We start from the raw sequence: 72,089 nt of genomic DNA on the forward strand, positions 1-72,089 counted from the left end.
CATAGAATTATTCTAAGTATTTAGAGCCTTTAGTTAGTATGTTTTCATAAACGGACATTTCTAATCTCTTTGGACTTTCAAGCAGATGTTTTTGAATTAAAATCATTCTATTTCAAAAGACATCACTGGGCTTATTATAATATTTAAATAATACATTCCTTTTGATCACAGGATTATGACATACCTCAGACAACTTCATTGTTTGTGCTATTTCTTCAGAGCACCAGTGAAAGATGATATTGTGTTGAATCAACTGGTTAAGCTGGGCACTGCTCTATGTTATGCGGTGTTTATTAAAATCAATCTTATAAACAATTTTAAGCTATTATTATTACACAGGAGGCCTTTAAATGTGCTGACAGAGAAACTGAAAACTGACCTACTTCAGCAGTTTACCTGAGAAAGCAAGAGCAGTTTTTCAAATACACATTAAAAAAGATCTATATTTTCTAGTACATGTTCTAGAAATTACATTTGACTGAAGAAAATATTCATCCAGAATAGCAAGCATGACCAGAAAGAAGGTACCAGGTACATTCATTGGACAGTTCACTTTGGTTTTACTTTGATTCATATTTACCCTATACGCAACACATTACACACAATTATAGATGTGACATTCCTCCTCATCAATGCATCAATACATTTAATAGAATTATTGGCACAACTGAGCTAAAAGGGAAGTGCCATTCCTGAGCTACCATTTAGAAGTCTCCATTTTCCAGGGGAAGCAAATATATTTTCTGAGGAAGAGAAGCAAACCTTTCTAAAAGAAAAATGGGTTATGTTTATTAGCTACTGTCTCTTGATCTGAGTCAAAATTCTTATGTGATAACAAAAACATGAAAGGATAATTTTCATCTGAAATAAGCTTAATTCTGTCCCAAGTAGTCTGAGCCTTAATTCAATGAACAATTATGTGTTTGATCAACTTCAGAGTAATTTATGTATGTGTCATTACCTTGCTGAAAAAGGTTGCTGTCCTGAATCTCTGGATTATTATTATTGCCAAAGCTGTAGGTTTCAGACCTTGAGGTTAGAATGGGCAGAACGTGCACAAATTTTAGTCACAGGGGTATTTCACTACAATTGCCCAGGCACCAGCTTGCAGATAGAGCAATGTCTTCTAATATGTGAAGGCACCAGTGGTATCCAGCCTCTGTCGCATGCATTTCTGTGAGCCAATGTATTTTATACAAAACGTATAATTAACCCTTCAAGGCATACAGGACACTTTCAATTTCTTCCTGCCTTTTTAAAATGTCAAAAAAAGATTTTTTCCTCTGCACTTTCAAAACATTATAATTGTGAGAAACAGGGTGTTTTATTGGAAAATAAGTTATTTGTTTAACAGAAGTTAAAAAAAAAGTCCTTTTCTCAAAATGTTCATTTGTTCAGTCTCAGATAATAACACATTTAAAGCAGTCTGATTAATATCCTGTACTTTGAAAATCTCCAAGCTTCTAGCTATTTCTCAACCCTCATTTCCCCGCCTCTCCATTCATTTATCAAATTTTCTAGGCAACAGAAGATGTGAATTTCTTAAGTAAAAAGGGTGTATAAAAAATAAAAGCATATTTTGTGCAACACATTTGAGAAAAGAAAACTCACAGATAACTATACAGTGAGAGCTTTTTTTCTGGTTACCTTCAGAGGCTGATTATTGTTATCAAAGAGTTTAGCAGTCATTGTGAATAGATAGGGAATTATTCCATTTCTTCCTTGAAATCTCAATGGATCCTGAGGTAATGTCAAACTTGGGATGAATTCATAGGAAATTCATTCATAATGAAAAGCAATTTTGTAATGTATGAACAGAGAGCAGATCCATCCTTGAAGCATATGTACAAACACATGGCCATGCCCCAGTGCAAATTTCAAGCAAACAGCATGTTTCATAAGAAACAGTCAGTTTGCTCATTTCTAGAGAGCTGGCAGTCAGTTTGACTTGCTGAAAGATACCAAAAACATAATTTAAGTACTGTGTTTAAAGTTAATCTAGATAATAAAAAGCAGGGATAAACTATCCTAGACTAGAATTGTAAATTAGATGCAAATTGACAATAGGAGTGGAACTTTAATGAAGTACAGTATTTCCCACTGCTGAGGAAGTTAATTTGATGGTTAATGCCATTCATTTACACATGGGTTCATTTGATGACTTCCTCCAGTGCAATGGCACTAGCTACTCTGTTGGTAGTTAGCAATCAGGAAGGACGGTTTTTAAAAAAACCTATCTAATAGAATTAGGAACAAGCAAACAGAAAAAGGAAAATCAATGGGACTGACACTTCTGAATCTCCCCCGGTGAGCAGTGGAAAGTTTCAAGCAGGAAGATTGAAACTTGAGATAAGGCAGAGGGAAATGAATGAACGATGCCTTAAGGGTACACAGTGGCCTACTAGTGGGCATATGGGGTTTGTCAGTGAAGTACACTAGGGTAAGTACATTGGAATAAGCCTGTCACAATTTGAAGGAGATGAGAGGAGGAAGAGGAGTCTGACTTTTACAGTCAAAAATTCCCAGGCTTTTTCCAAGCCAGTTCAACTATGACCTGCCCATCACCATTTTCTTCTAGTTAAGCTACACAAGCCTTTACAGCACATTCAGCAAAACTGTGACCAAACTTACCTCTCTCGGCAGAGGTCAAATCAATAGCACAGCAAATAAATTACTGAGTCAACAATGTAAATGGATTTCTCACTATATTAACTCCCTGACTATTGACTGTGCCGTACTTTATGCTATTTCAATCACCTTCGGGCAATGAAGCTCCAACTTGCTTAGATGCTCAGTTTCCCTACCAAAAAAAAGAAAGCACAGAATTTATTAATATCTCTGAATTACATGGGATTTTGGACCATTTTCCATGCTATATTAATTATTGTGCATATGGTAAAGAGGAACCTAATGGAAAGAAATGGGGTTTCAGCATTTTAACAGCATTTTAATGCAGCTGAGAAGAATTTAGGGGTTTTACAGATGGTAAAATACATGTTTTCTGTTTTTTTTTATTTGAAAAAAAACAAAGGGAAGACTGAGAGAGAGCAAAAACTAAAAATGAGACAGAGAAAGCCTTTTATTAGAATATTATGAAAACAGTTTGCCATGAATATTTTGTTTCAAAATATATTAACTTTAGTCTACCAAGATCAGATCAAGTTACAGCATTAAAAGAGTGCATTTGTTTTTTCTGTACTCGGCAGGATTATTCATATTTGTTGTTTCATCAGACATTGTTAGCATAATAAATTGCACATGTTATGCTAACTGGCCTTTGCCAACATTCCTAAATTAGTCTTCAAAGAAACATCTAAATGATTTCCCACTATAAAGGGAAAAAATGCTGAATGTACACTGCATTAAAAATAACAGAGCAGCATCATAAATGTCTGCATGCATATTCATTTTTGCTAGCCCAGTCTTCCCAGAGGCCTTTCATTGCCAGGGATCTGTAGAGCCAAAATAGACAAATCATGCTATATTTGCCCAGGAAGTCCTTGTTTTAACTAAAGCTCACCACTTTGCTCAGCTGCAAAAGTGGCGATCTAAAATCAACGGTGTCAGAACAAACTTTAGACAATAAAGGCTTGCCAGATGGGTAGGTGATGAGAAATATTAGTCTGCTGTTGTAATGTTTAACCCCCTTACACAGTGATGAAAGAAACGCTGTATGTGTCGCTGAAGGTGATGATAATAAAACCTAACAAAAGTAATAATGAATCCCCACTGTACGTCTACAGCAGGCTTTGCTCTGGCTCATGCTAGCTAGATCAGCTACCATTTCAGATTATTCCTGAACAGAGAGGTGCATTTTGAGGTAAGAATATCAATTAATGCTTTTTGCATGTTCACCAGGTTAATATTAAATATGGTTTATAACTGAGAAGAAACTCAATTCATGTTTGCTGGTATATCTACCTTAGATGACTGAAACAGTTATACTTCCCAACCCTTCTACACTTCCTGAAGAGTTACTGTCCTGTAGCAAGGCAGCTGAACAGAGCAGGAATTAGGTCCAAAACTACCATAATTCAGAGCCCAGTCTACAGCCAACACTGGTGACAGTGTCTGAATATGAAAGTCTCTTATTCACAACTTGAATATTCTGTGCTCAGCACTGCTCACTTCGCAAGCACCTGTCTGTGAAGCTCAGTTGCAAGAATGACCCACAATTCTTACCCAACCAGAAGCAAGCACGAATTAAAGGCCTTTATGTTTTTTACAGCCTCCACTTGACAAGACATTAATGTAAGCCTTATTTCAAAAGGCATGTCTAAAGTGTTGAATAAAATGGTCAGTCTTGGTCTCAAAACCGAATAGTGCAGACTAATGTGCATCTACACTGGTTATGCCTAGCTTTCTCTAGACTGACTGTAGACACTGTGATTTTACAGCATTCAATATAGCTATAAACTCTAAGACATGGAATGAGAGCATACAGAAACATATAAGAATGCACAGCTTGCTAGATTAATGTTGGAAGCCTGCATCAGTCAGCCTCCAAGTCTTGTCCACCCATCCTGTCTGGAGACATCTAACCCCACCTCATGGCATGGAGAAATAAGTTAGATTCAAGACGGTCAAGGTACAAGCTAAAAATAAGCCATGGTGGACAGTAAGTGAGACAAAGTTATGATTTTGCTCATCACTTAGTCCTGTTGCTATAGTGTTTGCATCATTTTAAGTACACTCCTTTAGTACAATACCTCTAAATTAGCATAAATGAATACAAACAAAACTGGCAAATTAAAGGTCCAAGGTATACTTTTGATGAAAACACTCCTACAAAGCAAACCACCAGTGCACAAGTATATAGACAAGGAGTTTACTAATGAAAATGGACTTAAGAGTGTACTGAAAATATTCTGCTGCATCTTATTTCAACCACCTGTAAATAAGGATAGAGATGTAGCAAGTTTTTCCATTCCATCCACCAGAGCGACTGGATCCTTCCGAGCTATTATGGGGGCTCTGAAGTTGGGAACTCACATCACTAAAGTGGTGAAATCCTTCAGCTGATTTCAAGTGTTTTTATGGTTTTTAGATTGGAAGACAATAATTAACACACCCATCCTCTCTGAGCTTTAAGGACATGGGCACAGACTGTCCTACTCACTCAGTGTTCTTTGTATCCTTTTCTGGGAGGAAAGAGGTGAGAGCAGAGTCTCAGTCAGCAAAATGTCTACACCATGAAGACACAGATTAGTCTTTGGATCAGCAAATGTGGGATCTGTTGATTATATATGGATGCTGATTGTGTTGCTGTATCATGGGAAGCACATTAAAAGGAGAGTATAAACAAGTGTTTGCATTTCAAAAGCTCACGATAGGAAGTTTTATTTCATGTTCAATTCCTATAGTAAAAGTCCGAAAAAATTATTTAACAGCCTGTGTATCATATCCATGCAAATGTATTATATCTATGGGTAATATTTTTACAGAAAACCCCTCTGCTATTTAGATGCTAAGTGCCACAGGTAGGAGTCATCCCCACAGGAGTAGGAGTCATTGCACAAAAGTAAAGTTGAGTAGGAGCCATTTCATCTAAGTAAATCCTTTTGTGAAAAGTTATTCTTGGGCTCTTGATCATCCAAGAACCCTTTATCATCAGTGGTGAGGTGGGGAGAGGCAAATCCTACCAGAGAATCTGTCCAAATATAGGCATCTAGAGAAATGGGGTGAATGAAAATCAGGGGATGATTGTCTCTAACTTGACGATGTCTTCACCTACACAAGATGGCCAGTTGAGCCCACATATCTCACTCCTACATTCCTAAATCAAATAGAAGAAACATGTCTTTTTTAATACTTTCACTGAAGCTAAAAATGTCAGTGAGGCTTTGAGCATAAGTGGGAACTCTTGAGACTACACTACTGAATAAGAAAATGCTAGGACATGTTCCTAGGCATTAATCCATGAACATCTGTACCACAGGATGGTTATTTTCATCACTGGCATGATTGTGGCCTCTGCCAGCATTTTCCCAGATAATTCCCAAACACAGCTGAAGCGTCAGGAATTGGCATGAAGCATTCCTAATAAGTTTTTGGATGTAGACTCCCCATCATGGAAGATAAAGAGCGTTCAAGAGTACAGATGCAGACTGTGATATTCCAGCTGGCCACAGTGTCAGAGAGCAGCCTCAGGCACATTTAAATTAGTGATTGCCTTAGAGCAGCAGAGGGAAGTACTCTTCCCTCTCAGTGCACTGAGAAGTACTAGGATTGCCTATAAAGGAAAACATGCATGGAGTATTACATCCAGGTTTTGTTTCCTCATTTCTCAAAAGAAGTAAGAAATTGGATAGAATGTGGAGGAGAGCCACAAAAATTATCAAAAATCTTGGAAAGGGCCTTGCAGTAAGAGATTAAAGAAGTTCAATCTGTTGAGTTTAATAAAAACATGTAGCAATGATTTCAGTGATTACAATGTGCAAGTATCACCACAGGGAGAAAATACTAAGCAGCAACAGCAGCGCTCTCATCTCACAAAAGAAAGGCATAATGAGAGGTGATAGCTGGAAGGGAAAGCCAGACAAATTCAGGCAAGAAACAAAACACACATTTTTAAGACTGAGGGTGATAACCATTGGACTGTACTGCCAAAGGAAGTGATGGATTCTCCAACTACTGACGGATTCAGATCTAGACTGGACATCTTTCTAGAAGATAAGCCTTAGCCAAACACAAGTTGCTGGACTTGACATGAGGCTAACTGAGTTAAATTAAATGGCTTGTGTCATTTGGGAAGTCAGACTAAATAATCTAAGGGCCTTTGCTGGCTTTAAAAAATCCATGGATCTATAAAGTGCAACTGCGTAACTGATAATTCTAGTCCAAGAATAACAAGTTTTGATAAAATAAGATTTCCATAGCGCGGTGCTCCATTAGCGGACACAATTCCAAGAGATCAGACTGTAGTTATAAAATTGAAAATGAACAAAGCATGATGACATGGTGATATTAATAACAATACCGATTCTCCAAGTGTTTACAGGGTCGGTCAGTAGTAATTGCAGCAAAATCAGTGGAATTTTAGTGATATAAAATTAGTAAGAGAAAATATGCTTCAGTTTTCCAAATGGTCACTGAATGTCATGGAAGTAAATTGAAAAATCACGTTTATTCTGTTAACACTTGAGGGAGGAAGTGGGCATTTTTTGGCTACACTTATTCCACTCAATTAAGAAGTGACAGGATGCCAGCCCAGGCACTTGAAATTTGAGCATCTGCGCTGTTTAATAGCTAGGACAGCTCTTTGCACAGTTTCAGCTCTGGCCAACTGATGCTTTTTGAAACAATTCTTTGCCTCATGCAGGAGTGAGTGTGGGCCAAGACTGTTCTTAGCAAGCAATTTGGATGTACCCATGCCTTTTCTGGGGCTGAGTAGAATATGGTAAAATGAACATTTACCTTGCTTATCCCATTCAACTTGTGGTTCTGGAAACAGATCCTGGCATTAAATGCTTAGTAATACAGATTTAGCCAGTGAGTTCAAAGTGTCAGCTGCTCTGCAGGAAAAGAGCTGAGCTCTCTGTTTTGTCCCTCTCTCTGCTACAAAATTATCTTCACTGTATATATTTTAATTTCATGTATAAATTATACTGATCAATCTCTGAAGAAAATCAGCATTTTTGAAACTCTTCAACTTACCTTAAAATAAAAAAAGCCAGCTTCCAGAAAGCACAATTGCATATGGAACCATAGCATTGACATTTTGAAGTGACCAGATCCAATTAAAAATCAGAAGTGACTACTGCCGCAGAAAATACATGGACTCAGTCAGAGATCAATATGATCAGGCAAAAAGCCATTTATTACAAAGCCTTAACCCGTTAAATACTATTTCTTACATGCACTTACAGTGATTTGGCATATTATAATTGGATACATGTCCTGAAGACCCTTTGCAACTAGCATATAATTGGTTAAGCACAGGTGTGGGAACTTGACCTCGAAAGCTTGCCAACAGTCCACAGTTCTCATTAACGCAGTGAATTCTAGCTTCTTCTTATCTTGCTTGCTTAAGCTTCCTTGGGCCTCTCATGGCCTTGCTGTATCTTTCAGGATTATTCAGAGTTTATGTACCAATTATCCATTCTCCTGTGAGAACACTGTCTCCACAGACTACATATTAGGCAAAGTCAATACTTAAATTTTAGATCTTTAGATTTCAGAGTGGAATTTGAAGTCAAAGTGAAAGACCTATAGGCACACAGAGTTAGACACTGTGGAAAAATCACTCAAAACCCCTATACATTGAGAAGAGAATCACAACATTTGTCTTGAACATAGAAGAGCATCAGAACACCAACTCCTCCCTAGAATTTAAATACAAGGCTATAAGTGAATGCCTCCATAAGTTGGGATCTTCTCCTCAAGACATAAACCTTTATTTTCCGAACCCAAAATAAGGCTCTTTCTTTCATATTACAGCAAGAGGAGGCAACCTAATGTTAATATAATAACTGAGTAGCTAGATCTTTTGCCTGATAAAAGGGAATATCCTGATCTGGAGAAAATTTTGGCTCGGGTTAGGCACTAGGATAGGTCCCTAACCACAAAGCTACTGGTTACAGCATGTAACTGTCCTGCAGAAGAAGCCTTACTTCCCAGCAGGAATACAAGTTTCATGAGGTCAGGAAGGCACCTTACAGGAGCAAACACAGTGATAATTAGGGCAAGGCTCCCGGTCTGGGGATGGATGCCCAGTGCTCTGGTCCCATCTGAGCTTGGAGGCTACATGTAAGTTTTGACTTCAAAACAGGCTAAAGCCTGAGTAAAAATGGAGTGAATAAAACCATGAAGCGAATAAAAAAGAAAGTATCAAGCTCAGTCCAGGTAAGAAAAATGCTTAATAGAGATATAGGCACGATGAATTTGGCATATCTCTTCCCTTAATCCTGTTCTAAACAGTCTATTGTACTGTGCTGTTGATAGCATTGTGTGAGCCATCTAAGGTTCAGCCAACTCAGCCGCATGATCAGTAAAGAGACAATGCTACCACACACAGGGTTATTTAGATTAGTGAATACCATATGCAAGTAAATCATCTGCCAGATGGCATCGGAAGAAAGCTGCAACTCTCTCACTTTCATTTCCACAGCAGCAAACAATGTTCCGTGTTTAAAATAAACTCTTCCAGATGAGTAAAGGATAAACTCTGTGGTGTTTTTTCTTGGTCTTCTCTTTGACTTCAACATTTTTCTTAAAAAGTCCAACACAAAACCAGAAAGAAAAACCCACCTACTCTGATTGGTTACATTAATGAAAAATCCCAGTTTAGACCACCACAGTACAAAGCTGTCCCTCTAGTCAGCATGAAAATTCCCTGCTATTTACTGAACAAAAGGCAAAAAATGAAATACAGTATTTTCACTCATTAACTTCTGTCAACAGAACCCTTAAAAATGAACACCTACCACATTAAGCCATTTCCTGTCATTTTATGGGTTTTCCACAGTGAGGAACCGTGCCGCTTTGTTGAAACATGGCTGTTTTCACATTTTCTGCAGTTTTAACGCTTTTTAAAAAAATACCAAGTGTCTAGACTTAAACAACAAAAACCTCAGAAATAGAAACAAAATAATTCTTACCAAAGTTTTTTCAGTTTTCCTGTCTTGCATCTGCAGATGACTGCTCATTATCTCTTATTCTGTCTACCCCAGACCCCAGTCTTAGCTGGGCTGATATAATCAGTTCATAATATCATCTGGCTATAAAATGATAAATTATGATTTTTTAAATTTTCCACTTACAGCAAAATTTTATGGACAAATACCTCCACAAAGTAGGCTTATTTTTTTTTTTCCCAACATTTGTGAATATGCATCTGAGACAAATTTAGACCTCTGACGATCTGCAGGAGGGCAGACTGAATATAAGGAAAAGGATGCTCTGGTCTTTTCCTCCTCCCAAGCATTTTCAAAACAACTAAAACTACAAGTGACTTCAACTGGACCTGCAGGATCTTGGTCCTTCAGAATAGCAAATGTGTGGTACTGAACCACCTTTCAATCTTCTACGTTTAATACAGGCCCTTGGGGCACGCTGAACTCTAAAATACCTACCCATATACACTGCAGAGGGTATAGCTGTCTGTGAATGAGTACAGAAAATGATACCAAAATTACCCGTTGCACTGCATGTAGATTCTGTGCCTCCAGGCATGCCACTTGTCTTTCTGCAGATGCGGTTCACAACCTCTTTCTTGAAGCATTTAGAAAGACCCCTAACATTGCTTGTCTCAAGGGCAAATGGGATCTGGAGAGCAGATGGTTATGCAGTGACTTAGAAGGACAAATGAGACTGACCTACTGCTGCGGAAAGCTGCAACAGGACTTAGATAAACTGAAATAACATCACTTATCACCAAACTGCAGTCCAGGTGGCAAACTGATAAACTCCCAACAACTGTGGAGATGGGTTGACATTCCTCTGGGAAAAAAAAAACAACAAACACATGCATTTCTGGAGAATGTTGCAGGACATTTGATAGATGCATAAAACCAATCCCACCACCTCACTCCCATAATTTCTGACGCTTTTTTTAAAAAAATGCCACACATACACAGAAATGCATAAAGCCTCATTCTTCAAGCTTGAAAGAATCATCATCTAGCTGACTGTGAGAGTCCTACTGGCCAAACCTAAAGCCAGGAGACCAAGATCATCAAAAATATTTGTGTGCCTGACTCCCAACATTTTTAGTGGGACCACAATTTCAGACTGCCTGCTTTGGCCATGAAGCAAATGGAGAGAAACACTCGGTACCTTGCTAAAGCGATTATTATAGATTTCAAGCATGTGACACCCTCCTGAATCTTTCATGGGAAGTAAGCTATTGATTACTTCCCTATGTAAGTTCAGTTTCTTTCACATTACCTGAAAAGAAGGGATCATTCTTAAATGTAGAAGGGCTATCAACCTTGTTAGGTGATCAGTGTGGCAGCCTCCCCCCACCCCAAAAGCAACTAGGAAAGCAATCTTTTCTCCGTGTTACATAGAACATTCAGAATTAATTAAATATTCAAATTAATTTATCTGATCTGAATCCAGTTACAACAGGTGTGAGGCTGCTAGTGGTAGCTAAATTGGTAAGTAAAAAGTCTAGAGGGAGGTCACCATTTTCTGTTATGAGAAATAGCAGCACCATTCTGGGAGAGATCAAAAATAATAATTCAGCTGTGGAGGCCTCCTGGATCGTTTTGCAAGTCAATTACTCCTTAAGTGATTAGTTTGGAAAAAGTTATGTGAAAAAGGGAACAGGCCTCCCATTTTAAAATTATTTGTATGACTCTTGCAAGTTGTTTATTTTCTTTATAGCCTTAGGTGGAAAGAAATTAAGTGTGCTTGAAGTGGGAATTATCCACATTTTTCAGCAAAAGCATAATCACACCACACATTCACCAGGCTGAGGCTTTGAAGCCTGTGAAGCATTCACTTAGTAGGAAGCTTAGGCAAACCAAGCAGCTGCTGAAAAAAAGAGGGTTTAAATACTTCTGGTTTTATTGCATCATGGAAAAAATGACCATTTATCTCATTAAGATGGAGAATTTTTACTGGAGAACCCTTGCTGGGTTTGTAAGCTTGCCTGCTGTGCTGACTAGTAACTGAAAGAGCAGTGTTGTCCCTTTGCCTGGGGATAGATGCTGGCCTTTGTGGCAAGGTAAGGAAGGTAAATTGGTGACAGATTCAAGTGTTTTTTTTAAATGTGAAGTCTCCCCTGACTTCAACAGATGGGGCACATAAAATAAATACATGCAACTGCAATTTATTTCACTTGCAGAAATCTCAGCTATAATAGCTACATGTGTGCAGGAAGGCCTGGCTTATAGCTATAGGGCCTCGGACTGAGAATCAAAAGAAAGAAAGAAACTAAAAAAAAAAAAAAAAATTATTTCTTTCTTAAACTCTCAGTCTATCCATGAGGGAAGTTCATTACAGGGGCACTTTCAAAAGCATCACATCCAAAGATGAATAAATCATACTGCTGCACTTGAGGTCCATTTCGATCATTACATGGAGATATTTCCTCTGCTGGGCTGCGCCCGTGTGCTTTCTGGCTGCAGAAGCAGACAAGTGGGTATGTCTGCCTAGATGAAACTTTAAGCAACTGAGCCCAACACTGAGCTCAAGCTCCAACAGATCTGCCCCCAAGCCTGATGTCTCATGTTTCATGTATCAAAGCAGTGCAGGCGACACTCCATGCTAACTACTCGCTCTCCTCCATGCCTCAGCTCCTCAGTGAACCACTGACAGTTCTACTGTCCGTCTTATAAAATGAAGAATTAAATTGTACCTGCACACGTCAGTATACACACACTCTCACACACTGATTTAAAAATAAACTTTTTAGAGTACAGTTAGTCTGCAATGTTGTTGGCATATAAAATGGGATCACTTGGAAGCATTTCCACTTGCTGCTGAGACTGGCTGAAGACTCCAGTGGGGAAAATCTGCAAATAGTCAAAGTTAACCACTGCTGTGGCCCTCCACCTCTCAGCTATGGCAGAGCAGAGGCATTTTCCCTGTGAAAAGCAAAAGGTCAAGGGCTACATTCTCAGGAGTCACTGTGCCCTGTACACATCCCAGTTTTTAAATCCCCAAGCCACAGACATGGAGAGCTGGCCCAACACTGCTGGCAGACTCAAAATCAAATGCTCAAATTCTACCAATATATGTAAGACAGCTGAAGGTACAATTTGGCTTTGGAAGGAGTTCACTTGTAATATTTAAGTTCATCACAAACCCCAACAAGATCTATGTCCTTGCATATCTGTAACGTACTTGCCAGCAATGTAATCAGTTTGCGTACCTGTCAATTAAAGCTGCATTTCAATAGGCTTTGCATTCTATCCCGTCACTGTCTGCCTTTTGCTCAAAAGTTTAATTCTTCATGGGAAGTGCCTCTTATCCTAGTTTAAGAGTTTTAAGTTTCCATGGGAAGTAAGTTTGAGGGCAGTGGCATTCATATGATGGTCTTCTTATGGTGGTGATGGCAGAGAGAGTTATCTGGAAGGCATCCTAGTTTTGGCTGCATGCTCTTCGTACAAATTGTTTATATAATAGTCATATATAGAGCTTGCTACATCTTTCTGGAGGCACTGCTATACTAGGGTGAAGTATGAAGGTGCTGATCCCCTCTTACAGCATCCTCTACCAGCTTCAAGAGGGGATATTCAACATAGTCCTGAAACCATAAACATATGCCTGAGTTTACTAAGATCCTGTAGAGCAGAGCAGAGCAAAGGTACTTCTTTTGCCAAAATGCTTGCTTCTATCCTAGACAGAGTCAGCATTACTGGTTGCTGAAAGAAGGGCTCTTCTTTGGTTTTGCTCTTACATTTTGCAAGATCTGTTGACCTACAAGGTCTCCAGTTCCTGGATGCTTCTATAATAACAAAGGCATCATGTGAACAAACACTAGCAGCAGTCTCAAGAGATTAATCAAAGTCTTCTTGTCTGCAGAGGCTAAATTACATTCAACCTTGGAAGTGACAAAATTTACTGCTTTCAGATGTTGAAAAAAAGCTTACCTTTTTGTAAATTCCTAATAATCCACCCTTCTAATTGTTTTCAGGCATTAATTCATTAACATTCCATTACAGGTATCATGTGATCACTCTCCTACTCTGGAAGGAGGGCTTTAATTTAGTTATGATTGCAGGAATGTAATCTCAGAAGAAAATGAAAACAAGCACTTAGCAGATGTATGAAGTATTACATGTTATGCAAGCCTGCGACACAGAATCATAGAATCAGAGAATAGTTGGAAAGGACCTTGAGATCATCTAGTTCCAACCCCCCTGGCATGGGCAGGGACACCTCGTACTAAACCATCTCACCCAAGGTTTCGTTTATTACACACCTCTTATTTCAGTACAAACCCACCTTTGCTGTTTAGAAGGCAAGTGCACATCTTATGTTGGTCATTCAGTCTGAAAAACTGTATTTCTCTGCTCTTCAGCCAGTTTTGGTGCAGTTCTTTATTACAGTATTTTCGGACTAGCTATCTTCTCCATCTTCCACTTTTGCATCCAAGGCTTTCCTTGCAAGAGGTGTAACATGTTTCAGCAGTGAAACAATAGCGTTCCTTTAGATTTGCCACAGTAGTATTGAAAACACAAATTTGGCTTGACTTCCATGTGTTTTTACAGAGACCTTAATGAACTTTTAATTCTTTAGCTAGCTGTTTAAAGGTGCTCCATGCAGCTGTTTAGAAGAATTTAGAATGAAAATGTGAAATGCAACACTGAAGATCAAAGCAGAACTTCTCTAAGCATGTTACACACCTCCCTCTGGCATTACTCAGAGGACTTTCCTCAGCACTCAAGAGTATATTTTGACAGGACACCCATCTCTACATTGTGCCTTACAGTAAGCAGTGCAAAGCTCCACTTTACAAGATCTTAAAAACCTGCTCCACTTCACAGCTTGCCTCCCACCCCCACCCAAGTCACTCAGAGCAGTCTTCTGTGAAGCGTAAGGCTACATGAGATCCAGTCCACTGTGCAAAAGTTATGCCGAGAGTCCAAGTAAACAATAATTCTAAATCATAGAATCATAGACTCATAGAATAGTTTGGGTTGGAAAGGACCTTAAGATCATCTAGTTCCAATCCCCCTGCCACAGGCAGGGGCATCTCACACTAAACCATCTCACCCAAGGCTCTGTCCAACCTGGCCTTGAACACCGCCAGGGATGGAGCATTCACAACTTCCTTGGGCAACCCATTCCAGTGCCTCATCACCCTCACAGTAAAGAACTTCCTCCTTATATCCAGTCTAAACTTCCCCTATTTAAGCTTTAACCCATTACCCCTTGGCCTATCACTACAGTCCCTAATGAAGAGTCCATCCCCAGCACCCTCATAGGCTGCCTTCAGATACTGGAAGGCTGCTATGAGGTCTCCATGCAGCCTTCTCTTCTCCAGGATGAACAGCCCCAACTTCCTCAGTCTATCTTCACACAGGAGGTGCTCCAGTCCCCTGATCATCCTCGTGGCCATCCTCTGGATTTGTTCCAGCAGTTCCATGTCCTTTTTATGTTGAGGACACCAGAACTGCACACAATACTCCAGGTGAGGTCTCACAAGAGCAGAGTAAAGGGGCAGGATCACCTCCTTTGACCTGCTGGTCATGCTCCTTGTGATGCAGGCCAGGATATGGTTGGCGTTCTGGGCTGCGAGCACACACTGCCAGCACATGTTCGTTTTCTCATCAACCAACACCCCCAAGTCCTTCTCCGCAGGGCTGCTCCGGATCTCCTCTCTGCCCAGCCTGTAGCTCTTCTTCCATACTTATTCTATATACCTTAAAGCAGCCTTCCAATACCTAAAGGCGCCTACAAGAAGTATGGGGGGACTTTTTACAAGGACAGGTAGGGATCAGTCAAGGAGGAATGGCTTTAAGCTGAAAGAGGAGCATGTTGCTCTTGCACACTGAGATTCCTTCACTGTCAGCTTCAAGCTGGCAGAGGTTAGATAGGAAGAAACTGTTTACTGTGAGAGTGGTGAGGCACTGGCACAGGTTGCCCAGAGAAGCTGTGGCTGCTGCATCCCTGGCAGTGTTCAAGGCCAGGTTAGACAGGACTTTGAGCAATCTGGTCTAGCAGAAGGTGTCCTTGCCATGGCAGGGGGGTTGGAACCAGATGATCTTTAAGGTCCCTTCCAACCCAAAACATTCTATGATTCTATGATCTTAACTGCTAGAAAATATTATAAATGTAGAGCAAAATAAGAAGTCATAAATATCAATATGAATCCACAAGTTGTATGAATTTAAAAAAAAGTCACCATAGCGTTACATAATACCCATGTATTTATTTGGAGCCCATTTTATTTCTCCCAACCCTTCACAAAAGGTGTACTAGTACAGGTGAATTTTCTGCTTTATAACAAAGTGACCATGTCTGGACTGTTGGTTGCTGATCTATCTTTCATAGTGAAAGAATGAATGCTAAATCTTTTTTTAAAAGATTTTTTATTTAAAAGAATATTCATTAATATTCAGTAAGCTGCATCATACAGACTTATCTAATCTCCTTACTGAGTTAAAGTGCCAACAGCCAAGCCAAACACACACTGAAAAGCGTATTCTCTTCAGTTTGGGTGAAGTCTTACAAACTTTGAATGCAGACAGTTCATTACATGCAAAGCCTTATAAAGACTATAATGAGAGTGTCAAGTACATTTTTAATGCGTGTCTGCATATCAAGAAATAGCAAGTTCAGCACACATGAAAATAAAAACATAGTTCACACAACCAAGTGTATATACTCACTGAATAACAGTGACCACTAAAAAAAGCCTTTGTGCTTCACAGCTAAACTGTATGCAGCTCAACAGTTTTGTTCACTGCGCCATAAGGCTGCCAACAGCACTGAAGCCTGAACAATCCAACAGCACTGAGGCCTGAACAATTCAAGTGTAAGGTAACAGTAGAACTGTTTACTCCATTCTTCATGGTGATGGCTCAAAAAAAAGACAACAACGTATTATTATTAGGACCTATTTTCAAAACTTTTTTTATAGAAGTGTTTCACCATCAGTACCCTGCATTGTCCAGCCCAACTGCAAGTAGTGCAACATGACAAATATACATATGTATTGCAAAACAGTTTTGCTTAATTTTTGTTTGTAAAACATGAGTTTCCAAGCAGATTAATCAGAAATTATATTCACACCCTAAAACTATTTATTTCAGACATTTTTGAATGCCTGTGTCTAATAATTATTGTCCTTTATTTCAAAACAGAGTTCCAGCATAAATCACTCCCTTGTTTAATACTTACTGAGCAAAGTAACCTGCATTCCCACACCATTTAAACTGAGAATTAGAGTGTTGCAAATATGCATTGCATAGTTATCTGCATTCTGTTTTGCAGATTCCCCTGACACTTATTTCAATAAGCCAACCATCACTTCACTGATATCCCACAACTTTCTCGCAATCAAGTCATCCATGGCTTTGGGCAGGAGCTCTTCCTCTTTGCAGTCCCCGAAGTATTTTCCTGACACACCTTCGACATCAGGAGAAGAGGCTAAATAAATAGTAGTCTGGGCTCCTTCCAGAGGTGTTTTGAAGAAAGCCCATGACACCAAATTGAATAGGGGTTTAGCCAGCAAAGGAATATTCACGTATCTGCCTAGATTTGTTCTGACAATTCCAGGATGAAGTGAATTGACGGTGACTCCTGTCCCTTCTAACCGACGGGCTAGCTCCCTTGCAAATAATATGTTAGCCAGTTTACTCCGACTGTAACAAAAGCTTTTATTGTAACTTATTTCACTGTTCAGGTCTTCAAAGTTGATCTCTCCATATTTGTAAAGCTTTGAGGATACTACAACAACCCTGCTTGGAGCGGAATTTTTGAGGAGGCCCAGAAGAAGGTTGGTGAGCAAGAAGTGACCCAAGTGGTTTACACCAAATTGCATCTCAAAACCATCCTCTGTCTTCATGTACGGACACTGGAATATTCCTGCATTATTTATCAGAACATCCAGCCTTGGCTCTTCCTTTAGACAGGAAAGAAAAAAATTATTCCATTTTAGAACTGTCATGCAAAACATACCACTATGCTTAGTATTTATCATTGGCCACTGTTACAAATGATTTCATTCCTAGTTTTCTGAATTGTAACTTCCTGATATTCTCTTAGAGCACTTCTGAAAAAAACACAAACCCTAAATTGAACTAACATTAAAGAGAGCACTTGACCCTACCAGTATACAGGTATATGAGACTAGGTCTGTATCTAATTTCAATGCAGGCAAAGAAAACAATCATCTGCATCAATAGGAGCAGCTTCTTCTATAGCAATTCAATGATAATTTATCTTTGTGATGGGTTTTGTTTTCCTCTAAAAAGTATGTGTTTATCGTGCTGCAAAAGCACACACATTAATTTACGGCAAACCTCGGCCATAGGCAAGGGGTCTAATGTGCAAAAGACACAGATGTGGAACAGAAAGCAGTAGCCCAAAGAACTGACCTCAGGATTGAAGAGAAACTATTACATTGCAGACCCATCATCTCACTAGGAGCATGTCATGAAGAACTTTGCAAAACAGCATTTTAATGATTCTAAACAGTGTCTTATTTTAAAATCACCTCATTGTGCTGCTTGGTGAGAACTATGGAGCAGAACTCATCATATAAAAGTAACATTAATGATTCATACAACTTGAGACTTAACAGGTCTACTCAATAACTAAGAGACAGTCTTGAAATATTTATGACATGCTCAGCACATGTGATTTGATGGATCAGTATTCTGGTTCAGGTTGGTAGAAAACAGACTCAAGGAGGTATGCTACACTCTACAGAATCAGGAAACGTAACCAACAGAGAGGGTGGTACAGATAATTTAAATATAATATATCAATGCACTTCATGCTCCAGCATCCACTCAAAAATTAAGAGCTCTCCAATTTACCCAAAACAGTAACTTCTTCTAGAAAAACCCCAACCAAACAAACAACAACCCAGATTAAAGTAAGCTGCCTGAAGAAGCTCCAAATTCAATGCTTTCACCCACCTCTGACAAAAGACTGTGAAAGTATCACAGGAAATTTATGCATGCACAAACCATAAGTGAATTTGCATTCCCTTTATAGAAAAAGCAGCATGAATTTTCTTTGCTGTTCATTCTTTAAACCCAATGCAGCCACTGGAAAGCATTTTATCTGATGGTAAAAATAGAGAACCTCAACATGAATTTTCTACCGTTTGCCTTTTATTTGACTGCCATTAGCAGCAATACTACATAGAGTGCAAAATCAAAATCTGCACTTAGCATTCAGTTAACAATGCTGCCATCTGAGCACACAAAACATCAAGTACTTCAACCTCAAGACTGACTTCTGTGGGATCTGAGGTTGCTTAGTGTTTCATATAATTGGGTACCTGAGGCATGATCCAAAGACCATCACTCATTTCTCTCTACCCAAAGGGACATAATAGTTACCATCACTAAATCGGGGCAGGACTGAAGAAGTACTGATTGTAGATCTGCTCACTGAAGTGACATTTCTTTCTTGAGAAAAACATTGCTTTAGAAACTTTCTGCAGCATCTAATTGAAGGATTTATTTTGCAATACTAACACTTCAAGAAGCAAGAGTTCCACCATGTGCTATTTGCTGAGACTCCTATATTTTATAATCATAGAATGGTTTGGGCTTGAATGAGGCCTTTCAGATCATCCTGTTCCATGTCCCCTGCCACTGGCAGGGATATGATCCACTAGACCAGATTGTTCAAAGTCCTGCCCAGCCTGTCCTTGAACACTGCCAGGTTTAGGGCATCTACAGCTTCTCTGGGCAACCTGGGGCCAGGGCCTCACCACCCTCACAGTGAAAAATTTCTTTCTAGTACCCAATCTAAATCTCCCCTTTGTCAGTTTAAAGCCATCACCCCTCATCCTATCACTACCTGCTGTTATAAAAAGGCTCATAAATAATCTAGAGTAATATGATCAATGTGAAGCAAGTAGTGGCTATGCCCAAGTGCAACAGAATGCACAAAACACTGCTCTGATAGCCAACGTTATCCCTTGTAGCTCCTTAGTTCACTTCCATTTTCTCCATTTTTCCATAAAACCCTCCAACATCTCAAAAGTCTTTTATTTTTTTGCAGTGAGATAAAGGAGTGCAAGATGTGATCAACTGCAGCTGTGCAGAGGAAAGATTCCACAAATAAAGTGAGGTGGTGGGAGTGCACTGTTCCCCCATCCTGACTATATTTAAGTATTCTTCATCTCAACACAAAACCCCACAAAACTCCCCAAAGAAACCAACCCAACAATCCCCCAAACAATCAGTTCCAAAAACAAGCTCCAAAAAGGTTAAAAACCACAAACTTGGGTGGCACAGCTCTTGAAATTATTTCTTGAACTCACACCCCTTGCAATTCAGATTCTTGGATTATTCTGAAAAACTCAAGTTAAAATGCACGTGTCAGCAGCACTCTGCAGGTACACGCACTCTGTTTTCCTTCACCCACTTCTTGCTTAAAAGTCACTTGTACTAGCTTTACCAACAAGGAGATGCTAACAAATTCATGTCTGGTACTGAAAAAAAGGCAATTCTTAGAAGTTAGACAGGTTTGGTTTTTTTTTTCATTTATGATGGGTGGGTTATATCCTTTGTGTATGCATATTTTCCCAGAACACTGAAGGAAAGCTAGACTTTATTGCTGGATTTGAATGAATATGACCTCAAAAAGCACCACTATTAAGTTAAAACTGTGACTTTTCCCAGATATCTAAATTTTAGAAATGCTATTTGAAAGTCAATGCCCTGGGATGCCTGAGTGGTTGCTGACAAGTACTTAACCACTGCTCTGAGCAGCAGCAGAAATACTAAGCCTGGCTTCCCATGACTTTGCGTCTCATAGCTTGAGTAGCTAGATGGGGTGAGATGAGAGTCCCAAACAACACTTTTCATGGAAGTGAATTACTTCAATGGAAGTGGAGGAATACTGCCTCCAACAGGGCCTCTATCTGCTTACCAGTGTCTAATAACACTGCTGAACTCACCTAGTGGCATTTCTGTCAGGTGAATCAACTGGATGTACCCGTTCTCCTCAAACTCAGGTTTTCAGGAACTCTGCAGAAACATTATATATTCAAAAATGTGTATCTGCTAAAGTCTGCTAGAACCGGTGAAGAGATTAGAAAATGTGCATGGGGGGACAGAGTCTGAGGAGGTGGCAGAAGGAAGGTTGGAGCTGTGAACACTGCATTCATGAACTTTTATTTCTCTGGAGACAAAGCTGAGCTATAACACCAATTTAAATCAAAAAAGGCACGTTAAAGTAGAGTAACTGAAGATCCTAGGGCTGAAGCACCTCTCTTGTGAAGACAGGCTGAGAGAGTTGGGCTTGTTCAGCCTGGGTAAGAGAAGACTCCAGAGGAGACCTTAGAGCAGCTTTCCAGCACCTAAAGTGGGCATACAAGAAAGCTGGAGAGGGACTTCTTACAAGGGCATGTAGGGATAGGACAAGCGGGAATGCTTTAAACTGAAAGAGGGGAGATTTAGATGAGATATTAAGAAGAAATTATTTCCTGTGAGAGTGCTGAGGCACAGGCACAGGTTGCCCAGAGAAGCTGTGGCTGCCCCTTCCCTGGCAGTGCTCAAGGTCAGGTAGGGCGGGGCTTTGAGCAACCTGGTCTAATGGCAGGTGTCTCTGTCCATCGCAGGGGGGTTGGAACTGGGTGATCTTTAAGGTCCCTTTCAAACCAAATCATTCTGCGGTTCTATGAATTAAGAGAGAAGACAAATCATTTATCGCACGCAGAAGCAAGTGCTTCCTTTTCAGACCAGGAAAGAGGTAGAATAGCTTGGACTATAACAGACCAAACTAGTACGAACTTTATGCTTCCAGGTACTAATCCACGGCCAATTTACTTATACCCTCCTTCCAAACGCTGCGATGAACCCTCCAACACCCCATACCCCGACCCGCACTGCCCGATGAGCAAAGACCCTATTAGTACACAGCTTGGAGGACGCCGCCGCGCTGTCAGCATCCAGCTCAAGCACTCCGGGGCCTCCTCGGCAGGCGAATGGCTCCACCGCACCCCCGTGGGACCGCTCTCCCCGCGGGCCGGGCCCGCGCCCCGCCGCCGCCCGGCCGTACCTGGAGGACGCGGTGGCAGAAGGCGCGGACGGAGCGGAGCGAGGCCAGATCCAGCTCGCGCACCACCAGCTCGCCGCCGCCGCCGCCCTCATCCTCCGCCCGCTCTCCCACCTCGGCCCGGATCTCGCGGGCTGCCCGCTCGGCCCGCGCCCGGTCGCGGCAGCCCATGATGACGCGAGCCCGCATCCGCAGCAGCTCGGCCGCCGCTGCCCGGCCCAGACCGCTGTTGGCCCCCGTGATGATGACCGTCTTGCCCCGCATGGAGGCCCCACACACGACGGCTGCCCGAGCCGCGCCGCGCAGCCAGCGCCAGGCGGCCAGCAAGATTCCCCCGCCCAGCGTCAGCCCCAGCGCCGCTGCAGCCATCCCGCCGGGCCGAGCGGCGCTCCGCCCGAAGAGCCCGCACGGGGCTCGCTGGGGACGCCTTCGCATTGGCCAACGTGGCGCTGTGCATTGTGGGGGTTGTAGTCTTCTGCCGCTAGGCGGAGGGCGAGGTGAGCTCGTTCTGTTGACCGAAAGTGTATCAAATTATACATGCTCCTTTTCCGGGCTAAGTAGGGGAGGTCCGCACACCTAACCAACCTAAGGTCACTGTGGTTTTGGCAGAACAGGTAACATGTCGTGATTCCGAGACTTTTGTTGTCCCTACATACTGGCTTTGACAATCATGACAAATGGCCATAGGGGGGGCTGGAGGGGGCTCTCGATAGATAGAGTCAGCTAATTTACAATTCATCCATTCATACAATTCACAGTACAAATTGAGCTCTTAAAATCGACTGTGCTTGATTAACAAATATATGTAAGAACAACATCACATAATAACAGAATCATAGAATGGTTTGGGTTGGAAGGGACCTTAAAACTCATCTACTTCCAACCCTCTACCATGAGCAGGGACACCTTCCACTAGATCACGTTGCTCAAAGCCCCATCCAACCTGGCCTTGAACATTGCCAGGGATGGGGCAACCACAGCTTCTCTGGGCAACCTGTGCCAGGACCTCACTACCCTCACAGTGAAATACTTCTTTCTAATATCTAATCTAAATCTACCTGCCTTCAGTTTAAAGCCACTTCCCCTTGTCCTATCCCTACGCACCTTCTAGAATCTCCCTCTCCAGATTTCTTTCCCTTTAGGTACTGGGAGCTGCAATAAGGTTTCCCTGGAGCCTTCTCTTCCCCAGGCTGACCAAGCCCAGCTCTCTCAGCCTGTCTTCATAGGAGAGGTACTCCAGCCCACAGAGCACCTCTGTGGCCTCCTCTGGACTCACTCCAACAGGTCCTTGTCCTTCTTATGTAGGGGCCCCAGAAAATCACACTATTTGATAACCTGTGAGTGACCTTTTCTTTTCAGGAACTGGAGAGTCTGAGTCAATTAATAAATCATAATTGCCTTGATGCTATTTCAATATGCTCGTGTAGGAAATCCCATAAATTTAATAGCAGTGTAGTTTGTCAGTTCCCAATAACCTTTTAAGAGTTAATATTTATTTACTTTTTTTTGCCACTGCATTTGCGAAATGTATTGATTTACTCTCATAACTCTCATAACTAACTGTGATGTTGATTACTAAGGCCTTGTCTTCCTTAACAACTACCAGGTCTGCTCTATATGAGTTTTGCTCGTCCTTCAGCAACAGCTCCTGGATCCCCACCTGTTCTTTCTTCTTGGTTTCATTTGCTAATATATCACATATCATCATTATGCCTCTTAATTCCAGCAATTTGTTGGCCGTTGCAGGCCAAGCATAGTCCCAGAGGGCACTTACAATATTTCATTATCAGTCGTTGAGTCTCATGGCAGACTAAATGCTTCTGCAATAGCCATTCTGTCTACCTTGGGTCTTCAGCATGAGACACAGAGGCTGTGGCCATAGATGTGGTGGAGCCAAGAAGGCTCCCAGCATAGAAATGCAACATCTCTGCTGATATACTGCAACAGCAGCCTGGGGCAGAATTTTGACCCAAGGCTGTGGGCTAATCAGGGCTCTCCCACAGCTCATGAGCTCCTGCTAGGCAGTTTGGAAGCAGCCATTGTGTTCTCGATAATTAGCATGTGCGTGGACTTTTCCATGCCAGATGGCCTTTGTGCCAATGGAATGCTCTGGGAAAGTTTAGGATAGAAGTAGAATGAGAGAGTATGTCAGAATGATATGCAGAGACCTACCCCCATGCTGCCTTCAAGACCAGATCTCTTTCTTAGATATTTCAGCACGTTCTGAGACTCCGGATCAAGTTGGATGATGTGTTTGAGAGTAGCAGAGATGTTAGTACATGGCCAAGCATGTCTTGGTACCTGCATGTTGCAAGCAAAAATGATAAGGTTGGGGAATGTTACAAGGTTGTTATGGTGGTATCTGCTCTGATAGCTACTCTAGAATCTGTAAGAAGAAAATGAACTCACTCAGAGGAAATCAGGACAGCATACCAGTGAGGTGACAGACATGCTGAACACATAGTTCTAGGACCAACCTTAGCTTAGAGGCAGCCTGTTTGAGGTAACCAAATTTAGTGGTCTTCAGGACTAAGAGGGTCTGTTCCATCCCAGCATGGAAGAAGCGAGGCTGCTTGCAGAAAATACATGTACATCCACTCACTCACCTCACAAGCACACTCACATTCACTGGTCTCTTAAATATTAGCATGGACCCTAAATCCATCCAATATCTATACCCAGAGACATTGGCACCAGCTCTGCTGCTGCTTTTTCTCAGGTGCTGGTTTATCCTTTTGCCCAATTTGACACGGGGTGATGGTACACATATGCACATAATGTGGGTCCCTCAAATAGCTGGTTTGGTAGCTCATGCCTCAAATGGACCTCTCCACCTGTTGTCACTGAGACCCCTGGGCTCCTCAGACCTGCAAACTTAATTTTGAATCCTTAACCCAAAACCTGTTTTCAGCCATCGACTTCATGTCATGTCTCCAGATCCTGCTTTTACTAATCCTAGACCTTGATGAAATCACCCAAGGCAACATGAACCCATACAGGGAGTCAGGAGTGGCCACTGAGGGTTCATCATCAAAATCTCTTTCACCCTAGCCCTGAGAGGGATGCTAACAGAAATGTACAGAGACAATTAAAAGTAACTGAATTTTTATCAACAGCAATGTAAGTTAAAAAAAGATGTTTGACCAAAAAAATCCAACCAAACAACAAACCCCTCCCCCCTGAAAACAAACAGCAGTAATAGAGTTCAGTGATAGAGTTCAGTGCAGATTTAGGAATAAGACAGGAACAATGAGGATAGAACACAAATTAGGAGAAGTTCAGGATCAGGACTAGGTACCAGCATGCAGGTGAGTAGAGTCTCAGGAGACAACTGTCTATGGGGGAGATCAGAAACAAGCTTGGCTGATAATAAGCACGTCTGTCTTGAGTCAAGACCTAGAACATTTGGGGAAATGTGTAAGAATGTAAGAAACACAACAGGAAACCCGTCAATGTTTCATCAGGTTTCTGGTGGCTGGTCTGGATGCAAACATTTGCAGTAGTAACCACCCCTTAACTGTCGTAAATTGATGCCACTCACAGTCACACTCCTGCAGTCTGTTCTGAGGCTGACTTCAGTTCAGGTTACAGCTGAAGAAACATATCAGATTTTTCTGAAGAAACCTTACCATGTGTTCTCTGGCTGTCTCTCATACTTCTCAGGAAGTTCAAGGGCTGTATAGGTACCACATTTAAACACAGTGGATTCGCTGAGAGACCTGTCTTTGTATTCACCACAGAAAAATCTTTCTCCATTCTTGGCTCTTCACTCCATTGTGAGACTCATGGCTACACCAAAGGGTATTTTAACCAGGTCACACCATTGTGCCTGCTTCTGATACAGGTGGCTTTTGGCATTCTTAAAATGACATAAGAGCCATAATCAGCTTGAGGTGTTCTCCTATATGGTCTGTCATAGTAAATCATATCTCTGTGAGGTGTCAGAGACATGCCTACCTCTGCTGCCCAACAACCTTGCACTGCTTTCTCAATCTATCTGTTGCACTCGAGATGGGTGTGTGCTGTTTAGTAATACTGCACACCCACACAGGTTACAGCATCTGGCAAAGGAGTCCAAGGGACAGTGGGTACCTGATTCCTGCATCCTTAGGACAGATCACAGTCCAGGAACACAGAAGGGTGCATGTTGGAACACATGCAATGATTACCATTTCCAAATTTTCACCTGAAATAGTTTCCTTCAGAGGTTTGTTTCACTATGCTACCCTGGACACTCTAAGGATGCCTTGGAGGTGTGAAGTAACAGAGGAACATGGGTTTATTAAGTCTTGGTAGCTGGTGTGAGGTATCCAACGCACACAGAGAATATGTTCTCCTGTAACAAAAAGAAATCAAAAATAAAAGAAGTCAACCTTCAAGAGCTGATTTCCAACATTTTTGTCCATGGCAATTGGTAGCAGTGGGAGACATCATTACCTTTTGTCTTACCTGGACTCATCACTGTGATGTGGTGCACAAACCTGGAAGCTAAGGGAACAAGGACTGGCTTTGCCTGACAAAGTTCTATTTCCACAGAGAATTCGATCTGTGTTATCATTAATACTCTTCCATATTTTGGCTCGGATGACAGTTTCTTTTTCACAGGTCTGTCTTCCAGTGTTACAAACAAGCTGATAGACAGGACACACCAGAACCATAGGACTCATCTCTATTCCTCTATTGAAAAACTTTATCAGTTGTTGTAACTGTGACTGGCTTAGGGTCATGAAGTTCCAGGACATAAACTCATGGTATCTTCATGACCATGAGAAGCAAGATGGTTTTTGTTGGGTTTTGTTGCTATTTACTTGCTTGTTTTGTTTTGTGGACTGGAATGTTACTAAGAGACGATTCTGGTCTATGTCTACAAAAATAGAAAAACCTTTCCCTCAGCTCTCACCCCATTTCAGAGAATTTTCTTGAAAATTATTTGGACCCACTAGCCAAGTTGTGTCTTAGAGCAGCAAAGAATAATTGTAATGGGCAGAGACTACTTGGCAACCCTGCGTCTCCCCAGACATCCATATTAGCCTGGAAGGCACCTGCATGAATGAATGAGGCTCCACTTACCCAACGTGCTGCCAGCTGGATATAGAGAAGCAGCTGTCAAGCTTGGGACAGTTTCATTATAATTAAAATGCAGTGCATAATCTGAACAAACATGTAAGGGCACTTTACTCAACTAGTTTAGGAGAAGTGATTGCAGGAGAACTGATTGCGGACCTTAACCTTCTGGATGTTAATTTCAATTTGAATCCTATCACAAGGAACGTAAATTCTACTATGTAATTTTAATATGTGAACTCTTTCTCTTCACACGTGCCTTGGTGCTGTCAGGAATGACACTGGAAAAGGTAGTTCTCTAGTACTACCGGAGCTGGAAGCTCCTCCTAGCCTGTAGGTTTAATTTTTTCTGTAGGAGGACTGGTTGATTGGAAATAAAGACAAACAGACCAGATGATTCAGTTTCCAATTTATTCACTGATTTACATGCTTACTTAGTCAGGCATGAGACACTCAACTTCTGGAGTCCCAAAGGGACCAAAGATTCCATCAGCTTTTTTCAGTATCGAGCCTGAATTGCTATGTTCAGTGAGAGTCAAGTGCCAGCAGTCTGTACACAGTGTATATCCTTTGTTTTCCTGCACCCAGCCCCTGTAGCTCTGACAACACACAGATGAAGAATGGCTGATCCATGTTCTGCTTCAGTAAGGCAGGTCTGGTGTTCCTGAAATCTGCAGCCATACTTTTGTGGTGAAGGTACACACACAATTTATATTCCACAGCTAAGGAATATTTTTTTTTCCTTGCTGATTCTCAGCTGTCACATAAAAACATCTGCTAATAACATTTTTTATCATCTCCATTTGGCAAAGTAATTCTATTGTATCCCATCCTGGCAGACAATGACCAGGCCTCAGTTATTCATGTCTTCCTTACCTCCTTGCTGGGCTGGGAAATGTGATACATTTTGGGCACAAAGCCTCTAGCACTTATTCAATTCCAAGTACACCAGAAAACTGCAGTGCATCCCATCAACACCACGTGCTGGTGTGAACATGTACAAAACTTTCTAATGGTCTCTATTCAAGTTCCATGTAGGATCATGGCTTTTGCCTTTGTTTTCAAAGAACTTTGTGGCTTGGATGCAGAACATTTAAAGGATTACCTATGTTTCTGGGGGGGAAACCATCATTAATGCAATGAAGCTTTCTGCAGTAACAGGACATTTCATCCAGACAGAAGAGACCAAACTTTCTCAGAGGTTAATGTGAGATTCTGGAGTGAATTCCTCCAGGAACCACAGATCATCACAAGCCTTCACTATCTTCTACTCCCACTGCAAAGCACATTCTTTTGGTTTTGTCTCTTCTGGTATAAATACAAAGCAACAATAAAAATAAAACAGGACACTTGTTCCATCCACTTGGGAGAGAAAGAGAACAAACACCACCTGACAGATGTTAGTTGCGTCATTTGGATATCACATAGCTACAGGGATGACACTGTGATACAGGAACTTAGCATAAGAGGTAGCATAGGCCAGTGGTGTAAATTTCAATTCATGTTGCAACAGGCACCTGTCCCCTGGAAACCCATCCGAGAGTGCCAAAGTGAGTTCATGAACATCACAGAACAGTTGTAAATCCTAAGTGAATCTAGTTTAGAAACAAGTAGTTCCATCAACAGCATTATTTCAGGGTAGATTCTCTGCTGTTACAAAGGTATGCTTGAAAGCTTCAGCCTTTGACCCAGCCTAGATACTCACAGCATCTCAGACTTCCACCCAACTCTGTAAAATCTACTGGGTCAAAGTCTTTGAGACACCTAGCTTGCTCTCAAATTTGGCTGAAAGTGGTCACTTCTGGTTCTAAGTATCTGGAGGAGTTAAGGGACTGATTACAGTCTGAGACACTGATTACACAAACTGTATAGAAAATTGAGCTAAAACCTCTAGACAGAAAAATGACAAAGTTCTGTAATTGCAAAGCCAGATTTATTAGAATAGGAAAACAATATAGAAAAAATAAAGGGTTCCTGTAAACACAAGATAAAAGAAGCTAACGTTGCACTGAAAGCTGAAACCTTGTGATAACAGATCTACCAGACACATATTTAACAAGCAAACCACAAAGAGGTATACATATGTAAACTGTGCTTTTGGTAACTTTGGAAATAACTGTAAAGGACTAGGATCGCAGCATGTTTTTTGTTATAAATAACCTGCCAGCAGTTTTTTAGAGAAAATATAACTGTTTTCTCTGTCTCTCAAAATATGTCTCAAGCTATAAAAACAATACAAATCTTTTCCTAACATCAAAACCACAGTCTTAGATCCAAACAAGTAAAAAATCTAAATGGCTTAAGAATGCTATTAAAATAACTCTATTAAAAATGTACCTACATTAAAAGTATTTCCTCTAAAGGCTGTTCGAGCCAGAAGTTAAATCTTTAAACACTGCTTACAATATACAAATGTAGAGTTTTTCAGACATAACTATTGCTATACTAGAGGCTGGCTGACTTAAGAACCTTATTGTTAATTGTGCCACCCAGTCATGCAGCTTTGTGGTATTTCTGAGCAACGCCATAGGGAACATGAGCAGCGATGGTGCCCAATTTCTGCGCTCCTTCGATGTGAAACATCTGGTCATCAAAGAAAATGTGAGGGCGGATTTTCATGAGGATTGGGCCTTTAGGAGCTCCTGCTAGGAAAAGTGCCTCATCAATCTCCAGGCCCCAGCTACGAAGAGTCTTCAGCACTCTGGCTCCAGAGCTCGCTGCACTTCTGGCTGTGACCAGGAAGGTCCTTATGGGACAATTTAATCGTTCGTTTTTGGCATAGAACTTCTTCTGGAGTTTCCCTAGGTCTTCCAGAAAACCTTTCAAAGGTCCCTAAGTAGGAAATACCAGAAGCATATTTAGTATTTGTCCACAGCTCCCTAAATCATTCTTTTCCTTTCTTCCACGTTGCCACTGACATACAGGGTTCCTTTCCTAATGATGTACTACTCAGCAAATTCTCTACATGGAAAAAAGTTAAAACCATAATCCTACATTCTATGATCAGTAGGAAACTGATTCTCAGTAAGGCTTACAAGATCTTCTACAATTCAAAGTCTTTAACTGTAACAAAATGTTCTTTAAAAACACCTAACTCTTTCTACTATGAACCATGAGCTGCACTTTCTTTTCCTGTGCAAAAACCAGCAAAAGACCTTATTACATAGACATCATTAAACTCTTTCTAGATTAATGACAATATTAGAATTATATGATGATTAATAGGTAAGTGATAGTTTGCATCAAATTGTAATACATTGCACTGTCCAATACTTTCATAAATCAACCTTTTATTCTGAATATATACCATTTTTAACAACATCAGAATTGTTTTGTTTGTTTTTTTTTTTTCAGTTTAAGTTAATGTTTAAATATTTGTAGTTTTTTAGGCAAATGGCATAGTTCTGCTTGGGAATAAGCACAGATATTACCCTTTTTCAATAACTGTATATCCCCATGCTTAACATTACCTACACAATCCAATGAGAAAAATAATCAAGGAAATCAGTAATAGGCTTTCCTTTTCCTAATGATACAATTAAAATACAACTCTAAGTCACTGTCATATATATGCAGTTTGCTCAGTGAAGTGGGAGACCTGGTAAAAGGACTGCAGTGGTGGGCTCTTTTATGTCAAACATGCATTTTAAAGATTATCCTTGAAAAACAAAATACATAGGGCAATCAGCTTCCACAAAGAAGAATACACACTGGGGAATATGGAGAAATACAGCAGCAATGAATATTAACAGATGTTTTGAAAACTCACATATTCAGGAAGTACTAACCTGTGCAAGAGGCTTATTTTCATTCAGCTGTTCATGTTCAAAAAATCTGTCTAATCCTTGCTCTTTGACAATCTGTTCTGATTCATCAGAAAAGAGAACTGCATCCCCATCAAACGCTACCCTCAACTGTGTATCCGAGTAAGCAACATCTGTGTTGGCAGTGAACATCGTAGCTGATGCAATGCCTGAAAATACGTGAGAGAACCTCAGAGAGCATGTCTTAAAAAGTCATCCATTAAACTGTCAGCAGTTTGGTTCCAATAACTTATATGTGGTGACCTTTATAAATGGTGAGCAGAAACAAGCACTAAAGCTAATGAGTAATGGCTGTTCTGTAACACAAATGCATGGAAACTATCCCACTGGAGTAAATTTTTAGACATGCTTCTTTCAAATTCCGTATAAGAATATACAGGAACAGTCCCCAAGGTGTGCTGCAAATGAGACATTCCAAGCAGACCACCAAATCAAACTACTTGCTATTTTTTAACTTCTTACAAAACACTTAAGTTGTTTTCTGTAAGAGATAACCCCATTCAAAGTTGAATAGAGGTAAGTAGGTATGTATGGGAGTTCATTTCCTGTAGCATGTGAGAAGACAGAAAGGTGTGACAAAGGTAGAGGGTGATTAAGTTCACAGAATCATAGAACAGTTTGGGTTTGAAGAGACCTTCAATGGCGATCTAGTCTAATCCCACTGCAATGAGCAGAGGCATCTTCCAACTAGATCAGGTTACCCAGAATCAACCATAAGTTGTCATTATCAGCAGGCTGAAGGGTCAGAGAGGAACAGTAAAGAGAAATAACCTGATTTTATTTGATTAGGCGAAAATAAGTGATAAACTTGCACAATACAAAGTTGTGACTTTCTGCATTTGATGAAGCAGGACTAATTTCTGTGAAAGACACACAATATATTCATTTTTTAAACAAGCACAACAGAGAGATGAGATAGGAAAAGAAACTCAATTCAAACCTGCTTCTATAGCTTCTTGCACTTTTTCAGAGTCTGCTGAGAGGTACAAGTTTGTAAGGTATGCAGTCAGGTAACCAACAGGACTTTTTCCTCCCGTCATACAGAAACGTTCAATTGTTAAACCTAAAGTAAGAACAGCACAAGATGTGACTGTGCCTTCACACTACAAACCTGTAAAACGAATCTGTGAAAAGGTACACTAGCCTACAACTGACAGTAAACTTGAGAAAAAAATGTTCACTGTCATTTCAGCAAGTTAGGCTAAAACTGACTACAATGTTTGATCAGCCCTTCCTTCTTGAGGATTTAAAAAAATGCCTCTTAAGACAGCCAAATAACTGCTGTGAAGGTGTATGTATGATGTTTGGTATTTGGTGGATTAAACACCAAACAACAAAAAGCTTAAGGACTTCTCAGAAATGAAGACTCACACCTGACAGGTTAAATCTAGAGCTTTGGACCAAATTCTGTTCAACACTATCTTATGCTGACACCCCAAAATAAGTATCATCCTGTGAGCAATGGGTGCCAGTATCAAACAAGCTTCTTTCACAAAGGTCAGAACCAGAAAAATGAAAGTAATCCATTTTACTATGTAACAGTAGGCAGTCCAACAAGGTAGTATTTATTTTACTTACCATAGTGATTGATGCTGTTTATGAGTCTCACTCCCACCTGGGCATGGTTATTAGTCATCAGGACAATATCAAACCGTTCTTCATCATCAGGGTACAGCTCAAGAAGTCGGGCATTGACATGCTCCAGTGCCTGCAGGTTAAAAATGTGGGAGTCAACAGACAAGTGGAATGTGCCTTGCTTCTAATCATTGTGGTTTTAGTGATAGGACAGTCCTGAAGGAGAACATGAAATACTTGAAAATTTAGTTTGATGAACTTGTTTTATTCCTTTTTGCTCCGCTGCTCTCAACAGTCATCTGACTGGGTTCACATGAAAGGAAGCAAGGAAGTTTTTTTTGCTGAGCTATAGAATTTAACTTTATCATGGAAATCTTTTTTCTGGGGCACACCACAACCATCCAGAATAAATCAATGCATTGCTGAACATTATGACAATCAGCCAGGTTTTTTTTTTTTTTCCACTTAAAACTTGGGCTTCCTTGTTCACCTGAAAATTGTTCTTGTGAAATCAAGGAGAAAGTGTAAAGGTTATTTATATGTGCAACTACTTGTTTTGCATGTACAAATGTGAATTTGGGCCCCATATTTACACAAGATTTACTGCCACAGCTCAGGAGGTCAGCTTCCAAAGACTGTCTGTCCTTAAGTAATGAGTACAAAACCATATCCTGTCAATCATGATTACCTTGGTAATTTCTAACTGCAGTACTGAATAAGGAAGATTTTTATTTGAGATCTCTTTAAAGATAATGGGCCAACATGTCATAACCACAGTCTGGCATTCTTATTTCCTTGACCTTGCATCTGCTCATCTCTGTATTCATCTGTTCTCCTTATTTAGAATCTTACGCCTTTGGAGTAAGACTTGCTTTATGCTCTAGATTTATACCTCTGCTTTGGGATCTTGGCCCTTGAATGGTATTCTTAGGGATTATGGCAATAAAGTCAACATCATCAAATGGGTTAATTTTCATTAAGGTACTTTAAAAGTCAAGCCAGTTGTTAAGGTTTAAAAACAGATTTGATAATTCTCAGAATCTCACTATAAAAAGCATGGCTATGTTATGGTGGACTGTGCTGAGGAAAACTCTGAACTGGTGTTAAGGCCTAGGAAATATCTCACTATGTGATCATAACCCATTTCTACTGCTAATACTCTACTACACTGTCGATTTCTTAAAGTATCAGAGAACAGGGGGAGTAGAGATAGGGATGCCATTTTTTGCCCAGTGCATGTACACTTTGCTGTCCAAGGAGGTCCTGGCCTGTGATGAAAATTCTTAAGTGTTACAAGCATGAGATAAAATACTTTTAAGAATCATTAAGATTTCAATAAAGGAATCAAACAAAAAATGTATCACTTCTTTTTGCCCTTGTCTCCAACTAGAAAGTGTCACCCAACAAACCCACAGTTCTCTAGCCTACTGATTCCTGTGACTAAGCATTTATGAATCTTTTAAAAAATATAAAGAATCCAAATACAAACAGCATACTGGAAGGGAACAGAAGGCAAGGGGCACTTAGCTAGGCATAGCTAACAGCTCTGATTTGCAAAGTGTGAGGGGTTAAACAGTCAAATCTTGCTAATATTCAAAGTGAATTTGACATTGATATCTGAAAAATCGCTTGAAAACAGTCTGTGCTAACAGAGCTGCTATGTCTAGCTGCTACAGATAGGAAAAGATGCAGTAAATTCACTACTCAGTCTAGCCTCACTGGTGTACAAAATGAAATACTTCATGTTAAAACCACATTTGCAATGCTTGTGCTATTAATGCTCTTAACAGTTACCTGTTATATTTACAACAGCACGGGTATTGATATAAGTAATATTTTTCACTCTTTATTACAAAAAAGTGATCAATGTGGAAAACGCTTCAAATTCCCCAGACTAAACCTGAAGTAATGAAAATATACTTTTAAAACCTGAATCTCTAGGCTTTCTTTGGCCATTTTTTCTTATAGAATCATAGAATGGTTTGGGATGGAAGGGACCTTAAAGATCATCTAGTTCCACCCCTTCTGCCATGGGCAGCAACACCTTTCAATAGACCAGGTTGCTCCAAGCCTGGTCCAACCTGTCCTTGAACAGTCAGGGATGGGGCAGCCACAGCTTCTCTGGGCAATGCCACGCTCACAGTAAATGATTTCTTCCTAATAATATTTAATGTAAATCTCTTTTTCATCATAAAGCCATTCTCCCCTGTTCTATCCCTACATGCCCTTGTAAAAAGTCCCTCTCCAGCTCTCTTGAAGGCCCCTTTTACATTTACCTTGTGCACTGAAAGCCAAATATTCCATTCCACCTCTGCTTAAACCCTGTCTCCCAGCTACGGGGTCTATTTCTTTTGCTGCTCCTCAAGAACAATTCCCAATGAAAGTAAGGAAAAAATTACAGTAAGAAAGAAGAACGTAATTTGAATAATACAGAATCATAGAACCATAAAATGAACGTCATAGTCCTACTAGCCCTATTATAAGTGAGACATAAAAATGGAATGAGGAACCAAGATGATCTGTTTTCCTGATTTTGTTTCTTGTGCACCGTGCCCAGCAGAACACGCAGGCTGCCCCGTACCGACCCCAGCAGCACACCGGGGAGCGCCGCGGGGCACAACCGCGATGCTGAAGGTGAAACTCTGGTCCCGGCGACACGCGCAGTTACGTGACCGCAGGCAGGCGTTCGGCATTAGTGCCGGCGGGCGGGAGGGGACCGGAGGGGAGCGCAGAGTGGGGCAGCCGCAAGGCCGTGTCCTCGCGGGGAGCGGCGGAGACTCTGCCGGGCGCTGCGGCCGAAGCGTGATCCCTGCCACATGAACGCGTCCCCAGAAGGTCTCCTCGGCGCACGATTATCTCCGCCCAAAGAGGCTTCGGGCTCCTCCTCTTCCCGAAATTTGGCCTCGCAGCACCCTCCGCGCCCCGCCGCACTCCACCTCCCGGTCTGGGTACCTTGACGAAGTAGAAAGCCGGTCCGGGTTTGAGGGTGACGTTCTCGTTGTCCTGCTGGTACTCCACGTACTTCTCCACCCCTTGCTCTTCGTAGATCCGCCGCTCCTCCACCATGTCGAAGAGCGCTCGGGAGGAGACAGCTACCGTGATGGCATGCTGGGGCTTGGGCTGCGGAGCAAGAGTGGGTTAGCGTCTGGCCGCAGCCCCCGAAGCTCTAACTCCCGCCCTTCCGCACTCACCGGCCGGGGTCTCTTGGACACCAGGTTGTCGTAGAAAGCCTTCGCCGCCGCCCAGTCCTGCTCGGCCTCCTGCAGCCCGTCCCCAGCAGCCTCGTTGGGCCGGACCCCCTCCGGGCCGGAGCCGCTCATGGTGCCTGGCTCGGCGAGGGACGCGGTCGCGCGGCCGCAGCCGGCGACCGGGAAGCGGTGGCAAGGACCGGCGCCCTCCCACCCCACCCTACCCTGCCCTGCTCGGGCAGCGGGAACTTCCCCTTGCACTGCCTTTCCCTTTCTCTCTGCCGCGCCCGGGGCCGCCTGGCACGGCACGGCCCTCCCCTGGCACTCGGAGGCCCTGCGGGGTAGCGGGACCGCGGTTTCCCCACTCTCACACGCGAAGGGTCAGCGGGGCCGCAGCATCTCTCCTCATTGGGCGGTTCGTGGGGGCCGGAGCCGCCGCCCTTCCTCGTGGGGCAGCTTCCCTTTCCCAGCCCACGCCGTGACACCGGCTGCTCCTCTCCACATTGCTTGGAGCAGTGCAGCCTCCAGCGATCATTTTGTCTACACCATTAGAGATTTATTATTTCGCTGCAGTGGCTTAGTTGATTTAACTGTGACATATTTCCAGGAGAGTTCTTGCATAATATAGTCATGATTTTAGCAATCAAAATGAGCTGTATGCCAGTGACCTGTGGTCTTTTGTTCCACACAGGAACACTGAAAGCACCTAGAAGAAACATTAATTTGGGTAGTGTGGTCCGGGGTGTATGCAGCACACACAGTGAAGTGTTGTTCTGGTGTGTGGTTTTGGTGGTCCTAAAATAGATTCCCCCCCAAGAGCTGTGGGTAGCATATAATGTGCACCCTTCTGAAATGCTCCCAGCTGCCTCTGCAGATGTGCTTATCTGAACCACAGCAAAGGTCCCCAAACTGGTGAGCTTTAGGAGGGAATGCAAAGTGAGGAAGGAAGTGTATTTTCTCCTGAGTTAGTATGGGGTCTGGCACAGCAAATGTACAGTGTTGGCTATTGTTGGCAGCAAGTGACTCAGTGGTATCTGTAAGTTGGAGCACATGAAAGCACTGTCCAAAGGACTCTTCAACATTTTGAACGGATACTCTGAACATTGCTTCTGACCCTGGTCATTGCATAAACTTCATCAGATTGTCTGGTCTTTCTGCCTCAACCCAGTCTCCAAAAAAGGAGCATAACTTTTTTTGCTACTTTTGCCTGTTTTGTTCTGCATTGTTTTTTCGTTTTGTTTTGAGTTGTTGTTCCCCCCCTCCCACCCAGTGAAAGGCTTATGTAATTACACCATCTGTCCGTCATTCCCCAGTGATGTTCAGTTGCAAACAAATTTGACAGAAGGATAAAGATCTCAAAGAGATTTAAATTCTTAAAACATTTAATGCAAATCAACAGCAACATGCAGTTTGTTGCCCTACTTTATCTGCTTTTCTGCTATGTAGCAGCAAACCAATGCTCCCTGGCTGATCTGCCATTTCCAAATCTGCTACATTGTTGCCCTGCTAATCAAGGAGGGATCTGGAAGCAGAGAAGTGATGGAAACTGGGAGGTTAGAGGAAATTGGAAATGGGTGTTGACCAGACTGGGGAATGGGAACTGGAAATATAAGGCAAAAGGAGAGGTACTGAGAGTAGCGTATTGGGAAGATAGATGTGAAAAGACAAGGTAGGATCATTGTAGGTGTGTGTTGTCATGGAAAGATGTAAAAGGCATAACATAAATCTAACAAACCTGATTTTAGTAGCTCTGCTGATAGGCGTGCTTGTTTTCCTTGGATTTGATCCTGAGTAGTCCACTGGAGTATCTCTAGTCAGAGCTGTAGCTTGTCATATGGTACTGACAACACCTGTTCCCTTTCCCGCAGTCAGGTCAGCCACATCTCCACTTTCCAACCCTCTTCCTATGCAGCTGCAAGCCTGTCAACCCAGCTGAGCACTCAGGCTGAGCCTGGAAAAAGGGTTCAAGCCACAGAACAGCTGCTCCTGGTCCCACAACCACCATGGTCCTGCTCAGAAACTTCAGCATCAGTCTAAGAAGGTGATCTCTTAAGAAGAGGCTACTCCTGGTAAAATGCTGCAGGTCAATCCCTTGGCCATGGAGGAGAGGGGTAAAAAACCCAGGAAGAATTGGGAACCACTTCTCTGGTGGCTACAAAACTGAACTGTCATCTCTGTGTGAACTTGCGGCTATACATTTCCCAGAGCTGTGCGCAGGTTGAATGCTTGTTGTGCTGTGTTCCCTACCACCCTGCATCTACGCGGGAGCAAAATCAAAGGTCCTTAAGCATGTTCTTTGTTTTTATTTTTGTTCCCCTTTCCCTGTCTGCCCAAGAAAAGACACATCAATCAAGTGAGGAACACTGTTTTTTAACCTTTGCAAGACACTTGAAAACTCAAAAGATGGTAACTTGGTACTGGGCCCAGGCAGTGCTGTTGAAGTGCTGCTGCTGAAAGCAGTGCTATGCTAACATAAATATTTTCCTTGCCAGACCCACATGGTATCTCTACATAGCACTCAGCTGTGTGAACATATGCACTGAACTGAGATGTCTTCTGTGCTCAGTTGCTTGCTGCTGACATACCCTCCATTTCCTCTTTTGCTGGAGGTTGTGAATTGAGGGCCTAACATAAAAGCCTTCCAGCTTCAGCACCTTATAAATGAAATCTTGACTTTCCAAATGCGGAGTGTAGCAGCCTTATCTACATGTAAAATATGTAGTAATGCCCATGGGGTTCCAAAAAAGAGCAATGTCTTGCTTTTACTAAATCTCCTGGGGAGTCTGAGAAATAGGAATGTATCCAAAATTAAATGACTTCACAGTTTCTGAGCTAAGCTAGAAAGGAAAGGAATTTTCTGCTATTGCCCATTAATTTGTAGGGCACTTGCATTTAAACAAACAAAAAAAAGAATGTGTGTTGCTATCTTTGTATGTGCTTTTATTTATAGTAAGTGTGCAGAAAAGTAAGTCATGCACATAATCTGAAGTCTTGTATAACTATTCAAATGAGAAAGTTCTCCTGCCTGAGCTGCCAGTAATTTTCCTACATTAAGAACAAGCCATATTTTGATATGCTTTTGTTCAAGAAGGATCTCATAGTGCATTACTAATAAAAAAAAAAAAAAAGTTCTGGTTGGGGTTTGTTTTTTTTTTCTCCTTCCTTTGATATCTACATCTATCTGCTGCTGTGGCAAAATGTGTGACAGCACTGCCACATCTGACCTGCCTGATAAATAATTTGGAAAACCCTCCTGTTTGCAGGTAATAGAAGTACTTTTAATGCAACCCTGTAATTCAAGACGTGATTCATTAAAAACAGTTACCAAGTGATTTTCAACATAGAATCATAGAATCAAGTAGTTTGGAAAAGACCTTTACCAAGACCATCAAGTACAACCATTACCCCAGGACTGCCAAGACCACCGTTAACCAATAATCACTGGAGGCCTCATCTACACAGTTTTTGAACATTTCCAGGATGGTGATTCCACCACTTCCTTGGGAAGTCTGTCTCAATACCTGATCACCCTCTCTGTGACAAAATTTTTCCTAATATCCAATCTAAACGTGTTTCCTACAAATCCTCACTGTGGATCTCAGGCAGTCTGTATTCCTTTGGTTGCCTGCCTCCCGTTGACCAAGTTTAGTTTTAATGTGAGCACAAATGACAAAAGAGTATTTGGATGTGTGCCAAAGATGTGCATAATGAAGCTGCATCATGCCTTGAAGGCATATGTATTTCAGCTGAAGAAATCTTCCTATTGCATTATTCACTTCCCTTTTTCATCTTACATCTCATGATGCTTTCTAGTTCATCTAACAGTTGTTCAGGTGGTTTTGGTCCCTCCTCAGCAGTGTTTTCCATTGTCTCTCTTTTCCTCCCTCCCCTTTCTTCGCAATGGATTTGTGCAGGAAAACAAGAATGCAAAAACCTATGGCATCACATTGTAATCTATGGCAACTGCCTCGTGTCTTTTCCTAGCTTTGCTTTGCTGCTGGTCTTTAATGATATGTTCATTTGCAACAGCCACATAAATTACTTAGTGTTTTCTTAAGGTGATCTGTTTCATCTCTGTCACTTAAAGCATGTCATTCCAGTGTTCAGGAAAGGTTAGGTGACAAGGAAAGCTGAATCCAGCAGAAGTACAGGGGATTGCTACAGGAGAAGCATGAGGTTCACTGACCTGTCATCTCTTTTTCCTAAGGAATCCTGTTTAATTATTGCAATATAAATTTCATTTCTCTTATTAATGAAGTTTTCTATTCCTTCTCCTTGTCAGGATAGAATCTGCCAAGTTCTTTCTCCAGCTTTTTGGAGATTCTTCTCTCTAGAGGCTTCATATTTATTTATTTATTTAGGAATATATAATCTGCAACATCATCTTTTTAGAACTGAACTGTCCTACCTTTCCTGAGCTGAGCAATAAATTAGCTTTCTTTACCTCAAGAAAGGCTTATCACATGACTGCAATGTTTCCAAACATATCAGGAATTCTGAAATTCAGATAAAATATTATTTTTACCTAGATATTAACTGAAAAGGTTGGAAAACTTTGCCTTAGCTCCAATGCTGAATACGCCTGCCCCGCCTGGTAGTTTGCGACAGGGAGAACTAGGACATATTCAGTGACTTCTCTTACAGTAGAGCAGGAGTCCAGGTTCAAGCAAACTTGGCCATCTCCTCAGGAATGTTGAGTAAGATAAATAAGACAAGATTACAATCTTTTTGCAAGTTTATGATCAGAAAAGGCTCAATAAAAGGGCACATACTCTATCACAAAGTATTTGTATTGGTGTTTCTGAGTTGGAAAATAATCAGTAATAAAGTCATAACTTCTTTTTTTTTAAAGTAAACCAACAGCAATAGCAGGAGCAATGATAGGTTTGGCTGGACAGGATTTGATTATTGCAGTGCTGGAATTACTCTGTGGGCAATTCCAGAACAAAGTAAAAAAAGAAAAGAAAAGGTGCACTGCAGGAAGGTTTGTCCCTGTTCCAAGCTCAACCAGAAGAATATTTGCATTACAAAACAACCACACATAAGATGGAAGGTGGATAAATCATACACAAATCCCTATGGGCTTCCTAGGTCCTGCTGAATAAAAAGTACAATATAATGAAAAAAGTTAAATTCAGCTCTGTATATTAGAGACAGTTAAGTATTTTTCATTATGCACCAATTATCTCTTTAATAACAGAAATAAATGGAGGCTCCAGTCACGCAAACAGCTCCACACAGGGACATGTCTGTGCAAGACTGAGACCTAATGTTGAAATCCTATTGATTCATTTTAGCATAACAAAAGAAGTTAAGCTATTCTAAAATTCACTCTGGTAATTGCATATTCTATTCTGCATTAAATTCCCATGATTTAGCTATTAGGCTGTGCTAGCTTCCAGAAGGGTTCAAGTTAAGTATTAAATTAGGTTAAAATCTTTAATAAGAAAATCATATTGAAAAAGATTCTTAGGTCATGTTTTTGTGTGCTTGCACAGAATACCATTGATCTATCACTTAATCCCTGCTGCACTGTGCTAGTTATGGTTTTTAAAAAATGAAAGAACAAGCAAGACTACTTGATGTGTTTCTCCTCCCCCCTCTCTGAGGCATATGTAGAAAATTCATTCAAGCAAAGTGTGGTTTCCCACCCATTTCCTAAATGGAAGAAGGTATGAAGTGATGCGTGTGCTTGAGTGACACCACAGCCCCTGATGCAACAGCTGATCAGTCCCATGGGCTTTGGTCAGCTGGAGCAACAACAAAGCAGAACCATCAAAGGAAAAACGTCCACTGAATTGTGTTGCAGCAGTGACAGCCTGTCACACATGTGTAGAGAAAAACAGATCTTCTATTTTGCTAAAACAGAATATCTGCCTTTCCTCTCTACATGCAGAAGAAATCTCATTCTAGCCTTACCTTATACTTTAACCCCCACATAATGGGACCTACATAGCAGACTGGGAAACATGATTTTTGTTTAGATAGCCAGCCGTCCTGCTACTGTCCTTGAGGACAAAGCCTATTTGTTTCTGATGAGTGTGTGAAAAAAATACATTTTCTACACACTCCTCGGCAATGAAGGCTAGGGGTAGAGTCAGAAAACGCACAAATAGCTCCAAGCAAGGGGTGTGGAACAGTGTGATTATACCTGTTAGTAAAGGAGACAAGCTTTAATTGCATTGAGAGTGCTTTAGACTGCACAGTTACCATGCAGTTCCAAGAAAAGGATTGTAAGTGATTAGTGAAGTGCTCTTGAGGGGGAAAGAGAAGCCAGGAGTGTAAATACAAGAGGAGATTTAGGGCTTCTCTAAGCTATGCCTTCAACCCTGTCAGCAACCTGCACACAACATCTCTGTAATTTAAGTTATGATGTGATTCTGTTTGCAGGGAATGTATATCCCATTTCTGGTTCAAGTCCTTTCCTTTTGGCAAGTTAAGCATTTGGGAGAAAATGAGTAAGGACCAAAAGTGATGATAATGTATTACTGTTTATGTTATGCTAATTTCGAAGGGCCTTAAGAAGCCTTGAGAAGCTGTAGTATTTGATGCTGTAAGAACACACAGGATGGTGGTCCCCATATGACATCCCTCCTCCCTTCCTGAGTCCTCTCAATAGAAGGAAGATTTTTGCAGGCCTCTCCAAGCCCAAACATTAAGTGTGAGGCTTGCACAGATGCCCCTCTCTGCATGCCTTCCGACAGCCAGACTGCTGTCTTGTGCATTTGCAAAGCACTGTGTCAGTCCCTCTCCTGCATTTGGCCCCCACATGGCCCCCAGCACTCCTTGTGCTATGGCTTCTCCTTTTGTCCTGTTAACTTAAATGTTCCTTGGACATGTTCACCAGTTCACAATGTGCATGCATCGAGGAAGAAAATACTCCAGCTGTCTGCTTTTAGTTCCTTTGAAAGAGATTTTCAAGTTGTATTATTTACACCAAAGCAGTATTTACATGTCTCTGTTTTGAATATCTTTCACGAGGGTATGGAAAGATAGCAATATGGGCAGCAATGACAAGACTAACAACTGTAATAAGATAAAAGCAATGTTTCCAGTAGGAGGCTTTTGTGATGTATAGTTCCATAATGTCTGCATCACAAAACCCAACCCTCATTTTACATGGTGCTATAAAATTGCAAAACTAAAAGATAAACACAATGGGATTTCAGTAGGCCATGGACCAGATAACTGGATGATCAGCTTCAGCTCCTGACTTTGAAAAAAACACACAAACTGTCCTCCTTTTATCCTGTTTTCCCTCGTGTACAGAAATTTCAGGGTTACATACAGGTGTGTTCTTTCTCTGGAGAGAAAAAGGTATGTGTAGAAGGCAGTTCATTCCACTGCAGGTTTAAATTGCACCCTGGATGCTCTTCTCTTTCATATGGAAAGCCTAAGCTGACTGAGGTCAATGCCTATGGTAAATGTGTGTGTAACGCTAGTGCAGTGTGGGGGGAACGAATCTCGATCTCTGAATACAAGACATTTAAACAAGGTTAATATTCAGTCTCCCCAGAGATACTGTAGGAATGCTAACCTGCCTGGCAACCCCTGTATGGACTCAAAAGCTAGAAGCTACAGGCTTACCAAAAGATGAAAGGTCTATGAGAACTGCAGTCAAAGGTAATGCAAGGATCTTCACCCAAGGATCTTCAAAGTAGATACGTTGGGTACTGGTATGTCAATGTGGCAGCAGTAAAGAGCATAGTGCAACTAGCAAGTGTTTTTGTAACCTTATAACCTAGGCTGGCCCAGAGTTGCTGTGTCTGTTCCTGTCAGTACTGAATAATTCAGGTTTGTCCTCATGAGCTGTAGTACCACCTTGGCAACCTCCTGCTGTGTGAGCATACCTCAGCAAGTATTTTCTGTTCTTCTGAAATACATATTCTGTGGTTTGTTGTGCTTGTTTATGTATATTACTGTGTGGAATTCAGTGGTCTTTGACATGAGGGAGGCTATTCAAGTTGATAGGAAGGGTTGTTCATGTGTTTAGACAGGGTGAATCACTGAGATGGGACTGAGCGGAGTGTTTGGAAAGATTGAAAGACTGTGAGCATGCAGAGAGCAGGGCTCTGGTAGTACCCAATGGCCTCTTCATCTGGTGATGGTTGGCACTATCACCAGCTTCGCTGGTTCTTTGTTCATAGTGCCAACCACTGCCTGCATTTGGTTTTAATTAAATTGCACTGAGTGTTTTTGTGACCTGCAGCCGTGTCCTCTTATACTGCCCTTCTGCTTGCAAAGGCTGAAAAGATTATTGTAAATTGGGACTTATGTTATGCTGGAGTGCAACTCCTGACTCAGAAGGCTGACTGGTCCTGACCTCACCCTCTAACAGCATTATTGCAATACCCACTGCTAGGCACAAGTCACAAAAGTGAGGCTGAAAATCTGGTGCTTGACTAAATTTTGATTTGGGTTGCTAAATACTATAATGCACTGCATAGAAAGTAGAAAAAGCAATGAAGAGTAAGAAAAGATTTCCCAAGTCTATTTCCTTGAGAATATATACACAGCTTTTCTTTTCTCCGTGGTAGGGAATCTTTATAGCCTTTATTTTGGTGAGATGGTTTCCCCACTGCCTCCAGTTGTCCTTCTCTGCATCTGTTGCAATTCCAATAGGCCTTCCGTGAATCAAGAAGCACAAAATTTCATTGAGTATACCAACATCTTACCAGGACTTCTTGGAATTACATTTATCAGAATACTGAACCTGCTATTCAGATTGTTGCAGGTGGCTATGGACCACCTGTTCATCAAGGCTCTGTACAAACTGACGTAAGCCAAATGCAGTGATTCAAAAAGCTGCCAGTAAGCAATTGAACAGGAAGAAGAAATATGGGCTTCTTCTAAGCCTTGACTTGTGTGTCAGTCAGTATATATTCATAGTACTTTAGGCATAACATAGTAATAATCATTGTTTCTTTCTTAACAGCTTCTGTTAACCACTGAGATACTAGATTTCTTGTTCTTTTTCTTAAGCTCGTGATCTTGTACCTTGTACCATTATATTTCGTCTCACTTTTAACCTGCTGGCTTTCAAGGTCATTTACTTAATAATTAATAATAAATAAAAGCAGACCTGATAAAATTTGCTGACTTCTCAAAATCAGGAAAGATTTTGGCTAATTACTAAGGTCATTAACAAAAAATAAGTTAAAAACAGATGATTGAGTGACTCAGGAGCAATTAACAGCAGACAATGAGTTTCCACGTCCCATTTAGCAGTTCCCTCCCTGCCCCAAAAATCTTTTAATAACGTCAGTTTTTATATAAGAGAACTATCCAGTCATAAAATATGGTGTCATAGCACATAACCCAAATCCACTTTTCCATAGATCTTCAAGTTTAGTTTTTAAATAATTCCTCTCTATAAAAATCAGATATTAATGAAAAAACGTTTATTTGTGCATGATCTGCCTTTGTTATGTAAATGAATGTGCTTGTCATTACTGGTATCATTTGTTCTCCGGCCTGTATCCATTATTTCCTGCCATAATGACACAGTTCCTGGTGATACTTATTTCTCTAATAATATCACAGATATTTGGATATGGTATTTCTCACTGTCTTCTCTAATCAGTTTTATAGTTTTTCTTCTTACACATGATCCTCTTCCACATGACATCTTTGAGTTAAGGTTCATGGTCTTTCTTGCTGGTAGTGAGATAGTTTCACCAGAATTTCTCTCTTCAGGAAGTACCTTCCCTGTCCCAGAAGAGACTTAAATGAGGAACAGCAGAAGTGCTGTGACAAGGGGCTGTGTACAGCCCCACAGGAATTAAATCTTTAACAATCAATAGACCATCTCAGAAATGGAAAATGGCATGTTCGGTTGCCTACAAATTCTTTTGAAAGGGAAATGTTGCACTATATCTGGGCAGGAGATTTCCTCTGGTCCTGTAAGAATTGTCTAACTTAGAAACCCTGTGTATAATTCCCTTAGATGTCCAGTTCAGCTGAATTTCATCAATTTATTAATCCTCGCCAGTCATTAACATCAAAAAGATACTGCTGAGAGTGGGTGGTGGGGGTGCTGCGGAATCCTGTATTTTGTTGTAGTTTCCCTCACCATAATAGCTTCTGAGGAGTACAGAAGCACTGATAAAACAAAAGGCTCTTGATAATCTAGAATAGATTTTACTGATTTTTTTTTTTTTTTCTGTGAGGGTGATGTGGCACTGGCACAGGTTGCCCAGAGAAACTGTGGTTGCCCCATCCCTGGCAGTGTCCAAGGCCAGGTTGGACTGGGGCTTTGAGCAACGTGGTCTAGTGGAAGGTGTCCCTGCCCGTGGGCAGGGCTTGGAACTGTATGAGGTTTAAGGTCCCTTCTAAGCCAAACCATTTCATGATTCTGTGATATGATTCTATGCTGGCAGAAGGTTTAGGGGCATCCAGGTGAGTACAGAATATGTTCAGTATAGATTACATCTTCGGCATATTCTTGGTAACTCCCCTGAGCATGTGTAAAGAGATTTTCCAAAGCCTCAAAATTTGGCAAATTGAAATTCATTTTCAGAAGTATGGCAAAAGTTCCTTCAAAATGCTAATGTGAGCCAAACAATATATTGTTCCCATACTACATTCTAGGAGGCAAAAGAACAAATTTTGGTAAAATAACTCTCTGAAATGCCTTTTCTCAGTCCAGGTTGAATCAGAATAATAATAATTAAAAAATTGCAAACAACTAAAGTTTGGCAAAGTGGAAACTACTAGCTTAAAATATAGTTATTAATCCACATCCTGCCAACAATGTATTAACTTGAAAATGGGAGAACTTTGCAGCTGAATATAAAAACTGTGAAATAACTGGTAGCCTTATTCTTGGGTTTTATTTGGTGCCAAGAAAAAGACTCTCAATAGCCGGCCTTGCACCACATATGATTCTGATGAAATCTAAAAGAAGGTAAGTATCCAATTAAATTATACTACAAAAAAAATAGATAAATTAGTCTTTCAGGGAATTTGGACTCCAGTTTCATAATATGTCCCAATAAAGAATACTGCAAAAATACGTGAAAACAGCAACCATAAAGTTTGTTGTACTAACCATTCTGATATTTTACAAAAGAAAAAAAAAAGAAAAAAGAAGCTGTAATAGGCACATGTTTTCCTATAAGCCACTATGAGATATTTTTTGCAAGAGTGGCTCATGTGTGTTTCATCATTAGGGAGTTCAAGTCCTGTTACCATTTCAAAACACTTCTTCCTGGTTCAAGCTCTAGAATTGAACTGAGATCATCAAAACTTCTTGTAGATTCAGCTATTAAAAAAAAAAATAAAGAAAGAAAAGAAAGAAAAATATAGATCTCCTCTTAATCCAGACTCTGTCCAGTTTTGTCTTAAAGCCTTTCCCTTCTTAAAAAAAAAGAAATCAAAACCAAAGCAAAACAAAACCAAAAAAAAACAAAACAAAGAAAAAAAGAAAAAAAGAAAAACCAAAACAAAACCAAAAAGCTAACTAACAAAGCTTGTCAAGATGCATCTGAAATGACACAACTATAGGTGCGATTCTTGATGTAGGGTTTCAAGGGAATCATCAAATGATATTTTCCTCAGTAAATGAGGGGCACCATTCAGTTCATAATTCTTTTGAGAATTACCAACAAAGTAATTTATTCACTTAGCACAGAACAGCAATGATTTGCTTGCATAGGATCCTCTCCATCTTCCACTAAAATTACAGAGATGCTCCAAGTCTCCATGTCTCCCTCTGTAGCTGCCAGGGGCACTCTAACTGCAAAGCACCCATGCTGTGCTGGAATAGCAGCTCCTTATCCCATGATGCCACTGAGAGTAGCCTAGCATCAGGACCATCAGGACACCTGATTCCAGCTTGTGTAACTTTTTGCAGTGCAATGGTGCTTTTGTTTTTTGAGGATGCATGTTGAGTGGTTGTTTATGGAATGAGTAAGAAAGCTAGAAAGTTTCTGGTGCTCTTGCTCCTTTCCAGGAGAGCTATCTCCTTTCCATTAGTGGTGAGACTGAAAATTCCTTCTTGCTCTTGCCATTGGATTTTATGGAATCATAGAATCATAGAATTGTTAGGTTTGGAAAGGACCTTAAGATCATCTAGAGTCTTATTGCATGACCTTATGGAGAATGAAGGAAAACAACATCTAAGACCTTTTAAAGTGTGTTTTTCTGCACTCAGCCACTGCTAAAGTAATAATTATATAATGTTTTTAATTTCATATTTCCTGCCAGTGACTTTCCTACTATTCTAGGACTGGCTTGGCCTTTTACTTTGTATTTATTTTGAAAGGTTGCAAGGAAAATAAAAAAAAAAAAGCAGAAATATTTATATTATAAAGTAGTAAATGTGTAAAATATATTTGTAATATAAATCATGAAGATGAAATGCATGATTATTGTTTCTCTACAGAAAACGTAGAGTTTGAAAATGCATACGAATCTGTTAAGGAAGGCATGTGTTAAAATGGCTTGCTCACATTCAGAAGAAAAGAACTCACACATTAGATCACTAATGCAGAATTCTGTCTTTGGGTGCTTCTTTTCCCCACTGTTTTTTTTAAATGCAGACGTGAAATAGTTGGAATATAACTGTGAAAGGAAGGTAAACTGCAGAAGGAAGTCCAAGCACAGAGCTGGACTGTACTGCAAGGCCACAGTCATGTTAAATATATTGAGAGAATGGTATTGCAGCTGGTGCTAATGAGAAAAAAACAGAAAGCAAAACCTTCATAAACTTGACCATTAAGAAATGCTCTTGTAGCACGACATACAGTACAAGCCGTGATACTTCCATTTACATTGACTGGATTGTAAAACCCAAGCTGAATAGTTTGGAGGTGCTCCATTTTCTGATGCTTATGTATATTACTGCTATCTGCTAAAAAACTGAAGTTTGAATAGTCATGATAGGATCAAGACTGGGCAGAAGATTTCTGTATCCAGGACTCTGGAGACACCTCTGTCTATGTGGTCTCAATAGTTAACAGTACCAGGGCAGATATGGCACAGAAACAATACGGAGCAATATTATTGTTAGTGATATCTCCATTATTTAGCAAAGGTAGCTTCACACTCTTTGACATATCACCCCTTTCCCAACATGTCCAGTAACATCTATTCAGTATTGACTTCTGGAAAAAATATGGAGATAACAAGGTGATTTTATATGACTTTTTGCTATATTTCTTCCTAATCTCCTGACAATGAAATATATCATTTGAGTTTTGCACTTCAACAGAAACATTTTCTCTAAAAGGGTGTTTTCCTCCTCCGTAACACTGAGATGATCAGTCCTGGCAGAACTGTGGTTTGTCCAAGTGCCAGCAGAGAAGCTCCAGCCTGATAGCATACTTAAAGCTTCTTGTCTAATGGATGATGGTGGTGCCAGTACTTGTGTCTTCTAGGAGATAGGAATGTTGATCTCATGCTGTGGCAGGATTTCTTTCCCTTTGCAACAGCTCTGAGGAACAGCAGTGGTGGCATTAATCCCAGCTGCTGCTGCCCAGCTGAATGCCAAGACAGATAAACTGTGGGATGTTCTTAGCAGCTCCTCCATGAGGTAGTAAGATAAACACAAGAAACATAAGGAGATATTAAAGAGGAGATGATAATCCAGGCTGAACTTTATCAAAGGCAAAACTTGCCCTGGAGGACTTGCCAAAGTAAATCTCTTTGATGCCAAAGGTTTAAGCAAAGACATTCACACTAATCTACTCTGTGGTGACCTGGTCTTCTGATACAGAGAATAATTATGTATGTTTTCAGAATTGCTGTGGTCTGCAAATCCTCCAAACCTAAAATAAGTACTTACAGTGTTCCTGCTTCACCACTCTGATCTTGAAGTCACCTACATTTCTCCTGAATTTAATAATACCTAATACCTTTAGACTTTGCTGCTTGAAAAGACTTCACTGGCTTGTGAAGGACAGATTAAAAAATACATGTTCTCATTAACAAGTTTTATTATTGTGCCTGTGGTAAAGGGATAACATCTAATAAAATGAATGACCCACAGAGTACATGCTTAAAGGGTAGTACAAAATGGAGAGGAAAAGATGAGTATTTAGCTGTTGAAATTATCATTTTCATGCAGATCGACCTTTGTGCCAGTTTGCCACCCCAGATATTTTCAGTTTGGTTTATTTGTGTTACAGTAGTAGTGACAATGTAGTTAAATTTAGCCTCTGAAAACAGGATCTCTGCCTGTTTCATTTGTATTCACTGTTCTTTCATTAAACATTTCTTCATCTTTGCAGAGCCAGATTCTTACAATAATAAATCAGAGACACCTAAGGTTCTTGCCAAGCCAAATATCTACAGTTTCTGGCAATTATGTAATTTCCAGATTTGCTACAATGACTCTTGCTGATAAGTCAATTGTCATAAAAAGAAATGTTCCAGACCAATCTTTATTAGGGTGCCCTTCACTGATCTGTGTAAAATAATCCCCCTCCTGCTCCACTCTCTTTTAGAAAAGAGAAACATAATTACAGCTTTTTCCCTTGTTTTGAATGACTCTTCATCATAACAATTTATATCTGGAAAGTGTCACAAGAAAATGTGAAAAAGGTAAGTTTAAACCAAAGAAATCAGGCACTGCTGTTATTAATAGAGCAGCTCAAAAATGTTTCCCATGATTTGTTATAATGGCTCTGCCTTATAATAAAACTTAACAGTGATGTATTTCCCTTGTTCTCAAGTTGATTTTGTATTAGAAGTCCAGACAAAAGCAATTTGTAGCAAAGGTCCCTGATCCAATGTCTGTATATGGGAAAGGCTCAAAGGACTTCATGCCCATTTAAAAGTCCTTTAAAATGATTAATGGCTAAATGCATTACAAATTATCAAGAATTTCACACTGACAAAACAGAGGACTTGTTACGAATTTTGGCCAGATTTTCCTTCCTTAGTGCTTAGAGTTTAATATCACATAAACAGTAATTGTGAGCACCCATTTGGAGTGGTGATGAAGTAAGGGCAGATTTAAAAAAAGATCTGCACTTTTTGCCCTTTTAATTTTTTTTCATGTAGTTGATTTATATTTAAAAAGTGGCTTGCAATCCTCATTGCAACCTCTGCTGTGAAGCATTCTCCAAGTCCTTCATCGTTGTGATGGCAAATGAGGAAGAACAAAATGAAAACCCGTGATTTAGCTGTGAATTCCCAATTTCTGGTCATACCTGGAAGTGATTCTGGCACCAGCTCTGAAAAAGAAGCCTATCCTTTTCTACACTTCAAACCTAATGATTTACTTTTCAGTTTTCATTATAGCTTTTTCCTGAGTAAAAAGGCAAAGCTAAGTTATATAGAAATGGGGCTTGTCCTGACTATTGGAATTTTTCAATCACATTCCCTGTGGTTCATTTGAAATAAAGTCCTAAAATATTATTGTTTGTGTTGCTCAAGCAAAATCCCGTAGTATTAACACAAAACCAGACAAACACAAACCCCACATACTTTCAAACCCCACAAACCCCACTTGACTTTCAGCGCTAGTCAAAACAGAAAACTCTTACTACAGTTTTAATCCCTTGTAACTACCAAGTTTTCCTCTGATGGCATTTTGGACTCCTCAGTGCTGGTGACAGCCTCAGAGGAAAGCAGAGATATCTTCACATACAGCAAGCCCAAACACAGCAGTTCATTCATTCACCTGGCTAGGCTGGCATCCCCAGAAGGCATGCTCAGGGCGTCACTCACTTCACCTCTGAAAAGCTCCCTCTTCTACCAGCAGACAGCACTCAGAAAGCTGGCAGGGTGCTTTTCAGGGATCTGCTGGCTGCCACCTTTGCTTGAACTGCCACGTAGGAACACCCAGAGCCCAGTCCAAAACCTGTTGACAGCTAAGAATATATCGAATTATAATAGCTATTACATATGTTTAATGACAGTATGTTTACACAACTTTATTAGGTCATATGCTTACTTTATGCAGAGAGCTGCTAGCTGTTAACAAATGTGCAAAACTGCTGATCTTATATGTGGGATCACTGATATATTTTTTGCAGTTGCAAGAGGTCTGAAACACACACAGGAAAAGCAAATAAAACCGAATTATCTACCATCTCAGAAAAATTGTAGGGTCATAACATGGAGGAGACTAATTAATCATGCACAAGACACGGCCAGCCTGTAAAATGTCACAGAACAAAAAAAGTGGACCCCTGTATGTCTGTTTATCCATTAATGTATTATTTTCCAGTTTCTGTCTCTGTCTACAAAACATTTTTTTTTTCCTCCATGCGTGTTGTGCCTTGATACTGTGCATATAACTCAATAACTCTTCTGAAGTTTGGCAGATTTCCAACTGCCCTCATGTCATCTTTGTGAAATTTGAAAACATTAGGGTTGTACATATTATCTTTTGAAGTGGTGATGTGATTCATTATCCTGCAGCTCTCATTAGCCACAAGGGGCTAAGAAATTTATATCATGTGCAAACTCAACTGATTAGTGGTTTGTCCAGGGCCAATGCTAGGGTCAAAATTAAAAATGCTGAACCTCTCTCTTCCATCTTTTATGCTCCCTGCCCTCTTTATTAGAAAGTTCTCTGTAAAAAATAAATACAGAAATAAATAATTTTTGTTCCTAGGTATATATAGACTTAAAGAAAAAGTCTCAGCCAATAGAAAAAATCTCAATATTCATTCAAGCAAGCTGAAATTCATTACAGTGCTAACATTTTGGGAAGTAAGTGAAATAATTCTATTAAAGTCTTCCATGATACCAATGCTGACAAAATATCACACCATCATCAAACTTTGCTATATGTTGTAAGTGAGGGATTAGTGAGCCTTCAAGGTGTTCTCCACTGACTGATCCCCAGGGTCAGGAATTTGTCTCTGGGTTTTAACCTCCAGGCTGACGTCTGTTATACTCATGTCAGTAAGACTTTCCCTGATGGCTGGGGGTCCTGGAAACATTTTTTCAGCAAAATTTACTTTCTTCCCACTCTTGCTAGGATGCTGGGCTGGATAGGTAGGTCCACACTAGTAAATGATAGCAGGATGGGGAGGAAGATCTGAGACATCATCCCATGATTATCTTAGTGCTTTGCTGTCAGCGTGCTCCTGTGCATGATGGAGCTGTGCCAGGCAGGGCTCTTCTCAACCATACCCAGACCTGCTGTAGGGATTTCGTAAGGCATGTATGGCTTCCAGGAAGGTGTTTCAACACAGCCACTCTGCTTATGGAGAGAAGAAATCCTGCTCTTGCAGATAAGAGTTGTACCATACCATCTGTCCTCAAAATTCAAGAATAGACCCCAAACTTCTTCTTGTAGGTATGTCATAAAATCCCACTGAAGGCTACTGTCTTCTGCTGTAGCATTGTGCTTGGGAAAGAAGATGCATACCCAGCTGGGGGAAAGGAATACAGTACGTGACCCTTCTCTAGCTTTTCCCACATCCAGATGCTGAAGCAGAGAAAGAATTCAAGCAATCTTACCTGTTCTATGAGACAGCTGTTGGGGCAGGAGCAAAGAGCTCACAAAGGGACTAGGAATAGGACACAAAATTAGCAAAGTGAATATAGCAAGTCTATTAAAATCTCACAATTCTGGCATTGGGTTGGAACAGGGAGTATTTAAGAGCATTTCCATGGTATTAGTACATCTCCCATCACTACATTCAAGTATTAAAATAAGAATTATAGCTAACATTAAAATTTCTCACATGGGACCCAAAAGACCATTTGCACTTTGGTGGATTACAGGAATATTTTCAGTGAAGTAGACTTGTTGATGCAAACAGGGGAAAATCTACTCTTCAAATTTATGGCTAACACCACAATACAAGCTCGATCTGAGGGATTTTTGTGTGTCTGTCTAAAAGTATATATCTACGGTTATCCTAGGAAGTAAAAACATTGGTTTTGCAGGACAGTTATCTTTCTGGTCTGTGGAGCTGACGTGAATTATCTTGGCAAAAGCAGTCTTACAGTTGCAGTAGAGCCAATATCTTACAGCTGTGACTGCACTAGGAGAACTGCCATCAGTATGGTAGTAAAAAAGAAACAGGCAGGAAATAGGTTTCACATTCTGGCCAAATGTAACAGTATGGAAAAATATTTATGATGTCCTGAATCAAGACAAAGAAGTCAAAATCTAAAAACATCGTGGTCTGTAAATCCAGAAGATACGGGTTTGGTTCAGATTAGCTGTAACATTTTGTTTTGGCAATTTGGGAACATTTTGGTTGTTTTCAATATATACTTCGTGATTTACGTAGCTTATATTTCTCTGTTAAAAGTAATTTTGAGCAGTAGAATGGTCATTTATGGAGACAAAGCCTTAGTTACCTCAAAAAACGTTTGCAAATGTTTTTCAATCCGTTTCCAAAAACCAACATTTCCCCTTGAAAAAATATTGTATGAAGTAATCAATATGTTCTAATTTGAAAAGTAGAACAAAAATGTTCCTGACCAACTCACTGATGTATCTGTAATGACAGCAATTTTCCTTGGTAAATGAGGCTTGGAACAATTCATATAAATTAGATTCATGTCTGTGGGTGTTGCAGGACTGGCAGTGATAGCTTTATATGTTTTGATAGTTTTATAGCTCTGTCTTCATTTGCTGGAGTTGATTGCTATTTTTTTGTTTTCTGACAGTACTGGGGATTCTTTCTGCCACATCACACACGTCAATAAGCAGAGCTATTCCCACTACTTAATAATGATTTTGGATGGGCTTTAGGTTCAAACTGGACAACTACAGCATCCTAAGTACTGAGAGAAAGAATTTAAGGAGGTAAGGCAGATAGGAAATAAAAAATGGAGTAAGAACGGTAAACATTTTTGCAAAGTTGTAGCCCCTTTTTGTGGCTTACAATATTTAAGAAAAACACATCTAAGGAGGCATTTTGGCAGAACTTTCTGATATGTATTCATTTTGCTCTGGAGGATGACGTATTCTGTCATTAATACACATGCAGAACACCCACAAGTCTGCACACAAGACATTCACTGATGTTCACAGAATAATTAGTATTAGCTGAACAAAGTGCCATTAATAGAGGATAAATTATTAAGAAATGTGATAACAAGGCTAACTCTGTGATAATAAAGGCTAACTCTAGCCACAGCCAACTGGTCTTCTGAGGTTTCCTCCATGGTTGGGGGAGACTGGTGGATTCTTCTAGGGGATGATTCAAAGCAGAAACTTCCCACAGGGGCTCTTTGGCTGAGCAAACATGATAGGACTGACAGGTCCTCCAGCGAAACCTTTCAGGTTCAGTTCACACAGCACCATGGCCTCATTCCAGCTCTGTGAGGGGAGTAGATGGGGTTGTGTTTCATTTGCCTGTGCATCAGGATTTCCTTCCAAAGGAAATGCAGGTCCACAGGTAGAGAGAATATCACATATCATTCCAGTTTATTCCCTGATGGGAAAAGTCTTGGGGCAAATTGCAGAGCATACCTTTCCTGGTGTATGGATGCACCTGGGGTGCACATCCTGGGGTCAGAATTAAAAGGGGCACTGTGGAGTGCCCTCGTGGTATTGCAGAGTAGCCTCTTGCTCTCCAGGACCTCTAACTCCCTCAATCTGCTACAGATGAAGTGTAGGGTGAATAACTACTTACTTCTAAAGTTATGCTCTGGAATTTTTCTCTCTCTGAACTCTGAAAAACATAAGCTGTGAATCCGTTATTGTTTCTTTATCATCTGGAATGAAATCCAAGTGCAGTTGAGCAAAATCTTGCCTCTGTATTTTGACAATGCATATCCTTTAAAATATGTTATCTCCTGAAAGTAAATTATGGAATTGTTTGCCGATGCTTTTTAAAGACCAGCTTTAATGATGGCTATGTCAAAATAAACCACCTCTGGAGACTGCAGATATTTAAAACCATGACCATATCAGTGCTGATCAAACTGTTTTGCTTGATCTGGAAATATTAGACCTCCCTCTTTGTATCAATCTGTGAAATGCTTGTTTTTATATACACATAAGTAGAGTTTCTGGAGTATTACTTAAGTAGTGTCATTATTCAGCTTAGTTTACCCCTATCATAATTTTCACTGTATGGTCCTTCGCTGCTGTGCTGTAATAGCTAGAGGCAAATGGCTTTGCAAAAATGAAGAGAGAATCTTGAGGCCATTATGCTTTCTTATTCAAAATGTTATTTTATATACCTATAGAAATTATATGTTAGCTAAACCATCTGCTAAAGTCATGCACAAGCTGTTATTTAACAGGGTCTGCAAATGATCAGATACAGCCTCACAAGCAGGTCACTCAGTTGCAGCAAATTGCAAATGTGTTTCAAATAGGTTAATTTGAGCAGCTGAAAGATATATAGAAATATTTTCTGAGGAAAAAAACTTGGTTGCTTGTTACTAGGTTTTAACCTTGAAAATATCTCTAGAAAGAGACTGGGGTCCAAACCACAAAATAAAGAGCTAGATTTTAAAATCCTTGAATTTGGGAGATCTGGTCTGAAGCTTTAATGCTGCTCATTGTTCAGGGGGATCTCATTTGTGAAATTCAGAGCTGCATCTGGTTTTGGGTTCTAAATTAATACAAGAATGGAGTTATTTGCTTCCAAGAAGCTTGGTTCAGACCCCACTTCTAATTATTGTCCCAGCTGAGGAAGGAATGATCACTAAAGTACATCATTCAGAAACTCTGTACAAGTATACTTGCACAAAAGTTTCACTTTATTCAATTGGAAACAAATGTAGTGGTTGCAGCCAGACCTGGTTTGGCCATGAGTAAAAATTGCTTACAGCTCTAGAGAATGCAAAAATAAAACTTCAAGGTCAGAGGATTATGCTTTCTACAGGCAGTTGAAAGGACATCACTTGTCTTGGACTTACCTTGTCTATGAGAAAATCATAGAATCATAGAATGGTTTGGGTTGGAAGGGACCTTAAAGATCATCTAGTTCCACCCCTTCTGCCATGAGCAGAGACACCTTCCACTAGACCAGGTTGCTCCAAGCCCCGCCCAACCTGACCTTGAACACTGTCAAGGATGGGACATCCACAACTTCTCAGGGCAATCTGTTCCAATGTCTCACCACCTTCACAGAACTTCTTCCTGGTATCTTATCTAAATCTCCCTTCTTTCAGCTGAAAGCCATTCTCCCTGGTCCTATCACTACATGCCCTTGTAAAAAGCTCTTCTCCAGCTTCTTTGTAGGACATTCAGGTGCTGGAAGCTGCTTTAAGGTCTCCTCTGGAGCCTTCTCTTATCCAGGCTGAACAAGCCCAACTCTCTCAGCCTGTTATCATAGGAGAGGTGCTTCAGCCCTCTCACCATCTTCATGGCCTCCTCCTCTGAACTCATTTTTTATGTTGGGGGCTCCAGAGCTGGAGGCAGTACTGCAGATGGGGTCTCATGAGAGTGGAGTAAAGGGGGAGAATTCCCTCCTTGGATCTGATGATGACACTTAAGATGCAGCCCAGCATACAGTTGTGTAAAATAGTCTTCTATGAGTCCATTTTCCACCAAACATTGTTAAAAAATGAACCAAAACTCAGGAAGTTCTTTGAAAAGTTATTATTTGCATTTTTTTTTCCCATTGATTTTCTATTTGTTTCCAATAGAAGCAAAGGTTATGGGATGACATGTTTGTATCTCTGACAGCTTTTGAAATTCTTGGCTGATTTCAGATAGACCTACTAAAAACACCAGGCTCCTGCAAGTTTCAGGTAGGCTCTGTTTGAGAGTCCTCTCTGAGGAGAAGGCTGGTATGTGATTATCAAAGGGTTTGCTGTATAAGTAAAAACATGATGAATTAAAGAGTGTCAGTCATTGTTAACCCTTTCTGAGGTACTGCAGAATCTATCCCTGAAATTCCAAGTAATAGAAAATCAGACTGAATTAGCTTTGCTGCTTTGAGGACTATTACTAGGGCTATTAGGTTTTGGTTGGGTTTTCTTTTAAGGTTTATGTAACTGTTATGTTCTGTTTTGAACCTTATTCTTTTCACCTCTCATGCTTCACATGACATTTTCACTGTGAAAGTCCTTCTAAATCTGTAGAGTGAAATCCGCTTCTTAGGTGGGCTCACAACAGATAGGAGCTGATTGAATAAGGAAAATAAATATTTGTGAACAGGTTCCTAAGCCTCTGAACCTGCTTCTGTGAATGATGCTGGCAAAGAGGATTCAGCTGTGGAGGGTTATCTTTCTGTTTTATGAAGCAAATTGTACTATCTTACCTACTAGGAATACCATAGAAGAAATAAATACATAAATGAAAGACAGCATGTTTCAGTTAATTATAAACCTAGTTTATGTCTTCCTTCTCAGAGGAGATTTTTGAATTGGAAAACTGCTTAACATACTTTGGGAAGACTATAGGAACTGCCACAGTCAATCGGATCCATCATCTACATAGTCCAGCAGCAGGTACCCAACAATAAGAGATGACCAGAAGGAGATGCTTCAAGGGAAGTTATGGTTAATCCTCTCTTTCCTCAACATCTCTCAGTTAAGGTCTATTTTAACATAATAATTAGAGATGTGTTTGTGCCCTGAATAATGAGGTTTATTATGTCAATTATGCAAACTAATTCTGCAAAGGAAGAGAGGTTGTAGGGATTTTTAAAAGGGCTTAATGCTGATTATTCAGCCTGAGTAAATTGGGTTTATTTTACCATTCAGCAATATCAGAAACACAGTAAGCATGATCGTGGCTTTTTGAAGACTTCACATCAGAGAATCCAGCACTCGACATGGCTATTTATTGCTTACTACTGAGATTCCATTAAGGTTACAGGATTTTTTGGAAACACTGCAGAGTATGCAACCTCTAAGAATTATTTTAATTAAAGCTGAAAAATAAAGAAGACCTGAATAGAATTATCCAATACTGGAAGGAGCCTATTCTCTGTCTCAGACATTTCTGAATCTCATGAAACCAGCCCAGGATATTACTGTCCCATTTGCCCTCAAACCTAAGTTACAACCCTGACCTGGGCTATCTGGGCACTATCAGCTCATTCCTAATAAAATAATCCTTTGTCACAATGTATAGTTTTATCAGTCACTGTCCTTTGAGATCAAATGTCCTAACATAACGCTAATTCTCTCATCTTTTTTGATATTTCTTTTCTAATCATATGAAACCAATTTATGAAAATCAGTTATGACATATCTGAGAAATATGTATTTGATATGATATTCTTTATGGACAGTTCAGTGCCCAAAGACATTTAGAATCCAAACATAAAGCTTGTCTGTTACACCTAAGAAAAAAACGTGAAATCTAGCATTCTATTACTGTGACTGGAAAAAAAAAGTTATTTCACAATAGCTGAGTTTCTAATATGTGTGTTTGTCAGTTTTTCAAGCTCCTGTGATTTCCCTCATAGCCACTTAGACAATGTGAGGCAGTGTGAATTTAAATCAATGAGCTCCTCAATGCAGAGTGCACAGTGTAGGAGATAAAGCTATGTGTCAATGACACTAGATCAAACCACAGGACGGAGAGATTCACCTCATCGATTAATCACAGCTACCTGGGGTAACTTTGAAGGCCACATAAATGCTTTGAGGATAGATATGTCTGTTGATTTTTAATTTCTGATTTTCACTACTAATTTTTCATTTCTTCTCTGTCTGATTTTAAAATCATCAAGGACAAAGTTTCCATTCATTAGAAATCACTGAAAGAACCCTGATCATCAGGCTTTGATTTCAGCTTGAGCCTAGAATGCACTAGAATGCAAATTCGAAATAACATCGTAGGAATATTATATATTTCTCCGGTATAGTAATTTTCCTGCAAATAGGATGACCTATGTTAAAGTTCTGAAGTTTTTCCTTTCATCTCGTGGAAGCCAAAATATAGTCACTAAAGTGTGAAGTGATTTTGCATCCTGCGCTGTTTCTGCAAATGGGCTCTAAGGAGCAATCACAGTAAATCCTTTGCGCTCCGTGCAGCACTTGCTAAGTAACTTAGCGCTGGGTGACCACTGGGTGGCTACACTTCCCTTCGGCATCTCCTCACCCCTATCCAGTCTGTCATCCCACTGTTACATACTCATTACGATGAACAATGGAAAGATACATTCCAGAAATCTGGAAGTATTCAAAAGCCAGGCTTTACCGTTTCCTTATTTTTACACTGTGGCCCATTGGCCTGTACACTGAAAAGTTACAGTGCTATTGGAAAACACCATCAAAAGGCAAAAAATGTGCAGAGGAGAAAGGGAGCTACAAAGATGAGTTAGCAATAAAATGAGGATATTCTGTACATTTATCTTGTTAGTATCCATGTCCTGGCCACTTCCCAATTTGAGCACTTCTACTGGATATCCTACTGCTCCACAACTGTTTTGGATTTTGATTCCCTTTCCTATGCTGGCATTCACCAAACCAAGAAGCCTCCTGCCATGTTCTGGGATGATCTCGTGGTTACTGATATGAAGAAGAAGAGATTCTGGCCTCTGCCACCTTACATCTCTTCATCTCAGCCCTAACAGGAAGATGATGTTATATTACGGAGGCTAGGTGTGGGAAATCATCAGTGTAGCTTTAAAGCATTTCCGTTTTCAGGCATGAAACCTTTCAAACCAAACTTGTAGCTGAAGGTCTATTTAAGTTATCTCCAAAGAGCTTTTGACATCAGGCAATTGCTGGTGTTATAGCAAGACACATAATATTAAATGATAAACAGCACCAGTGTGAGCATCAGAGCAAGCAGTTCAGCTATATATCCTAGGGTACTGTGAGCTGTAATAGCATGTATTTTTTTCTTAATAATCATTGCTGTAGACTGCTATGAACAGCCCTATTGGAAATGGTAGCAGGGAAGCTCTGGAAAGAGAGAAAATGTTCTGGTTAAATCTGTTTCTGTGCTGCTACTCACTAATGTTTAGTATTGCATGGGCTTTTTTTCCTATTAACTGAAACAATACAGGAAAAGTCATGTTGTTTTTTTGTTGTTTTTTTTTTCCTTTTTTTTTTGGGGGGGGGGGAGGATGGGGGAGAAAAAATAAACTAAGGTTGCATTTCCATAGCTAAGGCATTGCTGTAAAAAGAAGGTGTAGTATCTTGGAACTGGCAGATGTCTAAATTTTAAAAAGGAGAAAGGAAAAAAACATAACAGTAAATGTGAATGTGTCTATAGTGCTCCAGCATGAATAGATAGATGTGCCAGGGAAATACCCAGCCACCACACTCCCATTTTAATTAGAGAAAAAGTTTTATATGGTAGCTAACAAAAGTCAGACATCAGGAGGGAGGGAAGGAGAAAGCAGGTGGTGTTTTAGCAGAGCAAATAAAGTCAAGGAGCTAATTCTGGGGCTTGTATGCAGTGCAACTTCCAGTCTCTCAAGGCAGCAGGAGTGAAAGAAAGTTTCTCAATCTAAATATAACATTGGGTGATTGTTGTGTGCTGAGTAGTCATGCTGAAAGGTTTCTGTTCTGATAGCCATGAGAGTGGGATGCAAGCTCTTTGCAACCAGGCACTGTACTGTTATGCACTGCTGTGTGATAGGATTTCCTGTTGTATTGTGTAATTTGTGCCAAGAGCTTGCAACAGGTAAAGGATTTGTTTCAGTCTCTGCAGTCTTGGCAGTGTCTGCTTATGGTCTTTAAACAAGAAAGTTTGGGAGAACATCTGACTTTGTGATTTAAAGCTTTTCTGTGTGTTTTAAAGTGTTCAGCAGTTCTGCATTTGTTCACCAGAACTGCAGTTGCTGGGGTGTTATTAGTCTGCAGGGCCAGACACATCTGCAGTGTGAATGGCAGAAGGGTGCCCTGGACAGTCCCATGGCCTGTCCTTCATCACATAACGTGACATATGCTGCAGTGGGGAAATACAGTAGAACGAGTGAATGGAAGAATAATATTCAGCTTCTTCTGTTGCCAGAAATCTGATCCTGTCCTTTAGCTGAAATTAATGGCTATCTTTAGGCAGGTGAATTACCTCAACAGTATCTTGATTTCTCTGTCATGTAAAATGGGGATGATATACCTTACATATCTCTGTTAAGGGCTTCAAAATATCTGGATGAAAAATGCTTCTTGAAGTCTGGATGTTTTTTTTTAGAACACTCCACTGCCTGAGTGTTTCAAATGCAAGTATTCACTCCTCTTTCTTCAATAAAAATTGAAGAAGATGGGATCAGAAACTTGGGCCATCTCTTGAGCACTTTTGGACACAAATCTGGGCTAACAGTACCTTTTTTTTTTTGGAATTGCATGTTCTAAAGACAGGGAAAATACTATTTGCTTCTTAAAATCATAGGATAGTTAGGGTTGGAAAGGACCTTAAGATCATCTAGTTCCACCCCCCCTGCCACAGGCAGGGGCACCTCACACTAAACCGCATCACCCAAGGCTCTGTCCAGCCTGGCCTTGAACACCGCCAGGGATGGAGCATTCACAACTTCCTTGGACAACTCATTCCAGTGCCTCACCAACCTTATAGTAAAGAACTTAAGCTTATATCCAATCTAAACTTCCCTTGTTTAAGCCTTAACCCACTACCCCTTGTCCTATCATTACAGTCCCTAATGAAGAGTCCATCCCCAGCATCCCTGTAGGCCCCCTTCAGATACTGGAAGGCTGCTAGGAGGTCTCCACGCAGCCTTCTCTTCTCCAGGCTGAACAGCCCCAACTTCCTCAGCCTGTCTTCATACGGGAGGTGCTCCAGTCCCCTGATCATCCTCGTGGCCCTTCTCTGGACTTGTTCCAACAGTTCCATGTCCTTTTTATGTTGAGGACACCAGAACTGCACACAATACTCCAGGTGGGGTCTCACAAGAGCAGACTAAAGGGGCAGGATCACCTCCTTTGACCTGCTGGTCACGCTCCTTTTGATGCAGCCCAGGATATGGTTGGCTTTCTGGGCTGCAAGCACACACTGAATCTGGCCCATGTTCATTTTCTCATCCACCAACACCCCCAAGTCCTTCTCTGCAGGGCTGCTCTGAATCTCTTCTCTGCCCAACCTGTAGCTGTGCCTGGGATTGCTCAGACCCAGGTGTAGGACCTTGCACTTGGCATGGTTAAACTTCATAAGGCTGGCATCAGCCCACCTCACAAGCGTGTCAAGGTCCTTCTGGATGGCATTCCTTCCCTCCAGGGTATCAACCGAACCACACAGCTTGGTGTCATTGTCAAACTTGCTGAGGGCACACTCAATCCCACTGTCCATGTCACCAACAAAGATGTTAAACAAGACCGGTCCCAACACCAGTCGCTGAGGGATACCACTCATTACTGGTCTCCAGCTGGACATTGAGCTGGACCACAACTCTTTGTGTGTGGCCATCCAGTCAGTTCTCTATCCACCAAGTTGTCCATCTATCAAATTGATGTCTCTGCAATTTAGAGACAAGGATGTCATGTGGGACAGTGTCGAATGCTTCAGAGTTGAATCAGATTTTCATTGATTAAAAGTAGTGCTTGCTAAGACAAAGTCAGAGTGGTTATTTTTCTCTTTTAACTTCTATCTTGTGAGTCTCCCAGGTCTAAACTGTAAGTAGTATCCCTATGGTACAACTGCTTGCCATATGTGTTGGAGGGAGGAACGTGTGATTATGAGGAATACAATGATATCTGCAGAGATAAACATTCATCCCAAGGTGAATGGGTGTATCAGTTATATATTTAAGCATTCTCTTTTACCATCAGACTTAAAGCAATTTAAAAGCATAAAATCGTAAAAGATGGAGAGGTTATAAGGTTTTGTGAGGAAGACTGACAGAAATGGAAGAGAAGGCTTATCATGAGCTCTAGTGACGAAAACAATGGGAAGCATGTAGATGAAGTGGAACCACTCTGGGGTTCTCCTTCTTGCATATATTTTATAGTAAGAATGGCTGATTTCCAAATCAAGAATCACCAAGAACATCAGTTTTTTGCTATTGATTGCCTTTTACTCACTTAAGAAAAAAAAAGAAGACTGTCTTTGTTCTCAATTTGTTTTTTTTTCCCCCATCCTGTGTCTCACTATCAGAGTCTGAAGCTTCTCTAAAATTGTCACCAAGTTAACATGATACTGATGTAGATCAGCACAGTTTATACTAACAGCCCAGACTAAGATAATCCTATCTATCTTAATAGACCATTATTAGATAAACTTTTATCTTTGCCATATGTAGAGAAAGAACTCTGCCTAGAACAAAACTGTACCTTTGGTGCTTCTTCCGTCAGGTGGAAGCCTCTCCTTAGACAGAAAGGAAGCAAGCCCTATTTGAAACCTTCGGATAGAGCATCAGTGGATGTGAGCAGTGTAGATATGTCCTTCTGAGGCTCCATGGAGCATGCACATTAGGGCTTTGGAAGGAAGCACATACAAATTTTCCATGAGAAGCATTCCCGATCAACTTCCTTTCTCCTCTGGCAACAGTGTCTGCTGTTGCAGTAATGCTGTCTGTTCTAGTTGGCGTCTGCTATGCACATCACTCCTAGCTGAATAAGTAGAGGGTTTTTTTTTGTTCCTTTGAACTCCTCATCCTTTTGGGAATGTAATACATCTAAGATATTTGAAATATGAGATATCTTTTGGGATTCCAGTATAATTTTTTCACTTGGCAGTGTTATTCAAGTATGATGACCCTCACATGACTGTAGATGGCTTTTGTTTTTTTAAACAAAGAAAACAATTAATTACCAAGTCAAGTACTGCATGATTAGATGACCAGGGATGAAGAATTGGTAGAAAATCCAGAAGAAGCAAGTAATTGACATCATATCCAATAATAAATAGTTAAGGTACAGGCTTGAACAGAAATATTGTCTTTTAAAATTATTAATTTAAATGGGAAGCAAAGTTACTGGTCTTTTTTTTTTTTTTTTTGCAGAGAATTAAAAAAAAATCCAATTAATAAAAAAAAAAAAGAAAGAAATATAATACAGTGGGTACCTACATATGTTTCAGTACTTGTAAGAAAGCTGGAAAGTACTGCACACAAAAATTTCAAATGCAATCTGAGTAGGTAGAATTTTTCAACATGTAGTATGATGCTAATGTGTAATGTAAGGCATGATTGTATCCCTCTATTCTGCAGTAGGTCCTAGTGATTGTCTGTGCTTGTATCTATTACTTATAAAGAAAATTCCCAAGAGTGGCCAGAAACGTGTTTTCTCTGATTGACACATCTCCCATCTTCCTAAGGACCATCTCAGGTATCCAGATGAAATGCCTGATATAGCCTTCTGGCTATACAATGAAGTATACAAATAAACAGTCCCAGACAGGTGGCATCTAAAGGGTGACTCACCACATGCGGCTGGGACTGTACTGGGAGGCATTTAATGGCCAAGAAGTCCAGATTTGAGAGGATAGTCAATACACTGTATAATTCCTATATCAAAATGGAACTAGGTATTCATATGCAACACCTAATACGACCAGAGTTTGTTGATGCTTTTTAAAAGTCAGCAGGTTTAATAGCTTCTTGATGCTTGCCATATGTATGGTCTGATGTAGATCATCAGCTAGAGTGCTTTGTGCTTACAAGGCATGGTGGAGCACATATATTTACAGTGCCACACTAAAACACCATTGGCTACTGCTTGCCCTCAGAACTTCATTGTAAGCAAGACACAAATTTTAAGAGAAAAATACATAAGGATGTGTTTATGCTTCAAAGCAGAGATTTAGACTGACTGCTAAGGAAAGACTGAAACAATTTCAGAGTAATTAATGGGCTTCCTGTGATCAGGATGTGATCTCACCCATAACTAATGATTATAAAATACATGCATAGTGGATAGATGTGTGGGTCAATCATTCAGTACAGCAGGTACAGCATCTAGTTAAGATGTGGAAGAAATGGCAAATGAATCAGTATGGAAAGAGGAATACTTAAATAAAAATAATAACTTTAGTGACTAAAAAGAGGGATGTGCTATAGAGTTCATGGGTTTTATACTTGTTTCAAATTAATACTTATTAAAATATCAGTTTAACGGCATTATATTTATAATTTAAACTACCAATATATAAATATATCTGACAAGACTTAATGCTAGATAGGATGACTGTATCATTTAGTCTAAATCTTTGTGTATTTCTGTGCATTACTTTTCATGCAGAAGACCCAGCTGGCCAAGGAAATGCATTGTATCCTCACAGAGTGCTGTTCTGTCCTGATGACACATCTCCAGCAGCAACCAATGTGTAACATCGCAGAGGGAGAAGAAATGTAGCAAACCAAACAACCCAAAATAACAACCCACTAGCTAAACAAAAAATGAGCAAATAAACATAAACCTTTTGAAGTTGTTCACTGGGATGGAGAGAATATTTTTCTAATTTCTTTGGGCAACAGGCTGAGGCATGATATTCAAACACAGCCACTGTCTGAGCCCAGGGAAGTTGATACTCTACTGCTGCAGCAGCTCACACACCCCAAATTCAGTAAGAATGGATATTTATTGAATCTGCACCCAGAAGAGAACATAAGACCTTAATTTAATGCTTATAATCTTAATCCCAGCACCTGCTTGAAAACACACTGTAAAAAGGTACTGAACTATTTCAGTCATCAGTTGATGATTGGAATCCTATCAATTGATAGGAGGTGGTCATCTGCCCTATCTCACACAGAGAATATATCCTCTTATTACAGGGCTGATTTGTCTAATTTGTCCTTCCAGCTCATGAGTGACAGAAGCCTTATGTCAGGAGTTCTGTTCATCTTTGACCCTTGTCTGTGTGGTGTGATAGCTCACCCAGCAAACTAAAACCTTTATGAAGGCCGTTTTGAATAGTGAGAGAAGAAAAAAAAAAGAGTGGAAACATTTGCTTGTAGTTGTGTGTTAAGCAAGAGAAAAGCAGAAACTGGCTTTAATTGCAAGCGTTTTAACCATCAGAATGATGTGGTTAGGGGAGTTGCGTAGATCTCTTTCTAAGTGAAATTCAGTGGGTGTGAACAGATCCTGTGAATACAACACTAAGCCCTGCCAGGACTCCGCCAAGAAACTACATCTCCCTGGAGCATGGCAGACCTTTCAAAAGCAGTAAATTGCAGATTTTGGTCCTTAAAGGACTTTGTTAGTCAAAGCCCTACATCTGCAGATTTAAGCATTTATACAAGTTGAGCATTTAGTTAATATTATTTAAATAGGGATTGGAATGTTGTAGGCAGCCAAAATTAGTCTTTCCTCTTAACATATGGTATGGTAGGGTATAACAGAACATTTAAGCCTTTAATCTTTCTAAGTAGGAAAGAGAGAGAGAAATAAAACATTTTTAAGTCAATAGGCAGCTGATAGCAATATTATATGCATGTGAAGTATAGCAGCCAGTGTTGGAAAAGCCATGTTTTTCAACTGCAATGGAGAATTGTTATAGTATGGATTGCTTAACAAAATCTAGGTATTCTAAAAATCCCTTAGAATGAAAGCTAACTTACACATATAAGACCAGTAGTGCTCTGCAAAAAAGTACATTTGAATATGCCAAGCCATAAGTCACACAGATCCAGTGTGTGTGACAAAACATTATACAGTAAACCCACAGACATCAAAGGTTTTGTTCATAAACTTAAGCACAGACATTCACTTTTCAGAGCCAGAACCAAAATTTCATTTTCTTTAACTTGTTTGTTCTTCGTCTTAGAGAGAAATTTCATGAAGCAGAAGGAAACTCAAAGGTTTCATGTGCAGCTTCAGGCCATTGTAACATACTCATTTGAATTCAAGATGAAGAAAATCTGTGCAAAGCTTTCTCTGACTTTTCTGAATTCTTATTTTGGGCACAGTAGATTACATTCCTGATCTTGTAAACACTTAATGCATGTTCTTAATTTTGTGCAACCCTTTGATCCATGTAACCATAAAAGTTTACTCTTGTGTGTTAACATTTGAAGGACCAGGCACATCAGAGTAGCAATATGTGTTTACTGTATGAAATAAAAAAGGAGCAACAATACCAGAAGCTGGAGTATTTCACAACCAGACAAATTCTCCTTTGGGGCACATCTAGCAAATCTCAATTCCCACGCTTTTCTCCAAAATAGTACTTGAAGTTTAACTACTGACGTAATTAGGTAGCTACTTTCAGTAAGGATGTATGTTTGAATGGTACAGCTAAACCTTTGCCTTTCTGTAGTAGAGGACCCCAAGGACCTTTTTGCTTCCTCAGTGCAAAGGTGGCAAGAAACATGGGACTGCCCCAGGTGCACCTGGCTGGGGTGAACCTGCCAGTGAGCGAAAACAAGGTGGGGGAGGAAAAGAAGGAAGAATTAAAAGGAATTGACTCCTCATTAACACAGCAGCGGTGATTTGCGTCCTATGAGAAGGGACAATCCTGCAGCTGTTCATCACAGCTGGGGCTGCATCCAGCCTTGCTCTTCCTACCAGAAGGGGGAGAGAGTGGCATTGTGTAAGCAAGTTTCTGCTGATGGGATAGTTATCAAGCCACTACTATATAGGAGAGAGCAAACAACACAAAACAAAGCATACAGTTCCTTTGCCACATCTGAACAAGACGTATAGACATCAGTCAAGGTGCGAATGGACTAAACAAACCAAATGGATAGATATCGTCCCTCTTCCACAGCTAAAATCCCATTTGTTTAAATACCTGCCATTTGTTATTAAAGCTGTTCCAAATAGAAGATTGCATGCGGTAAAAGATAGAAGTAATGCTTTTAATTAAAACAGGTTCTTAGAATGTTTCATTTGATAAAGAAATCTCAAGATAACTTTGTTCCTTAGTGGGGCAGTCTTGTTGATTTTGTATTAATCCAGTGATTTCTGTTGGAAAAAACCCACCAGCTATAAAGTGTTTGATTACTTTTTTATCTTTATTCCATTTTCTTTTGGCTTCATTTAAAAAAATATTTTGTTATCTGCTGTGCAGCGTCTACTCAGTCCTTGTCAGAGACGTGTTCCTTCTTTGACGCTATCAGTATTAGTGCATTTGCAGAAGTTAAACTATCTGTGTTGTCTAGAAAGTGGTTACTTTGCTGGCTCTAGACTTAAAAGAAAAGAAAAAAAAGTTGGCAATCCGCTTTTTAAACAATGCATGGTATTTAATGAAGTATTCCCAAGTATAAAGGATGAAAAGGATGTAACACCACAGGTGAACTGCAAGACTAGCATTAAAAGTGAGTTCCTCTGAGAAGTCTGTTTTTGCCTTCCTGACATAATGGTCCCATCCTGACACCACTATCTGCTCTCTGCCAAGCAGTAGCAGACGACAAGCCTTTTGTGCTGATTTCTCAGTGGAAGATCAATCAGTAATGGTGAAACTGGGTATAATCCAAGAGTAACTGTATTTCCTTCACTGTCTCGGGCCAGAGGCAGTCAATCAACAAGCAGAATAAAAATTTCTTTGTGCGTTTCCCAGGAAAAATTGACTCACAACTGCTTTAAATCAGGGACCAAACCAGAAAGTAAAGCCTGTAGCTTTTCATGTAGCACTTTACTCTAATCTCTTGTTTCTCTACATAATCCAGCATAACCAAAAAAACTAACTGTCCCATGGTTCATCTTAGATATTTGCTGTCTTAGAAAGACAAGTGCAGGCCTCACAAACACACAGAGTATATCAAGAGCCCACCTTTAACTGTTTTTCTGCACCTCCTCTAAAATGTATTTCTTTATGAAAGGTGTGATGCTGCTCCAGGAATCAACCTCAGATTCCACAGGTCCTGCTCTAAAAGATGTTTAGCAGCCTGGACGACAAAGCAAATTTTGAATTTTGAACAGAATGATCTGAATCATAGCATGTTTGTGTCATCTGTGTGATGAGGGAGGAATTTCAGCACCATAATAGTTTTTAAGAATTTTTTTTTTTTAATCAAGCTTTGTCTCCAGTGAAGCACACTGCTGCTTCAGACTAGGAAGGATGGAGAGTACTTTCCTCTGTGGGACATGTAGTGGACACAGTAATTATGATACAACAATTTCCCTATCCTGTCCTGAGTTGCTACCAGGTATTTCTCCTCTCCTCTGTTTGTGTGTGTGGAGTGAAAGAAAGAGAGGAAGCACTTGTAGAATGAGAAAAGTTTTCACCACTGATTGAGAACAAGAAAAAAAGACTGAACTGAGTCCTTTGAACCCTCCAACATGTAATGGGTGTCAAAAATAAGATGATCCTGGGATGAGTAAGAATAACTTGCCCCTCATTTGAACAGGGGAAATGAATGCAATACAGGTTCAGAACACCATCTGGGAGAAAGGTGCAGGGGGAACTGGATATTAAATGGCTTTTCATTTACATTCGCCAGTGAAATGAAGTTCAATCCCAGAAGATGCCTTCAAAATAAGTCTTCTAAGAGAACAACTTTCTTGTGTAGTTCATCAAAAGGGATGAAAAAGATATTCAAAGAGCAGAGCTTTTTTACACGTGGGTATGGCCATATAAATGGGTGAGGGCTATAAGCTGAATGGCCCAGACATAAACCATCTGCAATTTGGAAATCACAAAGCTGTCCTAGCACCCAGTTCTAGTATAAATAAAGGCTAAAACATACTAATGTGCTGTGTGGTGTCTGAAAAGGAGATAGATTTTGTCTGTCTGCTCAAAGAATAGACAGAAAGAGGTCATCCCTTCTATAGAGGCATGTGCAGCATTATCATTAGGTCATAATGCACATTAGCCAACTAAAAGGAAACATTTCCAGGAAAGTAATAGATCTGCTAGTTCTTCTAGTTCAGTAGCCAACTTTTCCTTTTGTTCCCATGATGATTAGTTCTCATAACATATGAGAAAAGTAATTCACTTTGTCTAGAAACATTAAATAACAGTATCATTAGAAGATCAACACTTGTCAATTTGTAAACTAGGTATTAACACTCTGAAACAAAAAAAATCTATGGCTACTTAAGGTGTTTCACCAAACTGCATGGCCAGTTTTGACTTTCAAGTACTGTGGAGAGAGAAAGCTTCTTTGTAAATTAAATATTTTTCTGGCAACATTTTTAGAAAATATTTCTCATTTTTAAATGACAACTCTGGATGTTTTTTCACTAGCTTCGTGTAAAATATATGCTTCTATGTCCCAAATAAAAAATTGGAGACTTGGAGCTGCAGGCAAATCAGACTTTGGTGATGTGTTTATAAAAGCATTAAGGAACTTAGAGTCCATCCAGCAGCTGATGCCCATGAGCCAGTTCATTATGCCTTTAATCAAGACTGTGCACAACTTTTTGATTTCCTCTTTGCCAGAGTCTGGCTCCAGAAACATCAATAGTGAAGCAAGAGCAAAAAGATGAATCTAGAGCTCTCCTTCTGAGATGGAATTACATGAACCTGACTCTCTATTAGGTAGTGGGGACAGCAAGAGTATCTAATTTTCTGAGGAAGAAGAGAGAAGGCCAGCTGGCAGCTCCTAAGGACCACAGGGAGCAGGAAAGGAGCCAACTGGAGAAGACAGGCTAAAGGGCTGGGAGGTGCTGGGAGAGAGACCGTGGGAATGGGCAGAGGGAAGGCTTCAGAGGTAAGTGGGAACTGTATTCCAGAGCTTTGGTTGACGTGAGTATGCAGCTAGCTTCTGACATGATAAGACATGTCAGACATGCTGGGGAAGAGGCAGGAGGGAAAGGAGAAATTAGCTATGAGTTTGATGAGTGGAAAAGCTAGAGCTCAGAAAAATCTCAGAGCCAGCATAAAGAAGCAGCCAAGATCTGAACCTGGCTTGTGCTGGGAGGAATTGGTAGAATTTTGAATACCAAAAAGGAATAATTGACTTGATTTAATGACAGGGTTCACATCAGAAATAGATATGTCATTTTTGATACATATAAAAATGGCATATAACTAGCTATCTAGCTGCACACCAATGTGCATAAAAGTGCTAATCTCACAAGTTCTGATTTAAACCCTACTCCTGCAAGTTAATGACATGCAAAATTTGATCTGTGCTACAATTGATGAAAGTTTGGAGCAGCTTAGCTAAGGAAACATGGAGTTTTAAAGTGTGCAATTAGATATGAATTGCTTAAAAATCCAGTATATTTTCATGAAACATTATGAGAGAAAATGTAGGTAGTGTGTTATATAACAGTTCAGATGATCTTTACAAAAGGCTTTAATTCAGTTTGCAGAAAAAAACATAGATAAAGATCTAAATTTGATACTCTGAAGACTTTGCTGTTCTGTTTAGGATTGCCTTCTAGCTGGTTTAAGGAAATACACAGGTAAAGCCATGTTAAAAAACAGATATGAGAGACTGCTATGTGAAGTGGTACTCTTTGATGTCATGGGAAGGCCTTATATAAAACTAAGTCAATTTTCATTTGAATGAAAGTCGGTCTCACCTGTCTGGGTAACCTGTGCCTGCACTGGAAGGAGTCCTATTTTAAGGAGCTTGAGTCTCACAAAGGAGACCTTCAAAGACACCACGTTTTCTCATTGACTGTGTGGGAAATTTAGAAACCTCCTTTCAAGTGACTGCCCCTTTAGGAGTACAGTGTAGACTAGATGCACACATTAGGTTCACATGGCTAAAAGGGCTGCCATGAAAGGGTTGCTGGGTCACCCCATTAATGCCCTATCTACTGAGATACTTGAAGTAGCATTTTTCTCTTAGGTCTGGTATTTGTGAAATACTTGCTACATCACCTCAGATATCATTAGATGGGTGCCAAAGAAATTTAGGATGAATTCCAGCTCAATGAAAGTAGCTTTCCAAAAATATGTATATTTTGGACAATTGCAAGTATATCAATTAAGGAATCCCATGAGATATGTACAGTGCCAGAAGATGTTGTTCTTTGCAATTCAGGCTGATAATATTTTCTCAGGGGCCCAGTATGTATGAAATACCATCTTTGGTGACTAAGAGCAGAATCATATATCCTAGCTGCTGCATACCTAACATTTGCAAAACATATAGTATTATTTCATAATGAATCTGGTGTTTGCGTTCCCTGGTCTATACTGAAAAGTTCCCCTCTC

General features: G+C 40.3%; 2 protein-coding genes across 2 annotated transcripts; both read right to left on the bottom strand.

The window, feature by feature from the left end:
- Window positions 1–16,608: 16,608 nt before the first annotated feature.
- Window positions 16,609–22,050, bottom strand: RDH14 (retinol dehydrogenase 14). Its single transcript, XM_062606403.1, has 2 exons — window positions 21,646–22,050; window positions 16,609–17,521 (listed from the first exon to the last, which is right to left on the bottom strand). Exons 1-2 carry the CDS (start codon window positions 22,009–22,011, stop codon window positions 16,904–16,906), a joined length of 984 nt encoding a protein of 327 aa, XP_062462387.1. The 5' UTR covers window positions 22,012–22,050; the 3' UTR covers window positions 16,609–16,903.
- Window positions 22,051–28,617: 6,567 nt separating this feature from the next.
- NT5C1B (5'-nucleotidase, cytosolic IB) lies at window positions 28,618–35,456 on the bottom strand. Its single transcript, XM_062606402.1, has 6 exons — window positions 35,297–35,456; window positions 35,058–35,225; window positions 32,109–32,238; window positions 31,471–31,593; window positions 30,495–30,679; window positions 28,618–29,538 (listed from the first exon to the last, which is right to left on the bottom strand). The coding sequence occupies exons 1-6, from the start codon at window positions 35,423–35,425 to the stop codon at window positions 29,200–29,202; spliced, it is 1,074 nt and encodes a 357-aa protein (XP_062462386.1). The 5' UTR covers window positions 35,426–35,456; the 3' UTR covers window positions 28,618–29,199.
- Window positions 35,457–72,089: the final 36,633 nt, after the last annotated feature.

This window comes from Pezoporus occidentalis, unplaced genomic scaffold (genome assembly GCF_034315485.1).
Source record: "Pezoporus occidentalis ecotype Australia unplaced genomic scaffold, CSIRO_AGI_Poc_V1 ctg96, whole genome shotgun sequence".
In the NCBI taxonomy this organism is placed as follows: domain Eukaryota; kingdom Metazoa; phylum Chordata; class Aves; order Psittaciformes; family Psittacidae; genus Pezoporus; species Pezoporus occidentalis.

What these genes read in the sequence shown, in the direction of transcription:
- RDH14 (XM_062606403.1), bottom strand. Translation starts at nt 22,011, where the DNA reads ATGGCTGCAGCGGCGCTGGGGCTGACGCTGGGCGGGGGAATCTTGCTG. An exon ending in TCTGCCACCGCGTCCTCCAG is followed by an intron (nt 17,522 to 21,645) that starts GTACGGCCGGGC and finishes TCCTGTCTAAAG; the next exon opens with GAAGAGCCAAGGCTGGATGT.
- NT5C1B (XM_062606402.1), bottom strand. Translation starts at nt 35,425, where the DNA reads ATGAGCGGCTCCGGCCCGGAGGGGGTCCGGCCCAACGAGGCTGCTGGG. An exon ending in CGGCTTTCTACTTCGTCAAG is followed by an intron (nt 32,239 to 35,057) that starts GTACCCAGACCG and finishes TTTAACCTGCAG; the next exon opens with GCACTGGAGCATGTCAATGC. An exon ending in AAACAGCATCAATCACTATG is followed by an intron (nt 31,594 to 32,108) that starts GTAAGTAAAATA and finishes TTCTTACTTTAG; the next exon opens with GTTTAACAATTGAACGTTTC.